General features: G+C 46.7%; 5 protein-coding genes across 5 annotated transcripts; 1 reads left to right on the forward strand and 4 right to left on the reverse strand.

Moving 5' to 3' along the window:
• Nucleotides 1-7,691: 7,691 nt before the first annotated feature.
• On the reverse strand, nt 7,692-8,671 carry LOC136552157 (dehydration-responsive element-binding protein 1A-like). The gene has a single exon (XM_066543693.1). It carries the CDS (start codon nt 8,544-8,546, stop codon nt 7,812-7,814), a length of 735 nt encoding a protein of 244 aa, XP_066399790.1. The 5' UTR covers nt 8,547-8,671; the 3' UTR covers nt 7,692-7,811.
• A 1,647-nt stretch (nt 8,672-10,318) lies between these two features.
• LOC136548834 (uncharacterized) lies at nt 10,319-10,930 on the forward strand. Its single transcript, XM_066540215.1, has one exon. It carries the CDS (start codon nt 10,319-10,321, stop codon nt 10,928-10,930), a length of 612 nt encoding a protein of 203 aa, XP_066396312.1.
• A 3,115-nt stretch (nt 10,931-14,045) lies between these two features.
• Nucleotides 14,046-15,150, reverse strand: LOC136552158 (dehydration-responsive element-binding protein 1A-like). Its single transcript, XM_066543694.1, has one exon. It carries the CDS (start codon nt 14,997-14,999, stop codon nt 14,172-14,174), a length of 828 nt encoding a protein of 275 aa, XP_066399791.1. The 5' UTR covers nt 15,000-15,150; the 3' UTR covers nt 14,046-14,171.
• A 9,085-nt stretch (nt 15,151-24,235) lies between these two features.
• Nucleotides 24,236-25,036, reverse strand: LOC136548835 (dehydration-responsive element-binding protein 1A-like). The gene has a single exon (XM_066540216.1). It carries the CDS (start codon nt 25,034-25,036, stop codon nt 24,236-24,238), a length of 801 nt encoding a protein of 266 aa, XP_066396313.1.
• Nucleotides 25,037-41,828: 16,792 nt separating this feature from the next.
• Nucleotides 41,829-43,057, reverse strand: LOC136548836 (uncharacterized). The gene is made up of 3 exons (XM_066540217.1): nt 42,886-43,057; nt 42,733-42,799; nt 41,829-42,651 (listed from the first exon to the last, which is right to left on the reverse strand). Exons 1-3 carry the CDS (start codon nt 43,055-43,057, stop codon nt 41,829-41,831), a joined length of 1,062 nt encoding a protein of 353 aa, XP_066396314.1.
• Between the last annotated feature and the right edge of the window lie 28,573 nt (nt 43,058-71,630).

A 71,630-nucleotide genomic window follows, 5' to 3' on the forward strand; every position in this document is an offset into this window, starting at 1 on the left:
TCCTTCGGGATGCCGTACTTCCACCTCTCCGGGCAGCTCCCCACAATCCACCCAGTGTAGGGGGGAAGTCCTCCGTCGTTGTTACAAAGGTAGAACCAGCTCGTGTACCATCGGCGATTGGATGACGTGAGCTGGGCCGAGATGTAGAGGTGCTGGCGGTCCTGGCGCACCTGGAGAGTGCAACCGCCAGCCCTTGTTGCTTTCCTCATGCCCGACGTCCCCGTCGGCTTAGTGGTGTGCCCCGCTCGAAAGAGATGGAGCCACAACTCCCAATGGGGAGCAATCCCCAAGTACCCCTCACAGACGACAACGAAGATGGCCGCCTATGCGATGGAGTTGGGGTTGAAGTTGTGGAGCTCCACGCCGTAGTAGTGCGAGAGCGCCCGCATGAACCGATCCACCAGGACGCTGAGGCCACGCTCGTGAAAGGAGACGAAGCTCACGACATAGCCATCATGAGGCCTTGGCTCTAGCTCGCCGTACGGTGCGATCCACTCTGGCCTGTTGGGGTCCGTCACCGGATGAAGGAGTCCACCATCGACGAGCGACTGGAGTGTCTCCACGGTAACATCGGAAGGATCCCAAGGGTCCGCCTCGATGACAATGATGTCGTCGGCCATGAGTGCGGTGGAGGGATTGGACGCGGCGGTGAGTTTTTCTCTTTCCTTCACTCTCTTGCTCTTTCTCGCTTTCTCCCTGGCTTGCTCTTCTCCCCTCTTCTTCCTAGCACCCGCTACTCTAGCGATAGCTCGATGGAGGCAGAGCTAACGCAGGCAAGGTAAGGTGAGGAGGGGCGAGACTCTTTGAGTATTTATGCAGGGGAAGGCAAAATGAACAGGCGATGAAATCGGGGAAGTTTCCCCTCGATCCGTCATAGTTAACCACGATTCGATTTTGTCGCCCACGTGCCCACTTCTTTCTCATTAATTGCGGAAACAGTTACGTCCCATCCACCACGTCATGCTCAGCCACTACGGCAGCAGACATCGTTTTGCCTCCCCAGGAAACTGCCTCAAAAGGCACGCCACCCGTTGCCGAGTCGATAGGGAAGATATTCCCCTCGCCCTATTCCTTTCAGATGAAGGAACCGGGATCTGAGCCTATTACGGTCTAGAGGTTCGAAGGCTGGGCCCCTTGGGGTTTTGACAGCTGCCCTAGGACAACAGAGTCAGGGACGACCATGAGCGAGCCTATACAGGGCTGAGGCCCAAGCAAGCGAAACACTTGGGACGCCCTAAGTCATGTCCGAGACCAGCAGGGAGGTCTCCGAATGGGATCCCATCGTAGGGAGGCACCGAGCCACCGAGGCCCAGCGAACGGCCTCGGCGCCCACTAGAGAAACCCTCTGGTACTCTTGGAGTGCGTCTCTGGACCGCTAGCCATCCCCTAGCGAACAGGGCATGGGCCTCCACTCGGACTTACTCGATAATAGCTCACCGGAAGTGCCAACGCTCGTGCCCATTGAGGGTAGCCTGGCACATTCCACCCCTCCTTCCGAGCGAAAAGGAAGCGCGAGGGTTGTACAAAAAAGCCAGGGGAACCCCCGACGGACCTCTTGCCCCGTGCGGAGGCTAGAGGGCTCTTCCTGCAATCTTGCCGAGACCTAGCAACCCCAGTTCGCACTCGAGGGGGCTCGGCAAAACAACCCCTTCTTCCGAGCGAAAAGGAAGCGCAAGGGTCATACAAAAAGCTAGGGGAGCTCCTGATGGCCCTCTTGCTCTGTGCGGAGGCTAGGGAGCCCTTCCTGCAACCTTGCTGAGACCCCGCGACCAAGGCTCGTGCCCAAAGGGGCCTCGGCAAACAAACCCTCACATGCGAGGGGCATATAAAAAGCTAGGGGAGCTCCCGACGGCCCTCTCGCTCCATGCAAAGACTAGGGGGCTCTTCCTGCAACCTTGTCGAGACCCAGCGGCTCCAGCTCGCACCCAAATGGGCTCGGCAAACAAACCCTCCGTCCAAACGAAAGGATATGTGAAGGTTGAATAAAAAAGTCAGGGGACCCCTGACCGCCCTCTTGCTCTAGGCAGAGGCTCGGGGCTCCTCCTGCACCCAAGACAAAGACGAACGATCTGAGTCCATGCTAGAAGTTTTGTTACAAATACGATAAAGGGCACCGAGCCCGTTACAGTCCAGGGGTTTGAAGGCTGGGCCCCCTGAGGTTTCGATAGCCGCCCTAGGGCAACAGAGTCAGGGATGACTTTGGGGCGAGCCTACGAATGGCCGAGGCCTGAGCAAATAGTCGCTCGGGGCATCCCAAGTCGTATCTGAGACCGGCAGGGAGGTCTTCGAATGGGATCCCACCATAGGGAGGCACCGAGCCATCGAGGCCCAGCGAACAACCTCGACACCCACTAGAGAAACCCTCTGGTACTCTTGGAGTGCGTCTTCGGACCGCTAGCCGTCCCCTAGCGAATGGGGCACGGGCCTCCACTCGGACTTACCCGATAACAGCTCATCGGAAGTGCCAACGCTCGTGCCCATCGAGGGTAGCCTAGCACGTTCCACCCCTCCTTCCGAGTGAAAAGGAAGCATGAGGGTTGTACAAAAAGCCAATGGAACCCTTGACGGACCTCTTGCTCCATGTGGAGGCTAGAGGGCTCTACCTGCAACCTCACCGAGACCCCCGCGACTCGAACTCGCACTTGTGGGCTCGGCAAATATGATGAAAACTCCTCACTCGAACACGAAAACAAAAAAAGCCCCTGGAGGAGTAACTCCACTCCTCCAGGGCCTCGGGGGCTACACCCGACGGGTGTGCTCGCGCGCACCCACCTAAACCTCAAGAAGCAAAACACAATCCCTATGGGGGCGACTGCAAGCCAAGTCTCGATAAACCCTCAGGGAGAGTGCACTCACTCCCCTTGAGGCTCGGGGGCTACTGTCGGGTACCATAAAATGGGGTACCCCAAGCGTACACCAAAAGGGGCACTTAAATCCCATCAACGACAAAGTTAGAAGTTAAGCCATGGGCTCATCACCAGCCCCATCCGAGCCCACCCGGCTCTCCGCATCGCCTTAGGCCTCTCACGGGAGGTCTCGGCGTCCTGATGCAATTTCCGCCTCGTGCGAGGCCTCTCACGGAAGGCCTCGGCAAGGAACCCAATCTCCGTCTCGCGCGAGGCCTTATTCTCCGTATCGCTCGAGGCCGGCTAGTCCATAGCCCGTCGCCCCCGCCTTGACCGGTCTTCCCGACAGCACGTCATATTCCATTAATGCATCTACCACTCCCGCAATCTCAGCCGGACGACGGCTCGACACCGCGGAATGGCCGACGGGACATGAGGTCGCATCAGCACCATACCGGCTAAGACAGGGCACGGTGAGGATTACCGGCCACTATATTCTGACGCTGTGCTCACGATCAGCGCCCGCACTACACTGTGCCCCGCGATCCCCGCCTCAAAAACAACACGACATGGGCAGCCTAGCCTGGGTCATCATCGCCTCTGAACCAGCACTCCAGATCAACCGCTCTCTCCGGGCCTCGGCACTCTGCACCAGGGTCTTAGCTATCTCGGGATTCGTGTCTGCCGAGACCCCCCATCGCGGGGCGGCCTCAGCACCGACCGAGCCTCGGCCTCGCGCATAGTCAATCCACAGCGACCCACACGTTGACCGCCGCACTCGCTCTGAGGCAGCCCTGGAGCTCCCATGACGCACAGGATCAGATGTGATCGGCACGCCACCCTAGTGCTCTAAGGACGGACCACTCCGACGACTACGTCGCCACAGGAACAGGCTACAGGGCTCGGACACGCCGCCTCTGTTCGCACGACACCGTATAGTTAGCACATGTACCGCCCTTGTCCTCCCTTCAAACTATAAAAGGAAAGGACTTTGGCCATTTTGAGGGGGAACGGGGACACGCAGAAACAACACCCTGTAACACGCATACTCACCCGCTGTCTGAGAGCAACGTCTCAAGCAGCCCCCATCACTCCGTGCCGAGACCTGGGATTAGCTCCCTCTCTCACCCAGCTTGTAACCCCCTACTACAAGCACCTCGGTGCAAGGAATACAATATCAATCTCTCAGACTGGATGTAGGGCACCGATCGCCTGAACTAGTATAAGCCTTGTGTCTCTTTGCATCACCATCCAGGATTGGGAACACACAACACAAATTTACTAGTTGGTTGAGGACCCCTCGGTCCGAAACACCGACACACAGACTTCTAAGTAAAGTAATGAAACCAGCTCCAAACAAACTGGATCCAGTGAGCCTAATCTAACGCACATGCTGAATCTCTCCGAACTCCATATCGAGGGAGCTCCCTGATAGAAAAAAACCAGCGACAGTCGTTTCCTTAACCGTATCCAGCCCGCAGGCCATAGGCGTTTCTAGTTTCCGCACGCCTCCCTTCCTTGTCTCCGGGGAGGGGGGGGCAGCTGCTAAGCACGACGCAAATCCTCGACCAGATAGATGCGGATACGGAGCTCGTCCCGTCGTAGCGCCCGCTGACGAGGGGCGGCGACCCGAGTGAGCCACAGCTGCGGAAATACAAAATTTTGTCAAATTCAAGCGTTCAAAGATAAGGAAGCTAAAACTACCAGGGACATGGTATCAGTTTAACGATCGTAACACCTCAGTTAATCTCCGAGTTCAAGCCTAGAGGAACCATCGGTACCTCCATGTCACCGTGACATAAAAATCACAAGTCTACTAGTTGCACAGACTTCTGAGTAAAGTAATGAAACCAGCTCCAAACAAACTGGATCTAGTGAGCCTAAGCTAACGCACATGCTGAATCTTTCCAAACTCCATGTCGGGGGAGCTCCCTGATAGAAAAAAAATCAGCGATAGTCGTTTCCTTAACCGTATCCAGCCCGCAGGCCGCAGGCGTTTCTAGTTTCCGCACGCCTCCCTTCCCTATCTCTGGGGGGCCAGCTGCTAAGCACGACGCGAATCCTCGACCGGATAGATGCGGATACGAAATCCGTCCCGTCGTAGTGCCCGCTGACGAGGGGCGGCGACCCGAGTGAGCCACAGCCGCGGAAATACAAAATTTTGTCAAATTCAAGCGTTCGAAGATAAGGAAGCTAAAACTACCAGGGACACAGTATTAATTTATCTATCGTAACACCTCAGTTAATCTCCGATTTCAAGCTTAGAGGAACCATCGGTACCTCCACGTCACCGTGACATAAAAATCAGCGCGTACAACACAAGTCTACTAGTTGCATAGACTTTTGAGTAAAGTAATGAAACCAGCTCCAAACAAACTGGATCTAGTGAGCCTAAGCTAACGCACATGCTGAATCTCTCCAAACTCCATGTCGGGGGAGCTCCCTGATAGAAAAAAAAATTAGCGACAGTCGTTTCCTTAACCGTATCCAGCCCGCAGGCCGCAGGCGTTTCTAGTTTCCGCACGCCTCCCTTCCCTGTCTCCGGGGGGCCAGCTGCTAAGCACGACGCGAATCCTCGACCGGATAGATGCGGATACGGAATCCGTCCCGTCGTAGTGCCCGTTGACGAGGGGCGGCGACCCGAGTGAGCCACAGCCGCGGAAATACAAAATTTTGTCAAATTCAAGCGTTCGAAGATAAGGAAGCTAAAACTACCAGGGACACAGTATTAATTTATCTATCGTAACACCTCAGTTAATCTCCGATTTCAAGCTTAGAGTAACCATCGGTACCTCCGCGTCATCGTTACGTAAAAATCAACGCGTACAATACAAGTCTACTAGTAGCACATACTTCTGAGTAAAGTAATGGAATCAGCTCCAACCAAACTGGATCCAGTGAGCCTAAGCTAACGCACATGCTGAATCTCTCCGATCTCCATATTGGGGGAGCTCCCTGATAGAAAAAAAACAGCGACAGTCGTTTTCTCAGCCATATCCAGCCTGCAGCAAAAAAAAAAAAAAAAAAAAAAAAAACCGCGACAGTCGTTTCCTTAACCGTATCCAGCGCTTTCAGTTTCCGCGCGCCTTTCTTCCCTATATCCGGGGACCAGCTGCTAAGCACAACGTGAATCCTCGACCGGATAGATGCGGATAATGAACCTGTCGCGTCGTAGCGCCCGCTGACGAGGGGCGGCGACCCGAGTGAGCCACAGCCGCGGAAATATCTGCCCGAGTGATGGGACCGCCTGATTTTTCTCCGCCCCGTACGGCTTTCCGGCCGCCGTTTTCGCGTTGCCTTTCGCGGTTTTGCCCCTTGGTCCGGAGGCCGATTTTTTTGTGGCTGGGGAGGCGCCGCGGCAGGCAGGCAGCTTCCGTGCAGTGGGTTTTTGGCTGCTGGCCGTTGTTCTCGCGCGGTAGCTAGCGTGCTCCAGCTAACCGCTGCCGCTTGCTCAAGGCCAGGTTTAGTTCATCAAAAATCCAAACTTTGGCACTATGTAAAAAGAAGATTTATCGTCACATCAAATTTGCGGTACATGCATGGAGTACTAAATGTTGATGAAATCAAAAACTAATTACACAGTTTAGTTGTACTTTGCGAGATGAACATTTTAAGCCTAATTAGTCAACGATTGGACAATTATTATCAAATAAAAACAAAATGCTACAGTGTTAGCGTTTTGTTTTTATTTGGTAATAATTGTCCAATCGTTGACTAATTAAGCTCAAAACGTTCGTCTCGCAAAGTACAACCAAACTGTGTAATTAGTTTTTGATTTCGTCAACATTTATTACTCCATACATATACCGCAAATTTGACGTGACGAGAAATCTTCTTTTTTATAGTGCCAAATTCTAAAATTTGGGGCAACTAAACATGGCCTAAACGCGGCCCAACTTGATTTTTTTTTTCACGTACTACTCCGTACAGGATAGACATGGACGATAACAGTTGTCTCGACATCTTGATGGCGACATGCATACTGTTTTTTGAAATAGTAAATTATTAGTGGCTCGGGATTCGTCCTTGCATTTTGGAGAACCCTGCTCGGAAGTGAATCGGAACCCCCAGAACTGTGTGGACTGAACGTGGCATCGAAATCTGAATCCGCTACTAAAATAAATTAAATGTATGCGGAGGAGTATCTCACTCGTTCATGAGTCAAATATTTTTAAATTTATTTAAATATATAGAAAAACACTAGTATTTATTATGTATAAAAAGACATCAACATTTTGATCATGAAATATACCTTTATAATAAAGTTATTTAAAGCTATAAATATCTATATAACTAGTCAAATTTAAAAGAGTTTAACTATTTGATGCACATAATGTAACAATCTGTTCGTTTGGTCGTATTTGGCTTATAAGCCATGGCTTATCAGCCAACGAACGGTATTTTTCTCTCATACCAAACTGGCCAATAATATTTTTAGCCATGGATTATAAGGCAAACCAGACCAAACGAATAGGTCGTAAATTTATTTTGGGGCAGATGGGTACTTTGCTGTGGGGAAGACCGAATGAAACCTAACTTGTTAAACGGACTATAGTACATTCGGGAAACAGGTCACGCTTCTCATGAACACTGTTACACGATCATTTGATTTAAGGTGCTGTTTGGTTTGGCTTTCATGGCCTGTAATCAGTTAACAACGGTGATGGGTCTCGTTGCTTCTTGTTTGGTTGCTTCGGCCTGTAACCGATCACGACGTTATCGCTTCCCGCCCGGCTGCAAGGCACTAAAAAACCGATCACGTCGTTAGTGGGAAATGGGAATAGGTTCAGGCTACCAACTTCCTCTGTTTCGTGCTCTGTTTTGGGGAGTCAGGGGCATGCTCTGTTTTTGCTTTTCCGAACTTGCTCCGTTTTCATTACCAACCACTACAGTGCCAAAATTTGGCATAGATAGCCAACAGAAAATAAAAATCAGGAAATTTATAAGATGTCAACGTCCTCAATTCTAGTAGCTCCACAGTGGCACGTCGGCGACATTGGCGTAGCCGTCGTCACCAAACGCCGGAACTGCGGACGGCAGCTCCATGAGCATCCCCTGCGCCATGCTCGCGTAGTACAGATCCCAGCTCATGTCATTGAACACGTCCAGCTGGAACGGCGACAAGTCCTCCGTGGCCGGCAACGACTCCTCACCGTCCGTGGCAGCGTCGTCGTCCTCGTTGCCCGATGAGGTGGACGGCGCCGCCGCCGACGTGGCCGAGCGCGTGTCGTCGTCCCCGGCGGCCGCCGCCTCGAGGTCGCGGCGCTGGAAGTCCTCCACGGCCTCGGCGACCGCGTGGCGGACCTCGGCGAGGCTTGCGTACGAGGTCGGCACCGTGAGGAGCCAAGCCGAGTCGGCGAAGTTGAGGCACGCGCCGGCGCCGGCGATGGCGAGCATGGCGGCGTCGTGCGCGCGGGCCGCCGCCTCGGCGGTGTCGAATGTGCCGAGCCAGAGCCTGCACCCGCGCTTCCCCTGCACGCGCACCTCGCACACCCACCGCCCGGCGTTGCCGCGGCGCCGGACGCCACGGAACACGGGGTGCCGCGTCTCGCGGAACTTGGTCCGCCCCGCCGGCCGCTTCGGCGGCGACGTCCACACGGTCTGGTGCTCCGACGAGGTCGAGGTCGAGGGCGAGGCTGAAGCCCAGCTGCTCGCCGAGCCCGACGACTCGGCGCTCATCTCCTTCTTGATCGGGCACATCTTGCTCTGGATCGCCTGTGGAACGATTGCTTAGCTAGCTCCCGAGTGGATGTTGTTGTGGTGACTGGTTACCTCTGCAGCTGCTTGAATTGTGTTCGAGTGAGTGGTTTTGCGATGCGATGGTGGATTTGCGGGCGCATATTTATAGGCGGTGGCGGATGCAGGGGGATAAAACGCGGGAAGGGAGCACCCAGCTGTAGAAAGCTAGCAGAGGAAAGGGGGGACGCATCTGGGTAAGGCCGAGGACGCAACTTGCAGCAGCTTCGAGAGTGACCTGATGTTTTCATTATATATCTATCGGTATGGCGCGAGTACAACCACAAGACTGCTTTTGCTTCCGCTAACGGTTTCCGTCTCTCGTAAACCTACAACGTTTTTGTGGGCTTGTCAAATCCCACTCTTGTTCTTTCTTTAGAATAAATAATGGTAAGATTGCTGCACCGCACAAATATACAGCAGCGGCTGCAGCCACTGTAGAATAACAGCCGAGCACAACCAATATTGCTCTTGCTTGTGGATAAAGAAAACAACTTGTTGCAGTTAGCAATTTGTGCCCTTCACTTCAAAGCGGAAAGGCCTAAAGGAGAGTGGAGTATTCTGGTCCAGTTGCGGCTTGGGGGCGCGGCGTCGCGGGAGGTGCGTACTATACGCCGTAGCAGGCAGCGACGCGACGTGCACACGCGCTTCTGGCCTGGATCCGGACGGGACGGCTGGAAGATTTCTTTGCAGATGTCTGATAGACAGACAGCTGAAGAAGAAACGTGCAGAACTGAACACCCTACGGAGTCGCGAAAGAAACAATCACCTTAGGCGTAAGCTGTGATTAGAGGTGTTACAGCTGTGCCGATCGACTCAACGGATTGTCACACTGAATTTGAGCAGATCTTGATTTCCTTGTCACACTGCCACTTGAGGATTTCAACGGGTTAATCGTTCCTTCGTCACGCTGCATCACTGCAACCGAGGAAAAGAACTCAGTGGACATTCCGTTGGGTGCTGAAATTACCGTTTTTACGAATATGGCATTGTTCGTGACTCTGTCAGTCTGCGTGCCTTGACGCAACTGACTGCGTAATATTGTTGTCACCGAGTTTACTCTGTCAACGGTTGACGTGCTATTGCCCCTGTGTGCAGCATCATTGCTGACATGCGGGTGTTCTGACTGACTGTCAACGGAGCACGGCTGCACGGGCGAGGGTCGTCCCCTGTTTCCATTGAGAGAAAATTCCTTCGTTGCCACTTAAAACTATAACCATCCCTTCATTACCATCCAAAAATATATTATCCCTTGATTGCCATCCATTTAGATTTTTTCTTCCCTTGGTTGCCATTCCCGTCCATTCATACGTAACGACGTCAACTACCTAGTCAATCGGCTGTAGGCACCACCGTTAGTCCCCGACCCCTCACGAATCGAAGCCGACGGCAGGGAAATCTGCGCCCGCGGCATCACGTTCGGTGCCGCACGGAGGCTCCTGACAACGGGGGCGGCAAAGGGCTCGCCGGACTCCCGCACATGCATCGGGATCTGCCCACAGCTGCGGCGAGCCAGCATGGCAATGCGCTAGAAAAGCCCCTTGGCCGCAGTAAGTCCGCCTAGGCTGCTCCGAGCCACCACAGTCACCGCTGGCGACGTCGCGGCCGCCGCCGCCCGTGTCCTCACCCGCGTCCGACGCCCCGCGGTTGCAGGGGCCTTGGCCGCCGCCGTCGACGCCGCGGCCACCACCGTCTGCGTCCTCATCGTGGGTCCGTAGACGCTCGCTCGTGGAAAGATGCATGCCGCCTCGCCATCGACCACAGGAGCTCTCAGCGCCGCCTCTGCTGGCCGCGAGCACCGCTCAGCCACCCCTCGTGCCGTCCCGGTCGAGTCCGTCGTCGCCCTTCTGCAGCTTGTACCTCCCCTCGGGCGTCGCCTCCGCGCGTCCTTGCGTGTCGCCGCGTTGGCCACCGTGGCCCGTCGCCTCCGCGCCAGCCTGCGCGATCTTGCGCCTGTACGCGCGATCCAGCGACTGCAGCCCGCGTCCGTGCGGCCAACTCCCGATGTCCCCGCACACCCTGCTGCAGCCACCCGAGCCGAAGAATCGTGCGCCGCCGCTGCGGCCCCGGGCTCCGCGCGCCTCCGCATCTCCACGCGAGCCGCCACACCGGCCGCCGCGGCCCCACCGGCCGCCGCGGCCCCACCGGCTCCGCGCCCTTCTGCGCGGCCCCACTGCCTCGCGCCGCCCTGCGCCGGCCACTTGCCTGACTCCCACCGGTGGCGGCGGCTCCCTGGTGTTGGGCGTGGGGAAGAAGAGGAGTTGGCGAGGCGGATCCGCGGCCGCGCCTCGCCGTCGACCACAGGAGCTCCCAGCGCCGCCGGTGCCGCCCGACCTTCACCCGCGTAGATCACGCTTTGGGCTGCGGCTGGCCGGCTGGGCCATCCCTGCCCTCGCCGGTGAACGCGGCAGGGAGCGCAGCACGAACTCCACTCCGGTCGCTTTGAGCCGCCACGGCCGCGCGCCGGGGCGAGCTCAGCCTCCGCTGCGGCGGGCACATAGCCACCACACAAGGAGGGGAAGGTGAGAAGATGGTGGGAGGAAGGGGATGATCGTGTGGGCCCGCATGTCATTGAGTGGGGGAGAGGGAATTTGACACCGTGATCCAGAAATTTGACAGAATGGCAACTAGGGGAAGCAGGAACGTAAACGAATGGCAATAAAGGAAAGAGGTATTTTTGGATGGCAATTAAAGGATTACTATAAGTTACAGTGGCAACCAAGGAATTTTCTCTTCCATTGAATAGGCGGGCGCTCACTTGAAGCCATAGAAGAAAGAAGTCGACAAGTTGAGCGTCAAACACTAGTATAACCACCATTGGGTGATAGTGGAGTCCCAGTTGCATGCTTCCCAAGGCTCAAATAATTCTGGTCTCCACATATTTAGTTTAGTTTAATAACTAGTAAGCATCTATTGATTATCTAAATAGGATTCATGGACCAAAACTAAAATTATCTATTTACTTCGAAATCAAAATCTACTCCTACTTATTTCTATACCACTTCGTTTGCTACTCCTTCTGGCAACGTGTGAAGTGGACTCTCCCAACTCTCTTTCAACTTGGAACAGTCAACGAAGACCCTCGTGGCTTTTGTCCCGTTCGCTTGGTTGATAAGCCATGACTAAAAGTACTGTTGGTTGATTTATTATGAGAGAAAAATATTGTGTTCGCTTGGTTTATAAGCCATACTTTTTCAATCAACGAATAATATTTTTCTCTCACAACAAATCAGCCAACAGTATTTTCAGCCATGACTTATCAGCCTAGCGAATGATCATGTCTCATGCATAATACGGAAAGCCACGAGGGTCTTCCTAGCAGTATGTTCCGGCGTGGTGACTTTTCATCACCTGAATGTCATCTATTTCCCATCCAATAGTTGGAAAGCTCTTCACTTTATTAGTGCTAGCCAGGATGCAAATAATAGCCCACATCTAAAGCCCAGTTTCTGGACAGAGTAGGGATAGTTGGCAAATTTTACTTTTTCCTGTGCAGCTTATCTTTTAAAAAATTTTACTACCTCCGTCACTAAAAAAATGCAATTCTAGCACAGCGTAACGTTTTATTACCTTAAGTTTAACCAATTATAGATAAAAAATATCCATGTTTATGATACCAAATAAATACCATCGAATTAATTACGAAATTTATTTTCATAATAAATGAATTTAAAGACATAACTATGAATATTATTCACTAAAAATTGGGTCAAACGTGAACCACTTTTCGTGACGCACAACACATAGTTGCATTCTTTTTAGGATGGAGGTAATACATATGAGCTTGGATAAATATAAAATTATATGAAAATTATAGTCTTAAAAATATTAGTAACTATAGTATACAACTTTTTCATTTAAAATCATTTTGTGTGAATAAATTTCCTCAAATTATCTACCCTTACCAAAAAATACATTTTTTATGTAATCTCGGATGTAGATACAATTTATAAAATAATCTTACTTCTCAATAATATATATAACCTTTTAGTTTCATAATATATTGCTTTACAAATACTTTTGTGACATCCTAAAAAGTCAAATTCAAAATCACCCGTACTCAAAATTATTTTAAAATTTATTTTGAAAACTATAAATCATTTTAGCTGTATTTTAATCTGCTTTTCAACTCATGTCCACCTCATATATCCGTCCTGGTCCTCTCACCCAGACATATATCCTGCACACTGTAGCGACAGTACCCTACTTGTGGGAAGAGTGGTACAACCTCTACACAGTATATAGTCTATCTGGGATAGCCGTGTCTGCGGTCTCAGACGAGTTACGATTTGGTTTCAGCAACTAGTTGGTTGTAGATGTTATGTGAACTATATTTTTCTTATAAATTTTTATCTTTATTTCGGTACCAAGATTGATTCAAATAAAATATTGTGAACTAAAAGGGTGTAGATATCATTGAGAAATAAGATTATTTTACAAATTTTATCTTCATCTGTGATTATTTAAAAAATAATAATTTTTGAAGTGCTATATGACGGTAGATAATTTGAGGCAATTTCACGCAAAACGATTTTAAATGAAAAGGTCATATGCTATAGTTATAGATATTTTTTAAGACTACAATTTTTATATAAATTTTGTATTTATCTAAGCTCATATGTTAAACTTTTGAAAAGATAAGCTCCACAGAAAAAAGAAAAATCTGCCAACTATCCCTGCTCCGTCCGAGAACTGGGCTTTGGATGGGTTGTTATTTGCATCCTGGCTAGCATTAATAAAGTGAAGAGCTTTTCAACCGTTGGATGGAAAATAGATGGCATCTAGGTAAGGCTGGATAACGAGTTGGCTCGGCTTGGCTCGTTCTGGCTCCGTAAGATAACGAGCTAGCTCGGCTCGGCTCGTTATCCTAACGAGTTAGAAAGCCAGCTCGGCTTGGCTCGTTAAAAGCTCAAGCTGGCTTGTTAAGCTCGCGAGCCAGGTATAAAAAATACATAAAGTATAATATTTGTATTTATCTAAAGCTTGAGAATAATAATAATATAAAAGAAATGCATCTAGACCAGTTACCAGTCAATTTATAGGGTCTAGACCAGTTACCAGTCAATTGTAAAGTGCAAGACATGAAGTAATACAAAAACTAATATAAGTTTTGATACTTTTTTTCCTGAAAGCTTTTCTCGTTTAGCTCACGATCAGCTCGTGAGCTGGCTCGTTATAGCTAACGAGCTAAAATCGGCTTGGCTCACGAGCCGAGCCGAGCCAAGTCGAGCCAGCCACGAGTCGAGCGAGCTAACGAGCTTCGAATTTTTTTTTTTTTTGTCCAGCCTTACATCTAGGTGATGGAAAGTCGCCTGTGACTTTACTGCAGCAAGTCAGAGAATCCGCGCCCAGTAAGCATCCTTAGTACGAAGTGCAAAGCTTAAGTTAGAAAACCATAGTACCATTGTAAGTGCTAAAAAAGGATTTTTTTAGTCTTATAAAATGGCAATGGGCATGCTCTGTTTTGATGTTTCCCAAACTTCTCTGTCTCATTACCAAAAGAAGTAACCGTTACACTGCCAAAATTAGCCATCAGAGGCCAAACAAAGAAACGGAAACATTCAGTGTACAACGGCCTAAGAGTCGGTTCTAGTAGCTCCAGAGTGGCTCATCGGCGAAGCCTTCGTCCATGAACGCCGTGACCGCGGACGGCGGCTCCACGAGCATCCCCTGCGCCAAGCTCGCGTAGTACAGGTCCCAGCTCATGTCATTGAACACGTCCAATTCGAACGGCGAGGCCCCGGTGGGAGGAGAGAAATCAGTTTCAGAAGACTCCCCGGCATAAGAGGTGTTGCCGTCGTCGCTGGACGGGGACGACGGCGTCGAGGACGTGGCCGAGAGCGCGTCGTCTTCTTGGTCTGGGACGACCACCTCACGGCGCAGGAAGTCCTCCACGGCCTCCGCGACCGCGTGACGGACCTCGGCGAGGCTGGCGTACGAAGCCGGCACCGCGAGGAGCAAGGCCGAGTCAGCGAAGTTGAGGCAGGCGCGGCCCGCGCCGGCGATGGCGAGCATGGCGGCGTCGTGCGCGCGGGCCGCGGCCTCGGCGGTGTCGAAGGTGCCGAGCCAGAGCCGGCAGCCGCGCCTCCCCGGCACGCGCACCTCGCACACCCACCGCCCGGCGCTGCCCCGGCGCCGGACGCCGCGGAACACTGGGTGCCGCGTCTCCCGGAACTTGGTCCGCCCCGCGGGCCGCTTCGGTGGCGACGTCCACACCGTCTGGTGGTGCTCCGATGAGGTCGTGGCTGACGCCGAGCTGTATGGCGAGCTCGACTCTCCTATCATCTCCTTCTTGATTGGGCACATCTTCTCTTGTGATCCCTTCTCTGCTTGAGCGTCGGATAGTGTAGGGGCCTTTGGTCCTGCTTGAGTTGTGTTCGAGTGGTTTTTGCGATGGGAGCGGATTTGAGAACGCATATTTATAGGTGGTGGCAGGAGGTTAGAGCAGAGAGCAGCAGTAGCAGTCAGCTTAGCTGAACAGAGTAAAAAACGCGGGAGGGCAGCCAGTGGGCTTGGCCGAGCTGGAGAAGAAATCAAGGGGGCTGCATCTGGATCTGGGTAAGGCCGGGGATGCAACTTGCAGCTTGCAAGTAGGCAGGCAACAGGGCGATTTCGACAGTGACTTGATAAGGAAAAATGCTAGTAGTAGCAATCTCCTCTCTTTTCTTTGTATATAAGAAAAAAAAATGTCACTCTTGTTTCATGATAAAGGAAAGGAAATGGCCGCAGTTATTCCATTTCTGGTGCACTATGGCTGGGAAACTTGTGTTCAATCAATGAAAAGCTGGTGTCTCATCAATTAATTCAGAGTTTTTATCCGCACGTGGATGCCGTCGTATAGTGATACACTCGATCGCCCTGTTCGCTTGGCGTATAAGCCATACTTTTTCAGTCAACGAACAGTATTTTTCTCTAACAACAAATCAGTCAACAGTAATTTTAGTTATGGTTTATCTGCCAAGCGAACGGGGCGAATCTTAGAAGGGCATGTAGTAGCATATTAAGATTGACAAAGTCATTTGAGGGATCTCCCTGTCGATGTTCATATCTTGTACTACAATAATAACATGATTCTTTCTTAATAAATTTACAAAAAAATATAAATAATATCATGTCGAGATTTAAACACGCCCGGTTCACCTCGACTAATTAAGAATGACTCTTCTATGTAAGAAAAGGAATGGGGAACGAAGATTGCGGCCGTCAAACTTTGAGAGTCAGAAAACGTTGAGGTCAGCATATTTTCCCCTTTCAACTTGAAAAAATGAACTTCGAACTTCAAAATTTCAAGCCTTTTTTGTTTTACATTTCAGCACTCTGTCGAAATTGTTTTTTAAAGGCAACGGGGGACGATTTGTCCCCGCCTCATTTTTATTTTCACAAATCCTAGCAAGCCGGTGGGTGGAAGGGTGCAAAGCACCTAATACATGGGGTCGACCCTTAAAGGTCAAAGAAGTACATGAAAGAGGGAGAGAGAGAGAGAGGGGTTACAACAGCACTTAACAGAGACAACAACAACAGGCCAACGGTACAGCAACAGGGTAATTCCATATGCAAGCCGAGAGACGCCAACCGATCGTCGATTTGCGCCACCGTTGAACAGCATACTCGCCGGTTTCGCCATGGCCATCGTGCCCTGCACCACTCCTCGTAGCTACGCCGCTCCGCTGTCGCCCTCCATCTGAGGACCAACCAGTGGAATGAAGACTAACAACCTGTTCGTTTCGTCGTAAACGATCGTGGATTATTTACTGCTTGCTGGTTTGGTGCGAGAGAAAAATACTGTTCCAGCTTATAATCCACGATCGTATACGAGCAAGCGAATAGGCTGTAAGAGTGGTGACGGACACGCAAGCCCAAGATCACCGGACACGACGACCTCCCTTGAAACTGATGGCGACACCTACAGCACTTCCAGGCGCACGTACCCCCATTCAACGCCGTCCACGGGGAGGAAACCTTGGAGGGGAATGGCGGCAGCGGTGGAAACACCACCCCGCATTAGATTTTCTGGCACCATCAAGGCGAGCGCCGACGGAGCAGAGATGCCAGAGGAGGACACTTGTCGAAAAATCAGCAATGACCGACAGCCAGGGCCAGTCTCACCTAAGAAGAGAGCAAGGAGCACAGAGGCACACACCAAGAAAGGAAAGGGATAGGAGGGGGTGAAGAGGACAGGGAGAGCTCAGAGTGGCGTCGGGACATACGTTCTGTTCGTTTGGGTTTGATTGACTCATAAGCTGTACTTTTTCAGTCAATAAACAATATTTTTTTCCCACACCAAATCTGCCAACAGTACTTTTAGCTATGGCTTATCAGTCAAACAAGCTCAAACGAACGGGGCGATAGATGGCCGCACGTAACGACGCCTTCAACAAGCAAAGCGGCATCGCCACCGTCGTAGGCCGAAGCCAGGGGGGCTTTCATCTAAGGACGCAGCTCTGTCGAGCAGGTAGCAGTATCTTCAACGACGCCTCCAGGGAGGGGCACGACGCCAGGTGCGCCATCGTCGCCGGACCGGAGCAAAGCCGAATAAGGCTTATGCCCAGATTCCATACCAACTCGGCACGCCGGACTTGGCTAACCACCACCACCAGCTGCAACAGGCCACACTGTGACCAGGCCGTGCGCTAACGCATTAGCTGCGCCCAAGCGGCGAGCACCATGACGCGCTCAGCTCGTCGTCGCGGCTCGTTGGGGAGCCCAGGGCACTCGGGCAGAGCCTACCGCTGCCGCACAGCTGCCAACAAAGCCGGTGCGTGCTGCAGTGGCTGGCGGCCAGGACGGCGTCCATGAACACCGCCACCGTCCAGACCGGCCCCGCCGGCAGCCGCGCCCGCTACGCCCAGCAGCTTGGGCCAGGCCTCATGGGTTGAGGCAGGCATGAGGGAGAGCAGTCCAGGGCAGGACCCCACCGTCCGCAGCTCTAGCGCGTGCGGCCGCGCCACGCTGCAGAGGTCCCCGCACGCAGCTTACAGGCGCGGGAACCTCCGTCGAAGCCCGCGTGCGCCGCTGCCGGAAGCTGCAGCCCGACGCCGGCGACAGCAGCGGAGAGCTGGGGACTCGGCCACCGCGTCCAGGAAGCAGGCTTGCATCGTGCCGTAGGAGACCGTCGGTGGCGGCGCGCTGTTGCCGAATGCGGATGCCAGGGGTGCGAATCCGCTCCCCGGCCGTTGCCATCCTTGCCTTCTAGGATGCCACCGGCGCCAGGGTGATGCACGCGCACACGCACGGCGCCGTGAAGCCTCTGCTTCGAGATGAAGGCAGGACTGGATGAAGCCCCAGGCGCGCCAGATGCACGCGGGGGCCTGGCCACAGCGCCGGCCACCCGGCCGCTGCCGCGGCAGGCCAGCACGCACGGGAGGCCGCCACGGCATGGCCAGCGCCAGGCTCCTTCTCCAAGGCCTCGCCGTCATGGTGAGGCCGCGCACCAGCACCACCTTCGCGCTACACCGGCTCCCTGTGCACAGATCCAGGTAGGCAGCTCCCGGCTCCGGCCATGGAGAGCGCGGATATGACCCGTCTCCGGCCACTCCGGCCGCCGACCACCATGGAAAAGAGCAAGCTCGGAGAGAGGAAAGGGAGAGGGAGTGGAGGAAGTAGGGGACTGCTGACGGCAGCCTTGTTGGGGGCGACAGCGGGCCGCCGCCACCGCTCGCCGGTGAGCAGCGACGGCGGCCGAGGGCTCGCTCCGACGGGGAGCTTTTTTGGCGGCGGCGGTGTATCGCCCCCGAATCACATAAAGGATCGAAATTGTAATCTTGGTATGGACGGCTGTTTTGCAGGCGGCGAACTGATCCCACTTGCCATTTTTGCCAGAAAGAAAAGATGGCGACTCGTGTTGACTTCCTGGGGAAGCGGACAAAATCCTACTTTTTGGGCGTTCGGATCGATCAATCAATCCCGCCTGCCAAAATCGTGGGAGGTGCAGGTGCGTGTACCTGTGCTACTCATCGTCCGTCCCATAACCCGCGGCCATCAATGCGGAAAGGTGGGTTTTTAACACGAAAAGGCGAACAATGTCTCGGGTCGGGTCGTCGTCAGCGTCAGCTCGCATCCGTGCTGGCCCCGTGCACTCGGCGAGTCGGCGGCCAACCGATTCGATGCCCAGCTGCAGCTTTGCTCTCTGCTGCTTGTGGTGGTAGCTTGCCGTTTGGGATGGTCAAGGGGGCAGCGTGAGGCATAGCGGGCTAGCGCCTACGGCGATGGGCGATGGGCGATGGCGACGTTGCGTTGCGTCCGCCGCGGCAGCGATGCGAACGGCCGCTCCGCTCCGTTTACACACGCTTTTGGGCTCGTGGCATCGGCCGTGGGTGGTTATCTCCAGCACCTGCAACTGGATGGTACGAACTACGAACTACGAAGGGGGAGGTATCCTACACCTAGTACTACTAATCTGTACTTATATGCTTTGTTTAAGCAAAACTGGCTTTTCTTTATTCGGTTCTTTGAACCATCGAATGCACTTTCGGCCCAGGTTGATTGTCTTGTTTAATCAGGGATGCTTGTATAGATAGACCAACAATGTACAGATAAACAGAGATGAGAGTTACATAATACTTACTATAATGTTTTGGACCTCCAGTACTTGTGGATACCACGTGTGACGTACTCCCTCCGTCCGGTTTAATTGCACTTCTGTAATTCATTTTTTTCCCGAATTAATCGATCGCATAGGCCTGCTGAACATGGCTGAGGCGTCAGCTGTGGCTGGAACGGACAGAGAACTGCAGGCGTGCAGCACTAAATTTATATTATTTTATTGGAGGCGCGTTTAGTTCGGCAAAGTTTAAACTTTGCATAGTACACGATTCTCTACTGTAGTATTTCGTTTGTATTTGTGAATTATTGTCCAAACATTGATTAATTAGGCTCAAAAGATTCGTCTCGCAAAGTTAAAGCAAACTGTGCAATTAGTTTTTGATTTCGTCTACATTTAGTACTCCATGCATGTACCGCAAGTTTGATGTGATGGGGAATCTTTTTTTTTACATAGTGCACTTTTGGAGAACTAAGGGTGCGTTTAGATGTTTTTTTTTGGATTTTGGCTACTGTAGCACTTTCGTTTGTATTGGGTAATTAGTGTCTAATTATGGAGTAATTATGTTCGAAAGTTTCGTCTCGCGATTTCTCACCCAACTGTACAATTAATTTTTTTTCGTCTACATTTAATATTCTATGCATGTGCCGCAAGATTCGATGTGATGAGTAGTGCGCAAAAATTTTTAGGAACTAAATTAGGCCCTAAACAAGGGCTTGCTCTTTCCATGGACGAGTCCAAAAATGGTATTAAAAAAACCCGACGGCTTGCTCTCGTACACTGGTTCGTCTGTTTCCCATCGAGAGGCTTCTATCCTCTGCGTGGAGGCAGCAAGATTGGAAACCCAGCGGTGGGATCCGCTGCCTCGTGAAGTCGGGCTGCGGCCTGCGGCCTGCGGCAGGCGATGCCGCATCCTCTGCTTCCTCATCAAAGCTCCTTCCGTCACCAGAGAAGAATCCATGGGAGAGCCCCATCTCGGCCTAGATCCAGCCACATTCGCCCTTATATCTCCATCCCCGTTCATCTTCCCCTTTCAGCTATCATCTATGTTCTCTCCGGCGGCGGCAGTTCGGAGTGGTGGGCGACCACGCGCTGCGGCGGCCCGGCGCGAGAGCAGGTGGCGGCAGCGACCCTGGCGCAGTAAGCGCGCGTAAGCGGCGGCCCGACGCAATGGCTCTGAGCATGCACCTGGCGCCAATGGTGGCTCGGCTCAAAGCATGCACCTTGCGCCGTCGGTGGTGCGGAAAAGCAGTACGGCTTTGGCCTTTGGGTCACGCCGGGCCACGTTTAGTTCACCCCTAAATCTAAACTTTGATACTATGAAAAAAAAAAAATTCCCCGTCACATTAAATTTATAGTACAAGTATTAAATGTTGACGAAATCAAAAACTAATTACATAGTTTGGTTGTACTTTACGAGACGAACGTTTTGACCCTAATTAGTCAACGATTGGACAATTAGCACCAAATATAAACGAAATGCTACAGCGTGCTCCAGTGATCTACAGTATTTTATTGGACTCTATACGAGTAGATCTACACAGTGAATATATAATACTGTATGCTTCAGTACATTTTTTTTAGCTTTAGATTAATTGGAAAATCCAATTTTGTCTGTAATTAATTAGAATTTATCTATAACTAAGTTATACATAGTCCAATGAGTACGAAATTTTTACTATAGTTTAAGCATAAAATAATTAGCGTACCATAAAAATTTCACCACAATTGGACCATAGAAACTGCAGCTATGAATTATTCCAATTAATTACAGATAAAATTAGATTTTTCAATTAATCTAAAGCTACAATAAAAATTTTATACTAAAGCATACCGTATTATATATTCACTATGTAGATCTACTCACGTGGAGTCCAACAAAATTAGATTTTTTATTTTATGATTTACTGTGATTTTTCAAAGATTCACCGAAAATAAAAAAAAAGAAAATTTAAACCACCATTGCTGTAGCAAACCCACCGTCACTGTAGCAAACCCGCTGTTACTGTAGCAAACAGCTGTCAAAAAAACGCCCGGGGTAAAATAGACGGTTTTGAAAAATTCAGAAAGTAAAACAGACGGTTTCATAGTTGGGGGTGAAGTAGACCATAAAAGGGGGGGTTAAGTAGACCTAGCGCAGAGCTGCAGACACCTTTTATGTAGGGGTATTTTCGTCATTTGTCTGAAGCATTGGTTTTCTCCCCTATCCTAGACGTGCAAATTATCCGTGTGGATAGCAGAGTTCGCCATACTGCTCCTGTATTGCAGTTACTCCGTCAACAGACAACAGCTGACGTGAAATCAGAACTGAGGCCTTCCTCACTTTGCAATTTTTTTTTTAACCCGATGAATACTACCACTTTCGTCTTATTTGGCAAATATTATCCAATCGTGGACCAACTAGGCTCAAAAAATTCATCTCGTGATTTCCAACTAAACTATATAATTAATTATTTTTTTATCTACATTTAATACTTCATACAAGCGGCTAAAAATTAATGTGATGAAAAAAGAATAAAAAAACTTAGAATTTGGATGACATCTAAACAAGGCCTGACATATGATACGAGTGTTCAGATTCACTGTCAACAGCGAGGCAAAGCTGGGGCCTGGGGGTCATCCCCTGCATCAGTTAGGAGGTGTTGAACAGGTACGCAGAGGTTAACTCGTCACTTGGGTCGTACTTGACCAGTTGAGCCTTTAGTTCAAAAAAAAAAATGCTACAGAAGCCATCATATCGAATCTTACGCTACATGCATGAAGTATTAAATATAGACGAAAAAAACTAATTGAACAGTTTTGTTGGAAATCACGGGACGAACGTTTTGAACCTAATTAGCCCATGATTAATACTAATTACCAAATAAAAATGAAAATGCTACAGTAGCCAAATTCCTTAGGGCGTGTTTCGTTGGTAATTTTTTTTTGGTTTTGGCTACTGTAGCACTTTCGTTTGTATTGAACAATTAGTGTCTAATTATGGACTAATTAGGTTCGAAAGTTTCGTCTCGCGATTTCTCACCCAACTGTGTAATTAGTTTTATTTTTCGTCTACATTTAGTACTCCATGCATATGTCGCAAGATTCGATAAGACAGTTTGGGGTGAAAAGTTTTGAAATCTAAACAGTATCCTAGAGAAACGATGCCTTTGGTAGGCCGCCGTCCAATAATAAATTCAAGAAGTGTAAGTACAAGCGACTGACGTACTGATGACTAGTACTCTTTGGGCTTAAATTATTGCCTTATTAGAGGGCGTTTGTTCCATAGACTAAATTTTAGTCCATGTTATATCGGATGTTCGGATGTTATTTAGGAGAACTAAATATGAGTTAATTATAAAACTAATTACATAGATAGAGACTAATTTACGAGACAAATTTATTAAGTCTAATTAATCCGGCATTAGCATATATTTACTGTAGCACCACATTGTCAAATCATGGACTAATTAGGTTTAAAAAATTCGTCTCGCAAATTAGCCACAATCTGTGCAATTAGTTATTTTTTCATCTATATTTAATACTTCATACATATGTCCAAACATCCGATGGGACATAGACTAAAATTTTCCTATAGGAACAAAACACCCCCTTAAAGTCAAAATTTTTTGGTCAGACTCGCCTGTCCGTAGGATGCAGTTGTGGTGATCGTCATAGACTGATGCTGAGCATTCGACATACCATGTACAGGACTGGCCTAGGCGCCTAGCCATGAGAAAGGACCGGGTTCATTTTTTTTCTTATCGACCACGCAAAAAAAAAAAATTGCTCGTCTTTATATTAGGACAGAGGAAAAGTTCAATACAACATGTCTTCATGGCGCCTTAGGCGGTCATAAGAGATATACATAGATGCTCGGACCCTCTCTAGTGTACTAAAAGCTACGATGTTACCGAATTGCGACATCGGCTATGAGGCTAACTCGCAAAAGTGCAGTCAACAAATCACGGTACTCGTTCAAATAAAACTCCAAACTTTACATATCTATATACGACAGTGAGCATTCGAGCTGGAATGGAGTCCTAGACTATCCAAATGATCAGGCAACAAGTTATGTCTCTGCTGTAGCATATGAACACATTTGCTATAGTAAATATAAAATGAAAGATATACTACAAATGGTCATTATTACTGTTTTTATGATATGTTGATATCTAAGGAAGTTTCTTGGCTCGATCAAACCCGCTTGTCCAACCTGTGGCAGGTGGTTCCCCTCCCCTTCCCTCCGCTGCGTCCCATCCGAACCAGAACAAGTCGCGAGCGTCAATCAATGCGAAAAGGCGACCTTTTTTTAAAGCCAAAAGGTGATCTATCGGTTCGTCGTCCGGTGCGCGTCCGCTCACATCCACGCTGGCCGTGCGCCCGTACCCTCGGCGCCCCACGGATCTCTCACTGTGCTGCTCGCGGTGCAGAGTCCAGTCGCCGTTTGGGCGCCGCCCGCCCTTCCACGGCCTCGATGCGCAGCGATGGCGACGTCGCGACTCGAGAGACGGTGAGAACGGGCAACGGTGTACTATCTTTTCTATCTCGTCTCTTCGGGGACTTTTTGAGTCCCCGGTCACTTGATTAGAGTATGGGAGCCGTTCAAAGTTGTGGAAGTCCGATCAGGTCCAGTTGCTGCGGCTGACGCTGACGGGATGGATGAATGCTTTGCATGTAACCTGAACATTGATTTTTTTTATGCTGCCGGTGCTAATCATGGACTATGATACACAGACGCAACATGCTTTTTTTTAACATATGGGACCTCCAATACTGTTGGGTACAGGATTCTATTTGGGCACCTCCCGAGCTCCAGTCACCCTTATTTTAGTGTGTACAACAGTACAAGTGACACGTTCAGATGGTCCGTGTTCGCTTGGCTTATAAGCTATACTTTTCAGCCAACGAATAATACTTTTCTCTTATAATAAATCAGTCAACGGTCCTTTCAGTCATGACTTATCAGGAATAGAACAATTATCAGTGCAAAAACGTGCAGCACTGTTACGGGAACCGAGACAGAAATAATCACCGCATGCGCAAAAGCTGTGATCAGAGATGTTACAGGTGTAACGGTGGCTTTTCTGATTGCTATACTGCCAATCGCGCCTGTACTTTAGCAGTGTCAATGTCACACTGGACTGGATACCAGCTGCACAAACAAACGATGAACAACAAGCCATTGCAGGAAACGGATGTACGTATGCGAGTAATCGAGTACCATGATGATTGAACTGAAATCCCCCACCTCAACCATGACGTCGTCGCAGAACGCGGTGGTGACTGTGGGCGGTGGCTCCATGAGCATCGCCTGCGCCAAGCTCGCATTGTACAGGTCCCAGCTCATGTCATTGAACACGTCCAGTTCGAACGCCGGTGAATCCTCGGTAGCCGAAGACGACTCCTCGGCTTCGTCGTCATCGCTCGCCGGGGATGACGACGTCGAGGACGCGGCCGAGCGCGCGTCGTCCACCTCCGCGGCCGCCCCTTCGCGTCGCAGGAAGCTCTCCACGGCCTCCGCCACGGCGCGGCGGACGTCGGCGATGCTGGCGTACGACGAGGCCGAGGCCGGCACGGCGAGCAGCCACACCGAGTCTGCGAAGTTGAGGCAGCACGCGCCGCCGGCGATGGCGAGCATGGCGGCGTCGTGAGCGCCGGCCGTGACGTCCGCGGTGTCGAAGGTGCCGAGCCAGAGCCTGCAGCCGCGCCGCCCCGGCACGCGCACCTCGCAGACCCACCGCCCGGCGTTGCCCCGGCGCCGGACGCCGCGGAACACCGGGTGCCGCGTCTCCCGGAACTTGGTGCGCCCCGCGGGGCGCTTCGGCGGCGACGTCCACACTGTCTGGTGGTGCTCCAGCGAGGTGGAGGAGGCCGAGGGCGAGCTGCACGGCGAGCCGGACTCGGCGCACGTCTCCTTCTTGATTGGGCACATCTTGGCTAGCTCGATTTTCCTTCGCTTCAAGGTGGTGTTGATCTGCGTTGCTGCTGCAGTGCTGCTTGAACTTTGTCTTGGGTGTTTTTTGCGATGCGGATGGTGGGATTTGCGGGCGCATATTTAGCTTTTTTTTTTATTTTTAACATTTTTTTAAACTAATTTTAAATCTATCACTGTTTTTTTTTCTTCAAAACTAACATTTTTGGTCGCGTCTATTTTTCTGGCGCGGCGAAACACCTGTGCCGCGCCATACATGGTAGCGCGTCAAGGGGATGACATGACGACGACCGAGACGACGACCGGTGACATGGCACTGTGACGCGACACTGACGCGCCGCCAATCTTGACGCGACACTGACGCGCCATAGCCCACGGTATATGATATGCACGATTACTTATAATCTTTATGATCGTTAGTTCATGGAGCCTACGTATTTAAAGAAACTACATTTGTTACTATCTGTGAGGCTTTTTGATAACAAACGGGGCACCACCTAGCTGAGACATGTCGATCTCGTCCTGCTGCCAATCGTTCCACTGGTGGTGCTGTATGCGAAAGCCCGGAGGGTTGTTGTCATTGTTGTCATCGTCGTCCTCGCCGTCCTCGTTTGCAGGGTCCTTCCCAGCGCTATGATGTGGTGGTATACATAGTGCGAAAGCGACATCTGTCACCGGCTAAGAAGATCCGGCTAGTGTCCTCAAAGAGCTAGAAGACGTGCCACCCGACCGCGCTGGGTAATCGGGTTCCACCCAAAGAGTATCCATGCAGCTCAATTTCTAAGCTAGCTTCCTACAGCTCCGCTTCACCTTCTGCATAAATAGATGTTAAAGTTAGTGCATTTCCTAAACGCATATACACTAAAAAAACATTTTCGGAACACATAAGTTTATGTTTACCTCCACAAAACCCCCGAGAACGCCTGGCCCCTGTCCTCTAGACTCGTGAAGCTGAAACGCTACTTCGTTGGACAGCCTTGACAATTATGTCGCCTAGGTACAGAAACACGGTTGGACAGTTTTAGTACACATATTTAATACCAAATGAATAACAAATTATACTATTTGAGTATCTTACCACGTATCTTTAAAGCGGGGCTCTCTGTAGTTGTGTGTCGTCCCTAGTGGCAACGTCATATACATCTTCGATCACATCTTCCTCGTCGTCCTCGTCAATCGCCTCCTCAGTGTACGAGAGCTTGATATGTGTCCTCATAGATCTGTGAAGCTGAAAGATCCTAATGGCTAGAGGGAGAGTGAATAGCCTATTTAAAAAATTCTACAACAATACTTAACAAATCGGTTAGACAATTATGAGGTAAAGCGAGTGTTGCACTAGCCTACTAAAAATGCAAGCCATCTACCACAATTCTAGTTTATATAGTTTCTATCCACACAGTAGCTATGACACTACACTAAGTTAGTGTGCTCTCAAAAGGCTAACTAAAGAGACACACTAACCAAACTAACAAACTCTCACAACTAGCTACACTAAAGAGCTTGACAACTAGTTTACGGTAATGTAAAAAGAGTGAGCAATTTGTTTATACCGCCGTGTCGAAGGAGCCAATCAATCACAAAAATAAATACCAATAAAGACCAGTCACATCGAAATTAATTGATAAATACAATAATTTTTTACCGAGGTTCACTTACTTACCAGCAAGCTACTCCTCGTTGTGGCGATTCACTCACTTGGAGGTTCATGAGCTAATTGGCATCACATGTCAAACCCTCAATAGGGTGCCGCACAATCAACACAAGATGAGGATCACACATGCCACGAGCAATCCACTAGAGTATCTTTTGGCTCTCTGCCGAGGAAAGATCAAGAACCCCTCATAATCACCACGATCAGAGCCGGAGACAATTACCAACCTTCGCTCGACGATCCTCGCTGCTCTAAGCCATCTAGGTGGCGGCAACCACCAAGAATAACAAGCGAATCCCACAGCGAAACCCGAAACACCAAGTGCCTCTAGGTGCAAACACTCAAGCAATGCACTTGGATTCTCTCACAATCTCACAAAGGTGATGAATCAATGATGAAGATGAGTGAGAGGGCTTTGGCTAAGCTCACAAGGTTGCTATGTCAATGTAAATGACCAAGAGAGAGAGCTTGACCCGGCCATGGGGCTTAAATAAAACCCCCCAAAAATAGAGCCGTTGTACTCCTTCATTAGGCACAACACAGGGTGACCGGACGCTCCAGTCATATTGACCGAATGCTGGACCTCAGCGTCCGGTTACGCGATACGTGCCACGTGTCTCCTCTCTTCAAATACTGAGCGCTCGCTCTCAACGGTCAAGTGATGACTGGACGTGCTGTTGCGAAGTGAGTCGTTTCCAGTAAGCATCTAGAGACGATTTTTCATGATCGGACGCGTTCGGTTATGGTCGACCGGACTCACCCAGCGTCTGGTCACTTGGCGTTTCCCCTATGCATGACTATGTTAGTGTGACCGGACGCAGCCAGCCAGCGTCCGGTTGTTTCTGCGCCAGCGTCCGATCGACGACCGATGCTGCGCTTCTGCTACTGCTACTGACCGGACACGCCTGTCCTTCAAAGACCAGCGTCCGGTCACTTATAGAGTTACAGTGACCATATTCACCTAAGTTTAGGACGCCGGTGGTACTGTCAGACTGTCCGCACTCTACAGGTAGATACTCCACCGGTAAAGTTTCTAATACTTGCTCAAATATGCCAACCACCAAGTGTATCACCTTGTGCACATGTGTTAGCATATTTTCGTAAAATTTTCAAGGGTGTTAGCACTCCACTAGATTCTAAATGCATATGCAATGAGTTAGAGCATCTAGTGGCACTTTGATAACCGCATCTCGATACGAGTTTTACCCCTCTTAATAGTATGGCTATCGATCCTAAATGTGATCACACTCACTAAGTGTCTCGATCACCAAAACAAAATAGCTCCTACTATTTATACCTTTGTCTTGAGCCTTTTGTTTTTCTCTTTCTTCTTTTTAAGTTCAAGCGCTTGATCATCACCATGGCATCACCATCATCATGATTTCACAATTTCTTCATCACTTGGAGTAGTGCCACCTATCTCATAATTACTTTGATAAATTAGGTTAGCACTTAGGGTTTCATTAATTCACCAAAACCAAACTAGAGCTTTCAATCTCCCCCTTTTTGGTAATTGATGACAACCCTTTCACAAAGATATGAATTAAAATTCAATTGAATCCATGTTGCTTATCCAAGCATATTTACCATGTGTAAAAGGATATGTACAAGTTTCATAAACCCCAAATGGTAGCAATTGCTCCCCCTACATATGTGCTAAGAGTTTAGATTGAAGCTTGCACATATGCTTAGATAGAAAATATAGAAGACATTATCTACCAAATGATGCTAAGGTATAAAAGATAGACCTTTGAAGCGTGATGCCAATCGGAGTGCACCATTATACCATCCTTAACACTATGGTTAGCTCGATACCACTTGGAAACATTTGGAAATGAAATCACTAGATAACCTATGCATGCTAGATTTTTATTTCATCATTTAAACCTATAACTAGCATACACCACACAAGCATGAATATTAAAATTTAAAACTTGCACCATGCAAGCAAACATATGAAATGGACATTCAAATACACCATATAAGTTCATGAGCTTGCTCCCTCTACTTATGTGCTCAAAGTTTTAATTGATCCCTTTCCTTTGTCATATTTCTCCCCCTATATCAAAATCTCTCTTTTGTTGTCTTTTCACTATCTTTGTATACTATTTCTACCCCTTTATCATTAATGACCACAAAGGTTCAAAATATAGATAGGTTGAGATTATCAATGTCAATCAATAGGGTGAGAATCATTTTCCTAAATTTGGTCCAATCTAGATCATTTACCAAAGATATTTAACTCAGTTTGATCCAAGGACAAGCTTCTTCACACCTCCAAATAAGGGTTATCTTGTACCATGTTGAGTTAAACGCTTAGAGCTCATTTTCTAGATTAAACACTAGGTTTACAAGCCCACAAACATGTCATATGCTACCACTAGATTAAAAATAAGCATAGCGGCAATAGTGGCACCATATAATCATCAAATTCATTTGTTTTTCATGAATGAGCCTATTAAATGTGAAAGATGTCTAGATGCACTAAACATGTCCTTAGCAAGGATGTATGCCATGCCAATCAACTTTTACCTTGGATTGCTCGAAGGAGAGGCATGTTATATAAGTGGGGGTGCATCAACACATATTTGAGAAATCCAATATGTTCAACTCATTTCTTAGCTTGCAAAACCTTTTATCATCCAATGGCTTGGTGAATATATCGATAAGTTGATCTTCGGTGCCTACACTCTCAATGCAAATGTCCCCTTTTTGTTGATGATCTCTTATGAAATGGTGGCGGACATCATTGTGCTTTGTTATTGCATGTTGAACCGGATTGTTGGTCTACTTTATTGCACTCTCATTGTCACATAGCAATGTCACTTTCTTGAACTTGATTCCAAAGCCACTCAAAGTGGCCTTCATCCAAAGTACTTGTGCACAATAATTACCGATGGATATGTATTCGGCTTCGGCGGTTGATAATGCAATACTATTTTGCTTCTTTAATGACCATAAAACAAGTGATCTTCCAAAGAATTGACATATACCCGAGGTGCTCTTTCTTTCAACCTTGCATCCCGCATAATCCAAGTTGGAGTAACCAACTAGCTCAAAATTTGCTCCTTTGGGATACCATAAACCAATATTTTGTGTATGCTTCAAGTACCTCAACATTCTCTTAGTAGCCTTCAAATGACTTTCTCTTGGTGAGGCTTGAAATCTTGCACACATGCATACACTACACATGACATCCGGCCTTGATGCGGTCACATAGAGTAGGCTACCAATCATAGACCGATACAATTTTTTATCCACCATATTGCCACTTGTATCACTATCCAAGTTGTTATTTGTTCCCATTGGTGTGCTAATGGCTTTACTATCACTCATGCCAAACTTCTTTATCATGTCCTTGATATACTTGCCTTGACTCACAAATGTACCATTCTTCAATTGCTTGATTTGAAGACCAAGAAAGTAACTCAACTCTCCAATCATGGATATCTCAAACTCATTAGCCGTCATCTTTCCAAACTCATCACAAAAATCTTGATTGGTTGATCCAAATATGACGTCATCAATATAGATTTGCAACACAAACAAATCTCTTTCAATCTTCTTGATGAAAAGAGTGGTGTTAACCTTGCCCATTATGAACCCTTTAGAGAGTAGGAAGTCCCTCAATCTCTCATACCATGCTCTAGGTGCTTGCTTCAAGCCATACAATGTCTTCTTTAACTTGTACACATGGTCGGGCTTCTTATCATCTTCAAAACCGGGAGGTTGCTCAACATATACTTCTTCATTGATGTAACCATTGAGAAATGCACTCTTGACATCCATTTGATAGAGCTTGATGTTGTGGGCACAAGCATAGGCTAGCAAGATTCTAATAGCTTCCAATCTAGCAACTGGGGCATATATTTCTCCAAAGTCAAGACCTTTAACTTGTGTATAGCCTTGTGCTACCAATCTTGCTTTGTTCCTTACTACTATCCCATCTTGATCTTGCTTCTTTCTAAAGACCTATTTAGTTCCAATCACATTGTGTCCCTTTGGTCTCTCTACTAATTCCCATACTTAATTTATTGTGAAGTTATTTAACTCTTCATGCATAGCATTCACCCAATCAACATCCTTCAATGCTTTATCTATCTTTTTTGGTTTAATGGATGACACAAATAAGAAATGCTCACAAAATAAAGCCAATCTTGATCTAGTTTGCATACCTCTTGAAATATCACCAATGATAGTGTCCAATGGATGATCCATTGCAATATTGGTTGGTTGAAGGATTGGAACTTGATTGCTTGCACTTGCTTGATCATTGGGTTGAGATGTTGTACTAGCCACTTGATCTTGTTCATTATCATGAGAGCCACTTGCACTAACTTGATTTGTATCATCTTGCACATTTGAGTTAGAGAGCACTTGCACTTGATCATCTTCATCATCATTCATTTGCCTAGGCCTTAATTCACCAATATCCATGTTCTTCATGGCATTTCAAAGTTGAATGCCTCTAACATCTTCCAAGTTCTCATTCTCTACTTGTGAACCCTTGGTTTCATCAAATTCAACATCATGAACTTCCTCAAGAGTGCCACTATCCAAATTCCAAACTCTATATGATTTGCTTGTAGTAGAGTAACCAAGTTGGAATTATTCATCACATTTCTTGTCAAACTTATCCAATCTAGTGCCTTTCTTTAAGATATAGCATTTGCAACCAAAGACCTAAAAATATGCAATGTTGGGCTTTCTACCATTCATGAGCTCGCATAGTGTCTTCTCTTTCAATGGGTGACAATAGATGCGGTTGCTACAATAGCAAGCCGTGTTGATAGCTTCGGTCCAAAAAGATTGACTAACATTATACCCACTATGCATAGACCTTGCCATATCAACGAGTGTTCTATTTTTCCTCTCAACAAGGCTATTTGATTGTGGAATGTACTTGGCCGAGAATTGATGTCTAATTCCAAATTCATCACACAACTCATCAATTCTAGTGTTCTTAAACTCACTACCACTGTCACTTCTAACTCTCTTATGGTTGTTTCAAACTCATTGTGAATGCCCTTAACAAATGATTTGAATATTGCAAACACATCACTTTTGTCCACTAAAAAAATACCCATGTGTATCTAGTATAATCATCCACTATCACAAAGCTATATTTGTTACCACCGATGCTAGTGTATTGTATTGGCCCAAACAAATCCATATGCAATAACTCAAATGCTTTACTAGTGCTCATCATGCTTTTCTTAGGATGGGTGTTTCCAATTTATTTTCCGGCTTGACAAGAGCTACAAAGCTTATCCTTTTCAAACACAACATCTTTTAAGCCTCTAACCAAGCCATGTTTAACCAATCTATTCAATTGTTTTATTCCAACATGACCAAGCCTTCGATGCCATAACCAACCCATGCTAGACTTAGTAAACAAGCATATAGATAATCTAGCTTCACTAGCATTGAAATCAACCAAGTATAGATTCTCATATCTAAAGCCTTTGAAGATCAAGTTAGAGCCATCTACACTTATGATCTCTATATCAGCTACCCTAAATATGCATTTGAATTTAAGATCACACAATTGAGCCACGAATAAAAAATTGAAGTTCAAGCTCTCTACTAGCAACACATTGGATATGCTCATGTCATTGGATATTGCAATCTTACCAAGCCCTTTGACCTTGCCTTTGCCATTATCACCAAATGTAATACTATCATAACCATCATTGCCATTGGTGTTGATTGAGTTGAACATTCTTGCATCACCAGTCATGTGTTGAGTACACCCACTATCAAGAACCCAATGCCTTCCTTCGACTTTGTAATTGACCTATAAAACAAAATCAATTCTTTTTAGTTACCCAAATTTGCTTGGGTCCTTAAAGGTTAGTTACTAAGCTCTTTGGTACCCAAATGGCTTTCTTCTTTGAGCCCATCCATGGTTTACCAATGAACTTTGCTTTTATACCATTTGCACCCTTAGTAAGCACATAGAAAGAATTAATCTTAATGGAGGATACATTAGCATTTTTACTCTTGTTCTTGCACTCATGCTCTTTATGACCAACTTGCTTGCAACTAGTGCAAAATCGACCATTGTTCTTCACAAAACTAGTCTTGTGAGGAGCAAAGGCTGCCTTGCCTTTCTTGGGGATATAGCCCAATCCCTCTTTGTAGAGAGAAGCTCTTTGGCTACCCAAGCACATAAGCAAGTGGTCCTCACCACCATAGGTCTTAGCTAAGGTGTGAGTGAGCTTATTGACCTCCTTCTTGAGGTTCTCATTCTCAACCATTAATGAGGCATCACAAGTGAAACCATCACTACTAGATGAGGTGAAAGTAGAAGTACTACAAAAAGGGTTAGTGGGAGCAACAATGATAGGCATAGATAATGATTCATCAATTATATCACAAGTTAAGCCTACATTGCAAGTTTCAATATGCTTCTTTTTATTTTGCTCATTTAGCAAACTGGAATAAGCTTTTTCAAGCTTCTTGTGAGTCTTGCCAAGCTTCTCATGGGCTTCCTCTAGCCTCTCATGAGTTGCTTTGAGCTCATCAAGGGCTTGCTTAAGGGCTTTTACCTCCTTATTCAAGCTATTGTATTCCCTTCTCTTAATGTCAAAGTGTTCTTTAGCATCTTCTAGCATGTCAAATAATTCATCTTTAGTAGGTTCATCATCATCACTATCATTTTCATTTTTATTTTTGTTATCGTGTTCTTCATCACTTCCATCATCACAAATTTGTACCTTAGTGGCCTTAGCCATGAAGCATAATGGAGTGTCGAAGAGAGAAGGCTTCTCATTGATTGCAATGCTTGCAAGTGCCTTCTTCTTGGTGGTCTTGTCATCATCATAATCATCATTATCACTCGAGGAAGCATCACTATCCCAAGTGACCACATATGAACCACCCTTCTTCTTGAAGGTCATCTTGTCCTTCTTATCTTTCTTTTCCTTTTTGTCCTTCTTGTTGTTTTTGTTGTCATCATTATTGTCGCTATTGTATAGACATTAAGCAATAAGATGATCTTTGCTTCCACATTTGAAGCACCTTCTTGACTCTTCCTTGTTCTTAGATGAAGATTTTTTTCTTTTAGCACGGTACCCTTTCTTCATCATGAACTTGCCAAATTTCTTGACAAAGAGAGCCATCTTCTCATCATCATCATCATCCCATGAGCCATCATCTTCACTTGATGTATCTTGCTTTGCCTTGCCCTTGGATGATGTGGCCTTGAATGCCACGCTCTTCTTCTTCTCATCCTTCTTCTCATCTTTCTTCTCCTTCTTTTCTTCCTTCTCATCATCATCTCTATATGTATCATCGGTTATTATATCTCCCAACACTTGGTTTAGTGTCATGGTGTCCAAACTACTCCTCACTAGAATAGTGACCAATGTGCCAAATCTTGAAGGCAAACATCTCAAGAACTTGTGGGAGAAGTCCTTGTCCTTTACCTCCTCTCTAAGTGCTTTGAGATCATTTACAAGCACTTGAAGCCTATGAAACATCTCTGGCACACTCCCATCCTCCTTCATCTTGAAGCTTGCAAACTTCTCTTTGAGAATGTATGCCTTTGCATCCTTCACGGCTTGAGTGTCCTCAAATGATTCTTCCAACTTCTTCCAAGCCTCATGAGCCATCTTAATATTCTTAATTTGCTCAAATGTTCTCTCATCAATTGCATCATGAATGGCACTTAGAGCAATGTCATTATTTTGGAGAAGCACTTCTTCAGCCACGGTGGGATTCTCTGGATCACCTATCTCAATTTTGGTTTCTACCACCTTTCACACTTTTCTATTGATTGACTTGATATGTGTGGTCATCTTTGATTTCCAATACGGATAATTTATGCCATCAAATTGGGGTGGCTTCTTGGTGTTGTTGATTTGAGCCATTTTTACACCAAAGGTTGTTAAGCCTCAAATCATAGTGACCTCAGCTCTGATACCACTTGAAAAGTCCTAATGGCTAGAGAGGGGTGAATAGCCTATTTAAAAATGTCTACAACAACACTTAACAAACCGATTAGACAATTATGAGGTGAAGCGAGTGTTGCGCTAGTCTACTAAAAATACAAGCCACCTACCATAATTCTAATTTATATAATTTCTATCCACACAATAGCTATGACACTACACTAAGTTAGTGTGCTCTCAAAAGGCTAACTAAAGAGACACATTAATCAAACTAACAAGCTCTCACAACTAGCTACACTAAAGAGCTTGATAACTAGTTTGCAGTAATGTAAAGAGAGTGAGCAATTTGTTTATACCATCGTGTCGAAGAAGGAGCCAATCAATCACAAGAATGAATACCAATAAAGACCAATCACCTCAGAATTAAATGATGAACACAATGATTTTTTACCGAGGTTCACTTGCTTGCCGGCAAGCTACTCCTCGTTGTGGTGATTCACTCACTTGGAGGTTCATGAGCTAATTGGCATCACATGCCAAACCCTCAATTGGGTGCCGCACAACCAACATAAGATGAGGATCACATAAGCCACAAGCAATCCACTAGAGTACCTTTTGGCTCTCCATCGGGGAAAGGTCAAGAACCTCTTACAATCACCATGATCGGAGTCGGAGACAATCACCAACCTTCGCTTGACGATCCTCACTGCTCCAAGCCATCTAGGTGGCAGCAACCACCAAGAATAACAAGCGAATCCCGTAGCGAAACACAAACACCAAGTGCCTCTAGATGCAAACACTCAAGCAATGCACTTGGATTCTCTCCCAATATCACAAAGATGATGAATCAATGATGAAGATGAGTGGGAGGGCTTTGGCTAAGCTCACAAGGTTGCTATGTCAATGTAAATGGCCAAGAGAGAGCTTGACCCGGTCATAGGGCTTAAATAGAAGCTCCCATGAAATAGAGCCGTTGTACCCCTTCACTGGGCACAACACGGGGTGACCGAACGCTCCGGTCATATTGATCAGACGCTGGACCTTAGCGTCCGGTCACGCGATGTGTGCCACATGTCCCCTCTCTTCAAATACTGAGCGCTCGATCTCAACGGTCAAGTGATGACCGGACGTGATGCTGCGAAGTGACCGGACGTTGGACCTCAGCGTCTGGTCGTTTCCTGTAAGCATCCAGAGACAATTTTTCACGACAGAACACGTCCGGTCATGCTCGACCAGACTCACCCATCGTTTGGTCACTTGGTGTTTCCCCTATGCATGACCATGTCAGTGTGACTGGATGTAGCCAGCTAGCGTCTAGTCGTTTCAGCGCCAGCGTTCGGTCAACGACCGATGCTACGCTTCTTCTACTGCTACTGACCGGACGCGCCGATCTTTTAGAGACCACGTTCGGTCACTTATAGTGACCACATTCACCTGAGTTTAGGGCGCCGGTGAAGTTTCTAACCCTTGCTCAAATGTGCCAACCACTAAATATATCACCTTGTGCACATGTGTTAGCATATTTTCATAAACATTTTCAAGGATGTTAGCACTCCATTAGATTCTAAATGCATATGCAATGAGTTAGATCATCTAGTGGCACTTTGATAACCGCATCTCGATACGAGTTTCACCCCTCTTAATAGTACGGCTATCGATCCTAAATGTGATCACACTCACTAAGTGTCTTGATCACCAAAACAAAATGGCTCCTACCATTTATATATTTGCCTTGAGCCTTTTGTTTTTCTCTTTCTTCTTTTCAAGTCCAAGCGTTTGATCATCACCATGGCATCACCATCATCATGATCTTCATAATTTCTTCTTCACTTGGAGTAGTGCCACCTATCTCATAATCACTTTGATAAACTAGGTTAGCACTTAGGGTTTTATTAATTCACCAAAACCAAACTAGAGCTTTCAGAAGCCACCGCAGGTACTCGTCGATGGTGTGCTGGTCGTGTGGGGGACCCGCATCGATTGGCTGCCGGTCCCTGATCTACCACAACTAGATGTAGACGTTGTGTGTCATGCGCCAATCCTTGGTCTTGTACCTCTTCCTGCAGTCATACCTGCAACAAAACGATTGTTAGTTGTACCATACACAACTCTGAATTATAGCTTTGTTATTAATTGATAACGCACCCGTGCAATTCTTGGTTGGTGGAGTAAAGCGGTGGTGGGTAGCCTATCATTCTTTCAAACTGCCTGCAAACCCTGATGGACAAGTGAATTTCAACCACATGAAAGAAAATAAGAGGGACGTTGCAACGATACTTGTCTGACTCATCCCTAGTGACAGGACTCAGATAGTCCTAGAGCTCCGGAGCATCCCAAGAACACCAATGCACCTGAACATTTCGTAATTGAGTTAGGTTGTGATATAGTGTACATCGAGCAAGACACATGTATGATAGTAAAGAGAGTGTAACCTGGTGCTGTATTAGAACGTCGAGATAGTCCATGTACTCCTTGTACTTGCGCCTCGTATTCTCTCTAACTAACTCTGCTTGCGTCCAGATATACAGAGCTATAGGGAGTGTATCATGCCCGTTCCAATGCTGCATTAAACACGATAATGAATTAGCCATTAATAATTTCATCATATGTAACTGTCTCGAAAAATATAGTGAACCAAAGTACTTACAGGGAAACCAGTAACAAGGGGCCTCCCAACGGGCTATCGTTCCCAACACCAAACCTAGAGTAGGTAGGAGCAACCCCAAGGTTCGCATACCCTGAGGTGCGACGGTAGGCAATGCATAGCTGTCGATACGTCCATGCTAGGGCTACGCTGCCCTAGCTATACGCCGCTATATTATCCCACGACTGGCGTAGTTTGTCAAGAAAGATCCAGCTGATGGGGTTGCCTGATGCATCTGGGAATAGAAAGCACCAAGGAAGTGCTAGAGCCACACTCTAGCGAATCTATTGATCTAAGCCTCATCAGCATATGGGTCTAAGTAATCAAAGCGCTTTGTGATCCATGATGATGAAACACCAAAACTTTTCCTAAAACTCACCAAAGAAAATGAGACCTGATGGCTGTAGGAAAGCAATGTAAGTATTAAATAGGCTTGAATTGCTCACTTATTTTTTTTGGAAACCTCATCGTCCGGTGGAAGAAAGCCAGTGAACTGAGCCACCAGCTCCCTCCAGTGATCGTTATCAAGTATACATGTCACTAGAAGTCCCCCCAACCGAAGATCAAAGATAGCCTTCACTCCTGCATGGTCAAGGTCATCTCGCCGCAAGGTATGTGGAACGTGTGGGTCTTAATCCTCCATCTGTTATAAGAATAGAACAATTGTTAGTTACCTCATTTGTTATAAGAATGTTTACGTACAATGAAGGCACTCGCACCTGTCTACAACTACAGTAAGTAGTGCTGGGTCAAGGGGCGGAAGACCGTAGTTGACAACACGGACAAGCTCAAGGAAGCCAGCGCACCGTATGTATGACGTGTAACGCTCGTTCCACTGGTGTGCCCTGGTGTGCGTGCGAGGCCTCAAAGGAGGCAAGGGCACCTCTGCGTCGGTGTCAGTCAAGTAGTGTGCTCGGTGCAGGTCATCGTACTCCACCTCAAGAAGAGGGTACAACAGGTGCTGCGTGGGAGGGGCCATCCTGTTACAAATTAATAAACAAAGGGTTAGAATATTCAAATTAACAATATTCAAATTAACATTATGTAGCATTGCAAAATTTGAACTACTTGTTATGAAATACGAACACAATATAAAAGCACATGTATATATTCAAAGTAACATTAACAAACATATTAAACAACTTCACTAGAAAAATAAGCAACTTCTATGTATAGCAGTTCAGACACAAGACAACTAGAAGATGCCATAACTGCATTTGCTATATAGCTTTCCTTTCTTTTTCATTGCACTGTTGATTTAAAGTATATAATTTACACAATTTATAATTGGGGAGATGCCATAACTGCATTTGCTATATAGCTTTCCTTTCTTTTCTCTCATGATAGCCCATTTCCATCCACCAGAAGCGATGGCCTTTCCTCACTCGCTCCCCACATTTAAGCATTTACGCTCAACTTGAGAAGACAAATTAAAGCCACGGCTTCGCGCTAGCGAGTACGCTAAAAGCTTCTTTGCCAACTTTAGAATGAAAACGAATACGAATAATACGGAAAGCTATTCACGACACCGCGCTAATGAGTATGCTAGAGGTTCCGTTACTCACTGCTATACGAAAACGAATGAATGTATCTATGGGCAGGTGAACGTATCTATGGACAATTTAGGAAAACAAAACCATGGTTTCGTGCCGCTGAGTATGCTAAAAGCTTCTTTGCTAACTTTAAAATAAAATAGATACAGATAATATAGAAAGGTAATCATAACCCCACGATAATAATATATATACTAGAAGCTTCTTTGCCAACTCTAAAACGAAAGGTGATAAATATATTTTATAAAAGAAATTTAACAAAACATACACGCAGAATTCATTGCACACGAGACTATTGATATCCCTAGCAAATACCCATAGAATTTTACAAAAGCTAGCTAAATTTTACAAATACCTATGTGCGTGGCCGAAAGGCGCAGTGGGCTGTCGGAGGGGGTGGCGCGCCGACGTGCGGGCGCGGCGGGCGGCCGGCCAGCCAGCGGGGCGGGAAGGCGCTGCCAGCGGGGGGGGGGGGGGGGTGCGGCGGCGAGCAGGCAGACAGAGGGAGGATGGCTCGTGGGCGTTTACCTAGGACTGTCGTGCCGTGCCGTGCCAAGATCGGTGGCGCGGCAGAACCTGCCACGTCACCAGTCAGTGTCCCGATCGTCGTCACATCATCCTCCTCGCCGCGCCACCATGCATGGCGGCACAGGTGTTAAACCGCGTCAGAGAAATACGCGCGGCCAAAAGTGTTAGTTTTAGAAAAAATAAAATAAAATAGTGTTAGATTTAAAATTAGTTTACAGAAAAAATGTTAAAAAAACTCCATATTTATAGGTGGCGACTGAAGCAGAGTGGAAAGCACGGGAATGGATTGGAGGCACAGGCACAGCTCAGTTCCCACAGCCGGAGAAAGAAAGCAAAAGGGGAATGCATCTGGCTCAAGGCCGCCGTGGGACGCAAGTTGCAACCAGGCAACTTGCGACCAGGACATGATACTGCTCTTGGCTTTCCGTTGCCGGTCTCTCTGGTTTCCACAAGTATGCCCTCGCGGCCTTGTGATTCTTGTGAAGTGTCATTTTTGGTGAGCTAGCCTGCAGCATTGGTACCATAGGAACTCATCTATTTATGTTTCTTGCAAATGGGAATTGTGATTATGGTGAGTTGGTGACAGTCGCATTCAGCATCTCTGTACAACCGCACGTCCTTTTTTGCCTTTTCAGGATATTATGTCACTGTTCACTCCATTCCAAAAATAAGTGTAATTTTTTTTTTCAGAAATTTGTGTTACGGGAATGACACGTGCTTTGGAAACTAAAAAATAGCTAAATTTACTAGTTTTAGTTGGGCCAAGAGGTCAAATTACATTTATTGTGGGATAACATTTTGATTTTATAAATGCTTATTGTGAGATTGAAAAAATATAAATTAATGGTTTGCTTGGATTCCATGTGGCTAATAGTTATTAGGCAAATTTTGCTATTGGACATGCCAAATGACGCGTCTTTGCTGGCGGACACTGCGTTCTCCATCTTTTGCCGTGAGACACTCTGGTTTTTGGAAATACTGCCAGTGGGCACCGCAACCCAGTTGCACCCAGTTTTGGAGAGAGAAAACTTCATTTTGGACATCGGGTGCCCCTGAACCAGACTTGGCGCCGTCCCAACCTGGTCTGGTTCGACCCAGTTGTAACGACCGGCCCGCACCCGACTCTGTCGTTACAACGGTCTATTCCTCGTTCCCCCTCTTCACCGCAGAGGCGGCTGCGGCATAGGCTGCGGCGGCCAGTCGGGCGGGGGTGCCGACACGGCGTAGGTTGGCGGGCATCGTCGACAGGAGAGCGGGCCTATAGAAGATGGCTATAGGATATGGCGCTTCTTCGTCGACTGGGTCACGTGGAGCGAGAGAGGGGTAGGCGCTGTGCCCTTTCTACCACACAGTGATGGTCGTGGAGCGGACGTCGAGAACCACAAAAAATCTAGACAAGCTGTTCTACACTTACAGGAATCGTGACTAGGTGAGTTTTCTTGATTTTGTTCTTGCTACATTTGGGCGCTTTGAAATCGGATGTAGGGTTCATCCTATTGATTTGGCTTTCGCTGTGAAATAGGGCAACGGTACCTGCAACTTCTTCATGTGGAAGCCAGAGAGCGCTGGAGATGGCATGGATGGTGCAGCAGTGATGGCTGCGTTGAAGGCTCTAGAGAATTCTCTGTTGAACTTGAACAATGTTGTAGTTGCTCAGAGCACTGTTGTGGCTAGAATAGCTGGAGAGCAAATAGTTGTTAGGATGATGGTTGGGGCCAGTGTGTTTGTAGGTGTTGTTTGCTTTCTTGCTTTGTGCATGGTATTGTACAAGCAAGCATGAAGTATGCTTTGTAATGTTTGTGAAATACGAATGAAATGCAGTTTGAATGGAGTAACTTCAACTTGATTTGTTCCCTTTTTTAGTTGTAAAGTTAAAATTGCAGCATCACTACCTTCAACTTAACAGCTGACTTAATTTTAGCATGACAAACATAGGCATACCAGATCATTAATTATGGAACATCATACCAGATGGCAATATCAAGTTCACACCAACAATAGCCAGGTTCACTACATTACCAGATTACAATACCAGGTTCACACCAACAATATACAGGCTCAAAAGCACACAGATTACAATAGCAAGTTCATAGAATCACACAAAAGCACACCAAAAGCACAGGTGGCTCAAAAGGTTGCTTCTGTCTTGATGTTCCCTGTGCAGGCATCAGGCCCCTCCCCTCTTGCTCCTAGTGCAGGCGCTTGGGCTCTGACTCCTAGTCTATGCCCCTAGGCTACCTCCAGCTTGCTGTTTGGCCTGTCTCCTAGTGACTGGGGATCTTGGAACCCTGTAAGATGGCAGATGTGACCATGTTATCAACTACACTTGGCTTTAGATTAAGAACAGTGTTGGCAAGAAATGGATCACTTACTGCACTGATTGCTCAGGAGGTGTAGGCTTAGTTGGAGTTGTCTTCTTCTTCTTGCAGGTTTGTTTCCCCTTGGTGGAGGCCTTTCTCTTCTTCTTGGCTGGCTCTTCTATTGTTTCTATGATCTCAACAACCTTTGGCTTATAAGTCCTTCACTTCTTCTTTGGAGGTGCAGGTGGTGGTGCATCAGGGTCTGCAACAGTTTCATTGCAGGTTTTCTGTAGGTGTCTAAATCCACCACACCTTTTACACCTTCTCCTACCCTTGCTGCTGGACCCACCTCCTTCAACTCCAACTATCCTTCTCTTCCTTGGCCTTCCTGCTGCTCTATTGCATTTAGGAGGAAGGAGGTTGAAGCCAAGGTTCAGCTTTTTCCATTCATCCTTGCTTGGCATTGGAGGCACTGGAGTCGCATAGGCTGCTTTGAACATGTCTACAAAATAGTAGTGGTCAACATAGTCCTCTAAGTCTACCCTTCTGGTGCCAATGAAAGCTAGGGCATGAACACATGGCAAACCAGTTAACTGCCAACCTCTATAGGTGCACTCTCTCTTATCTAGATCAACAATGAACCTCCAAGGGACCAGGTCCTTGTTGACTCCTCCAACTTCACCAACCATTGGGCCACTCTTGTGAATGTTGTACTTCAGATTTCTACTTTTGTTGTGCAGCTCCTTCATGACAGCCGGTAGAATCTTGAAGGTAGAAAACTTGGACAGCGGTTGCATCCTAGTGCAAAATCTCTCCATGATCAACTGCCTTATCTTGTCCATTAGCTCTACAATAGGTAATGACTTCTCTTCCCTGATCCAACTATTGAAAGTCTCTGCTATGTTGTTTGTGACATAGTCACATTTGTTTGTTGTGCTAAACTTACACCTTGCCCATAGCTGCTTGTGATTGTCCTGCAGCCACCTAGTTGCCTTGGGGCATGCCTTGTGCATCTCATTCCAGTGCCTATCATGGGTTGTCTGTCTATAGCACCTTGATGCAGGCCATAAGTTCCTCTCAAACACTTCTCCCCTAAACCTCTTCTAGAAATTCTTGACTAAATACCTCATGCATTCTCTGTGCTCCACCCCATTACTAAAAACTTTGGTAACAGCCTTGTCTATTCCTTTGCCTACAATTAGTAAGCATGGAAACAATGTCAGGTGGGGAACATACAACACTCAATTGAAAAACAAGAGCACAATGAATGCAACATACCTGCATTAGTTGAAATAACAAGACCATTTGGGGAACCAATAGCCTTGTGCAGCATCTTCATGAACCATTCCCAATTCACCTTGGTCTCACTGCCAAATACTCCATAGGCCACTAGGAACATCCAGTTGTGGCCATCTATCTCTACAGCTGATGCTAACTGTCCCTTCCACATTGCTGTCAAAATTGTGGAATCAATTCCTAAATAAGGTCTACAACCTTGCAGGAAGCCATCTATGTATGGCTTCAGTGCTACAAACATCCTACTGAATCTTCTCTTCTCATCTACAATCTCCCACTCAATCTCTACAACACTGTCAGGACTCCTCTTCTCAATCTCCCTTTTCCAAGAAAACACATGTACAAAGCTATCTTCCTAGCCACCCATGATCTCATCTAAGGCCATTTGCTTGCCGTCCTAAACCACGTAGTAGCTCAGCTGTACACAAAAATTCTCCTCCAACTTCTGCTTCAAATCTTTAGCTCCAATAGTTGGATCTTCCCTAAGCCAGTTTATAACTCTGTCCTTCACCCAGTGATTGTTAGCCATACAGTTGTTCTAGAATTTGCTTGTGCTGGCACAATTATGCTTGTGTGGTAGCTTCTTAATCTGCAGCCATCAACCAACGGTTAGCACACAACAATTGATAACTAAATTAAACTAAATGAAGCATTACAAAGCTCACATACCTACCATGTCTTGCCATTAGGTAACTAAGATGCATGAATCCTCCATCGACATCTCTTGGCCTTACAATATGCTCGGTACCGCCGTGACACGCTATATGGAACTACAAGTTCAACTTCATTAAGCACAGCATATTGTCTAATACATCTCTTAAAGCAGAAACCATCTTCAAAAGTAACACCAAGACCTATCTTAGGGTTATCTATGTCAGTGACATGAACAACACCGTCACAGTCCCTCCCATCGTCCACAACTAATGGGTCATCATCTTCTGGGTCACTGTCAGGATAGTAAGCAGGGTCAACATCACCATCATCATTGACCCCATCCTTGTACTTCTCATTCTCATCATCTACTCCTACATACTCCACTTCATCAGCCTCTCCCTAGTCATCTTCAGCAATATCTTCTTCTTCTTCTTCAGCAATAGCATCATCATCTTCACCATCATTATCAAGATTAAGACCCTCATCACCATTAGCATCAGCCTCACAATTACCATCATCATTAAGATCAACAGCTTCACCATTGTTATCAGCTACTAGATTAGGCAGTACAAGTTCATCACAGAGATCATAGCTATTGGCTGACAATTAACCTGACTCTCCTAAGTGATAATAACAGACTGAGAAGACTGAGAGGCATTGGCATTACAACACTTAGACTTTAGCAAACGAGGACCAGTGTCAACAACATGTACAGTCAATGGCACCTTCCTACTGTCCTAATACACATCAAATGCATGTAACAGAGCAGAATCAGAATCTATGCGCACTATCTCATCCTTGGTTTTGTTAGAGAAGGTGACCTGCAGTTCTTGGTCGACCCCATGGACTATCTCCTCACCAAGGCACCCAAGAAACCCCATCTGAGAGAATTTATCCTTGTCTATCACACGCATGTAATTAGCAGTTACATGATAATCATTGAGCCCATCTGGTCTTTGCTCTACATATGCAGGTACGCTAATCGCCAGTCTACATGCGGAAGTCGGATCCATCCTAAATCAACACAAAGGATAACAACCAAACTAAATGATTTCAAAACCATAAGCATTCTACCACATCCGCAGGCATTCATATGCAAATAGTAGGGATTTAAAAGACTCACCCTTTTCACTAGCCATTTGAATTGCAGAACCCTAGGCAGAGACCAAGGGCACTACCCGTTCTTCGAGCTGGGGGACTTCATCTTTGGGGCGTGGGGGAACTCTAGATCCTCAACCCCCATGGCGAATGACGGCCGAGGCTCGATCTATCAGTGGTAGCGGGCACTAGGTGGACGGTAGCACGACGAGCAGTGGAGACGAGTGGGTGGCGGCACGATTGGGAGTGAGCGGCGGCAGCGGGATTGGGGAAATGGCGTGCCTGGAACCCTAACGACGGAGTCGGGTGCGGGCCGGCCGTTACAACTGGGTCGAACCAGACCAGGTTGGGACGGCGCCAAGTCTGGTTCAGGGGCACCCGATGTCCAAAATGAAGTTTTCTCTCTCCAAAACCGGGTGCAACTGGGTTGCGGTGCCCACTGGCAGTATTTCCAAAAACCAGAGTGTCTCACGGCAAAAGATGGAAAACACAGTGTCCGCTAGCAAAGACACGTCATTTGGCATGTCCAATAGCGAAATCTGCCTAGTTATTACTAGTAGTAAGCTATGGCTATTGAAGGATACGTGGACGCCTAAGAGGGGGGTGAATTAGGCAACTTATAAATCCAACTCCAAAACTATGGCCTCTTTTTCTTCCTCTAGCAAAACCTATGCAAAAGATAATCTATCTAGATGTGCAACTACGGTTTTGCTAGTATGTTGCTATCTCTACTGCAAATGATAATAATAAGATCAATGTAACTGCGGAAGCTTAAAGAGCAAGGTAGAGATATGTAAACTCCCGTCGATGACTCCGGTATTTTTACCGAGGTATCGAGAAGCGCGCAAGCTTCCCCCTAGTCCTTGTTGGAGCCCCTCATAAGGAATCCCTCGTAAGGGCCAAGCTCCCGGTCGGGTAACTCCATGGATAGCCTCGGGCCTTCCCCACATGCAAGTGGGTCTCCGATGTGCCTTCCGGCAAGCCTCTCCCGGATGCTCCCCGCCGTCTTCACTATCAAGCTTCTGGCCAAAACGCCGCGGGCCTTGTTCCCTTTGGTACACGGTGGCGGCCGCACCACAAACATGGTTGGTGTGATCTCGCAAGACTTCAAGCCCCTCCGATGTACAACTCTTGTGCTCGCAAGCACGGGGTGGCAAGAGGTATGCAAACCTCACTAAACACTAGGCATACACCTAGAGCAAGCGCATAAGCGGTGGTCTAATCAACCTAAGCACTTCACAAAGCACTTATGCTAATCACCTAATAAAACACTAAGCACTATGCAAGTGGAGATCACTAAAATGGTGTATCAACACCCTTGGTATGTTTCCTCAGCTCCACCATACTCAAATGGCCGGTTAGGGGTTGTATTTATAAGCCCCACTGAGAAAGTAGCCGTTGGGGTCGAATTCCCGCAAATCTGCTACTGACCAGACGCTGAATCGTCCTGACCGGACGTGTTCGGTCATCCCGACCGTTGCAGTCGCGAACTGCCAATCGGACGCTGCCAGCGTCCGGTCGCCTGCCACCGGACACGTCCGGTCGCAGTTTCGCGTGCCTGGAACCTCTCTGTACTCGATCGGACGCTGATGCCCTGTGTCCGGTCGGTTGCCGCCAGCGTCCGGTCCTCACGTCCGGTCGCCTATCTACCGAGCCACTGGTCTAGCGTCCGGTCACGCTTCCAGCGTCCGGTCCAGCGTCCGGTCGCCTCTGCGAGCTCGTTTCTTCGCGATCTTGCGTACGGCTTGGTTCCTATCTTCATGCTTGGACTTTGCTTGATATCTTGGGTCTTCACTTGTGCTTCTAAAGTCTTGCTTGAGGTGTTGATCATCGGATCATCACATCGCCTTCGTCCAAGTCACGTCTTACACCCTATTGGACTACAAAACAAACACTTGCAAATTCATTAGTCTAATTTGGTTGTGTTGGTCATCAAACACCAAAATCCAAAGTAAATGGGCCAAGGATCTATTTTCCTTATAATCTCCCCCTTTTTGGTGATTGATGACAACACGACCAAAGCAAGCAAATAATAAAAATTTTAAATTTAAAAACTATCTACTTGCTAGGATGCAATGCAAGGGGCAAGGTTATATGATTCTAAGAGATACTACTTGAAAGACTATGATACCAATTGAAGACGTAACTTGCCCTTGCAAATGTCCCCATGTGGCATTATGGATTAAAGTCTTGCTTCCTATAAATTCTCCTCATTACTTAGACTAATCCATAATCCACTATCCTCCCTTTCTCAAACCATTACCATTTGTAGACATTAACTTAATGCTTGCCTTTGGTCCTCCAAATTCTCCCCCTTTGGCATCAAACACCGAAAAGGAAGACATTAGTAGCACAAGGGAGGGTCAAATTCCATGATCCTTTGTGTATAGAGTGAAATGGATCATAAAATTTGACTCTCACATTATATAGACTAAGCTCCCCCTAAAAGTATACATACATATGGTAGAAAGCAAAGCATATGCATAATTAGCAATTTATTGCACAAGAGAGTTTAATCTATATAATGCATGGAGAAAGCATATAAAAAGAAATGTAATCAACATGATGATGCCAATTGAAGAATGATGCTTAACTCCGGGGACACCAATTTCCTTACAATGAGACTACTACACAAGTGATAGGTTTGAAAAATTGATACCATTTGAAAAAGTGTTAGTCTCAAAGCATCCAAGTTGTAGACATACTCCCCCTAAATATGTGCACATAAATGTAGAATACTTTGTAGAAATTATGCACATTGATTTTAGAATCAAAAATATCACTTGAAAGATGACATCTCATGAATGTGAGAATCATTTTTAAAGAGATATCCAGGAGAGATTATCTACAATTTGGACTTTGGCACATATTAGATGAACAAAAGTAAGACAAGCTATGTGCCGTGCTTCTAAGCAATTTTAAACCATGTAGGTTTGCTCCAAGGGTTGATAATGTAACCGAGCAAGCCTACCATATGATGTACCTATTGAATGCATGACAAAAGATTTAAGCAAGTAAATGCAAACATAGGTATTAAAGATAACTAGATGCTTTAAGAGTATATCAATTGAAGGACAAAACCAATTGAAATGAATACTAATTGAAAGTAATGACGTCTAGTTACCTAATATGGGAAAGGGAATTTGGGTCCATAGTATTCACTAACCTACTTGGCAATGACTTTGTCCATCAAGATGCACCCCATGAAATGCACCCATACTTTGCCAAGTCTCCAAATTCCCAAAAAGTCCGATGGACTTCTCACTTTCCTTTTGGGATCCAAACCTTCTTGGTGCTCTTCATGTTTGAAATAATTTCCTTTGGCACCTCAAAGCGTTTGACCCCATTGTTGCCTTGCTTGTTCACCTTGATGGCCACCACCTTGTTATTTTTCTTCTTCTTCAGGAGATAAGGTGTGGAGGCCTTCTTGTCCACCTTGTTGGTGTAGGTGTTGGAGAGCTTGCTTGTTTGCTTTTTCTCCTTCTTCTTTGCTCCTCCCCCATTCTTCACCTTGCACTTATAGGACTTGTGACCTTCCTTGTGGCACACGTAACAAACCACAGTTTGTCCTTCATCAAGCTTCTTCACTCTCTTGACGGTGTTATCTTGATGAAGTTGGGTTTGCTTCGCTTTGCCTTTCACTTGAGTCAAGTCCTTGGTGAGGCGAACTACTTCTTGCTTGAGTTGCTCATTCTCCTTTGCAACCTCTTGTGTGCATGTATCTACAACAACTTTCTCAACACAAACTTGGTTGCACAAAGGTGAGTCTAAACATAAATCATTGCAAGAAGTAGAGGCATCCTTTTTAATTGTGTCATTTCTTTTAGATGCCTTGGTGGGGGTATTTTTGATGGCCTCAAGATTAGCAACTTTATTTGTTAGCTCATCACAATGTTTGCCCATGATTTCCATTTTAGCAAGCAAACTTTGATAATCATTTTATGAGCTAGCTAACTTTTCTTTTAATTTTTCATTTTTCTTTTCAAGTTGCTTATCTTTGATTGTGCATACATTTGTTGTTGCATTAGCCTCAAGTTGCTCAATTTTAGTAGATAGTTTAACATTGAGATTTGCAAAGTTTTCATATTGTTCAAGCAAATTTTTGTATGCTTCTTGTGAACTACCTAGCTCTTCTTTTAAATTTTTGAGCTTCTTTTGTTGACTAGTGCAAATTTTAGCATATTTAAGATTTTGTTGCACAATTGTATTATAAGAAGGCAAATCATCATCACTATCGCTCTCACTAGAGGATGAGCTTTCATTACCTCGTGCCATAAGGCACACACACGAGAAGAGCTTGATGATGAGTGCTTGTGCCCTCGCCTCTTGTGATGATCTTCTTCACTTGAAGAATCATCCCATGACCTTATTGGTGTGAGGGCTTTGTTCTTGCACGCCTTCTTCTTTGCCTTGGGTATGGGCTTATTTGGACAAACTTCCACAAAGTGCCCCAACTCGCCGCATCCATAGCATCCTCTCTTTCTTTGCTCGTTTCTTTGATTAGTGAAAATAAGGTCTTGAATTTGGATGGGCACACCCTTGACATTTAGCCTTACGATCATCTTCTCCACCTTTTTGATAAGTTTGATTGATTCTTCATCAAGGTCGGAGGTGGAGGAGGAAGATTGATCATCATCACTTGATTCTTGTTCATCATCATCATCATCCTCATTTTCTTCTTCTTCACTTGGGGAGCTTGAGCTTGAGCTTGACTCAACTTTCTTGCCCTTCATCTTTTTCTTCTTGCTACAAGCGAGAGCTTTGCCTTTGTTTGATGAAGATTCTTCTCCTTGACCCATCTTACGTGACATTTCAAATGCCACTAGCTTGCCAATGACAATGCCCGGGGTCATGTTGCTCAAGTTCTCCATGTTGTGAAGAATGGTGATGATACTTGCATATTTCTTTTATGGTAGAACGGAGATGATCTTCCTCATGATGTCCGCATCTTCTAGCTTTAATAATCCTATTGAATGGAGCTCACTGATAATTAGATTCAATCGAGAATACATATCACGAACAAGCTCATCATCATTCATAGCAAAGGAATCATAATTTTGCTTAGCTAGACAATGTTTTTGCTCACGGACATTACTTGTGCCATCATGGAGCTCTTGGAGTTTTAACCAAATTTCATGAGCGGTATTTAAAGTAAACACTTGGTTAAAAACATCCATGCTAAAAGATTCAAACAAGCAATTCTTAGCTCTAGCATTAAAATGCATTTCTTTTTCATCACTCTTTGTGGGCTTTTCGGGATTCTTAATGGGTTTCATCCCGTCACGAGTGACTCTCCATATACCTAAATCAACCGCCTCAAGGTGGCAAGCCATTCTAGCTTTATAGTATGGGAAGTTAGTGCTGTCAAAGTGCAGAGGCCTAGCGGTATCCATCCCAACGACTCTAAAATAACGTCGGCTCAACAGCAGTTAAGCCAAAGGTCCAAAATGAGCCAACCGGCTCTGATACCAATTGAAGGACACGTGGACGCCTAAGAGGGGGGTGAATTAGGCAACTTATAAAATCTAACTCCAAAACTATGGCCTCTTTTTCTTCCTCTAGCAAAACCTATGCAAAAGATAATCTATCTGGATGTGCAACTATGGTTTTGCTAGTGTATTGCTATCTCTACTGCAAATGATAATAATAAGATCAATGTAACTGTGGAAGCTTAAAGAGCAAGGTAGAGATATGCAAACTCCTGTCGACGACTCTAGTATTTTTACCGAGGTATCGAGAAGCGCGCAAGCTTCCCCCTAGTCCTCGTTGGAGCCCCTCGCAAGGAATCCCTCGCAAAGGCCAAGCTCCCGGTCGGGTAACTCCGTGGATAGCCTCGGGCCTTTCCCACGCGCAAGTGGGTCTCCGATGTGCCTTCCGGCAAGCCTCTCCCGGATGCTCCCCGCCGTCTTCACTATCAAGCTTCCGGTCGAAACGCCATGGGCCTTGTTCCCTTTGGTACACGATGGCGTCCGCACCACAAATACGGTTGGTGCGATCTCGCAAGACTTCAAGCCCCTCCGATGTACAACTCTTGTGCTCGCAAGCACGGGGTGGCAAGAGGTATGCAAACCTCACTAAACACTAGGCATACACCTAGAGCAAACGCATAAGCGGTGGTCTAATCAACCTAAGCACTTCGCAAAGCACTTATGCTAATCACCTAATAAAACACTAAGCACTATGCAAGTGGAGACCACTAAAATGGTGTATCAACACCCTTGGTATGTTTCCTCAGCTCCACCATACTCAAATGGCCGGTTGGGGGTTGTATTTATAAGCCCCACTGAGAAAGTAGCCGTTGGGGTCGAATTCCCGCAAATCTGCTACTGACCGGATGCTGAATCGTCTTGACCGGACGCGTCCGGTCGTCCTGACCGTTGTAGCCGCGAACTGCCGATCGGACGCTGCCAGCGTCCGGTCGTCTGCCACCGAACGCGTCCAGTCGCAGTTTCGCGCGCCTGGAACCTCTCTGTACTCAATCAGACGCTGATGCCCTGTGTCCGGTCGGTTGCCGCCAGTGTCCGGTCCTCGCGTCCGGTCGCATGTCTGCCGAGCCACCGGTCCAGCGTCCGGTCCAGCGTCCGGTCGCCTCTGCGAGCTCGTTTCTTCGCGATCTTGCGTACGGCTTGGTTCCTATCTTCATGCTTGGACTTTGCTTGATATATTGGGTCTTCACTTGTGCTTCTAAAGTCTTGCTTGAGGTGTTGATCATCGGATCATCACGCCGCCTTCGTCCAAGTCATGTCTTGCACCCTATTGGACTACAAAACAAACACTTGCAAATTCATTAGTCTAATTTGGTTGTGTTGGTCATCAAATACCAAAATCCAAAGTAAATAGGCCAAGGGTCCATTTTCCTTACAGCTATGTTGGATCCTTAACTAGTATTAGATAGGTCAGCTATTGTCTTACCTACCACCCAACTTAAAATTACTTTTTAACTTGTTCCTTCTTACTCACACAATTAATAGTTAGCTAGGTGGATATTCCACTTTGTCTTGGTGTTTTGTTCATTGACACCGGTGTGTTTTGTTCATTGACACCGGGGTTGAAGCTGTCTCCATATTTCCTATGGATTTGGGTCCAACTTGTCCCTCTTCAATGGTGTGAGTCAGTCAGTGTCTCCCTCTTCTTTGTGTCACAGTAGTGGTGGTGGTGGATGTGCCAGGTGGAGATGGGTGCTGGGGTCAAGGGTGTGCCGGCAAGCGAGGGCGAGGGCGAGGGCAGGGCAGCAACGACCACGACCACGTCATGCAGTCTAGGTTAAGGTCAGGGCGATGGACGGGTGCAGGGGCTAGGCATGATCTCAATTGTACACTTGATCAATTGTCCAGCCATCCATGCAAAGTTGTGCTGCGGTGTACGTGCTAACAAAGGAAAAGAAAGTTTAAAATAGGCTTACATACATGACCGACGTTGATGACAACTAACGGATCCAAACACTCCATCCATCTTTTCCCTTTGTATCCATCCTATCAAATATAAAACCGGGATGATCCTATCTCATGAATCAAGCATAGAGATAGGACTATCTGGTCCTTAAAAATTAGGGCAGAACTATCGCGTCCCACCTCGTTCCCAAAACAAATGTAAGTGAACCACTATGATCGCATCATAATTCTTACTTACCAATAAAAAGTAGTTGCCCTTGCTGGTGTGAATGAAGTGTTACTTCTAGTTCCAAATAGTGGGAAAGATTATTGAGGGAAATGGATAAGAAAGTTGGATGAGCTAGTTTACTGTGACAGTGATGTAAAAGGTCGCCATGTCGCTAAAAGACGAGGTGTGACCGAAGGTGTGGTTTCACACTTGAGAGTCTTGTGAACGGTTGCATCCATATTCCATTTGGAAAGATAACCGGTTGAGAATTGACTTGTGCACCGTTTTATCATTCCCTATCTCAAAAAAGAGACGTGTAGAAGTTATAGATAATCTTGTCTCCTTTAGATTAGAACACACAACAGCAGAATAGTACGTGAGGGAAGCCATCTCTTCATTCAGTATTCTAAACATTCATATAGTCCACTACGTAGATGTAGCCTTCATGACATAAATGATAATTCCTCCGTTTTAAATTATAAGTCGCTTTAACTTTCTTGGTATATCAATTTTGCTATGTATTTACATATAACGCGTGTCTAGATACATAGTAAAACCGATATATAAAAAAGTTAAAACATCTTATAACTCGTGGAACAATCAATCTTTTAATTAAAGGCGTTCTTAACCAGAATCACTTCACTCCTACTTGGCTAGTTGATTAATAAGTCACCGAAGGATGTCTTGGACGACACCAAGCATCGGTAAAGTCCAGGTCCAGCCGATGGCGACGTCACTGAGCCGCAAAATCAGGACCGGTCTCCATTCCAATCCACAGGCAGGGTGCCCCGGTACTGCACAAAAGCGGGCAGCAGAAGCTGCAGCGGGATCGCTGATCGCAGGAAGCTACCGCACCTCCGATCAAAAAGGAAGCTACCGCACCTGATGCGCGTGCGCCCACTTGCGGCTCCCCATCGCTCTCACACACCCACTCGCGGGCTACCGGACAAAACACAACTTTTTGGGCGTCCGGCCGGCTCAATCAATCGCCCCTGCCCTGCCCAAGTTGTGGGAGGTGCTTCCCCCCTCCTGCCGCGCCGTCGCTCGCCCCCATCCAGGGATCCCCACCCATCCGTCTCCGTCTCCGTCCCCGTCGCGGCGAAAAAGTCGCGTCGTTTAATGGCTCGCGTCGTGCTCGTGCGGTGCGCGTCCACTCACGCCCGCGCTGGCCTGGCCGTCGCGCGGGACGGGACCCCCGCGCAAGGCATGCAAGGCCAACCGAGCCCAGCTGTGGCCTCTGTTGTATGATTGATTGCGCGGTTGGTGTTTGGCTCGTGCCTTCGCGCTCGTGGTGGTGGGGAGCGCACACTCCACTTGCCGGCAGCGATGGCGACGTCGTCGCGTGCGCAAGCGCAACCGCCGGTCTGAGCTTATCCGCCCGCTCCGTTCACACGCGCTCTTGGCACGGATCGTGCGTGGCTATCCTATCTCTACCTCTACCTCTACCGGGCTTTTGGACTGCTTGTGCAGTGTGTGCTTGACTGCAGGCCTTGCTTATGTTAAAATATCGGGAAGGGATAGCCCTGTTCGTTTCTTTTATAATTCGTTTTTTAGTAGAAATATTATTTTTCTCTTACAATAAATCAGTTGGAACAGTGTTTCAGGTTTTTTTCAGCGAAGCGAAGGGCCTTAGCATCAAAACCATGACTGTTTTTTTTATATAAAAAAAGAGCGAATGCGCTAATCTGATGGGAGCAAGCTGCAAGTGGGCTGCACACAGGTGAGGTGTCATAGTACTACACTACTACCCCCGTACATATTTCTTTTCTGGTTCTTTGAACGATCAGATGCACTTTCGCTCGGAGTTTGGGTTTTTAATAAGCTGGGATTGCTGATAGATGCAATACTAGGCCGGCGCTTATCTTGTCCACTACAGCACACCTATTTCCCTCTGTACTGGAACTACCTTCTTCTCCACTTTGCACTCACCAGCTGTGATTCCGTGGGCACATACCGGCCCCGTTTGCTTAGAGAAATTCTGGAGAAATTTAGAGGAATCTAGATGAATCTGAAGGAATTTGTGAGAAGAAAACACTATTCCAGATGAAAAAAAAACAGATAAGCTGGATTTAAAGGCACGCGAACGGGGCCACCAAGTTCTCTTCCCCTTTTATATCTGCCTAGAAACACTAGGCATGCATGGCAAAAACTTTGCAGTACCGGACGCAGAAACGCGACAGAAACAAGCAAGCATGCTTACGAAAATATAGCTGTAGTGATCTGTTGTTTGTTGCTGTGCAAAGAAAGCAAACCTTTGATATCGTTTTCAGTCTGTCACACTGTACATCTGCACAAAAATGAACCGCAGCCCGTCTCAGGAAAGCGACGTGCTCCCTCCGCCTAAAATAATATTATTATCATTTTTTCAAAGAGCTAATAAAGCATAAGTTTACTAAATATATAAAAAAGTACTAGTATTTATAATGCGTAATAAGTGTAACGCCGGAGAATGTTTAGATCACACACCAGCAGGGGCTAGTATGCCCAAAAGGTTACGATCAGCCTGCAAAACAGCAAGAACGTGGCTTGATCGTCGAAACCGATCTAGAGACCGGTTAGGCCGATGTTGAACCTGTACTCGACCGGATAGACTCCCGAACTTCTCCCGGAAAGACCTGTCCGGGAGGAGCACGTGGAGGATGCCCTAGGACCAGCGAGGCCACCAAGGACGCCGACAAATCTCGCCGGGAGACGTGCCGAACGGCAAGAGGGGTTGGAAAAAGGAGTAAAAGGTATAATATGTGTTTTTGATCAATTGGATAGATAGGAACTCAATCGGTCGTGTTTCTCTCATATATATAGCGGGGGTGGTCTTGTACCAGTAGGAAACAACTCCAAAACACGTTCTTCAAGTTTCCCACGCCAAAACTCGATTTGGAAACAAATTGGTTCAGAATACAGGCAGAGTCGGCTTAGCCGACTGGGGGAGTCGGCTAAGCTGACTGGGAGGGGGGGGGGGGGGGGAGGGGATTTGAGCTGGCCAGGCCGCCGACTGGCCTGCCTCGCGCCATCTTCTCCGTTATTTTTTTGCTATTTTGTTGCGCCATTTGATCTCTAACATGTCCAAGACATTTATAACTTACTGCTGGTGCCCAAAATCATCTTGGAACATTTTTAGTGTCAACACATAAGTTTACTAAATATATGCAAAATATACTAATATTTATAATACATAATAAGTATCATTGGTTAAGTTATAAAAAATATTTTTCTAATAATTTATTTAGAGATACAATTGTGAGTCAAACGTAAGAAATTATGACTTAGTTCGAACCTAGAACGATATTCTAGTGGGGGCAGAGAAAGTATAGACATATGATTTGTCCCCTTCTTCACTACTAGAGTATCTTTAACTGTGGCAAACATTTTGGGTTAACCAAGACGGTTTTTGCAACCGTCATGGTTAATCGTGGCTTAACCGAGACGGTTGCTCTAACCGCCACGGTTAATCGATTAACCACGACGGTCGGCTTTACGCAACTGCCTCGGTTAATACATATTAACCGAGGCGGTTGTCTTAACATGTCCGCCCCGGTTAAGATTTTAACCGAGGTGGTTGGTTAAAGGCATCCGCCTCGGTTAAAACATTATTCGAGGCAGCTGTTATTAAGTGCCTGCTTCGGTTAATGATTTCTAGATTTAAAAAAATATTTTTCAAATTAGAATTAGAATTTCGCTAATGAAAACACAGATAAAACAGAAAATAGATGACAAATATATATTACATTCATTCTCGTTCGACAAACCAACATTAAGTTATTACATTAGAGATGTCTTCATCATTGTTTCACAAACACACATCATTCATACATGAGCAACTAAGGTCAGTCATACATATCAACTTTCCTTGGGAAAGAGGTCCGGCAGAATGTAATCCAAGATTCGTAATTGGGTGCTTTAGTTTCTGATCCTCTCGAACTTTGGATCCCGTGCTAATTCGCTTTCCTTGTTGAAGAACGTATTCCCTTCATGCGCGCTCTCTGTGACAAAGTTACATATGTTTGCTGTTGTTTCTCTAAAGTTTTGGTCGACCTCCTCTCTTCGCCACCATCCTTGTGCTTTCTTGCACTGCCGCCAGCTACTGCTAAATCTGTTGCACGTCCTTAGGTACTTGCAAACGTAGAATCTACATAGAACTGAGCCATAAGGTTGTTTGGTGCACTGCACGACATATAATACACAATCATTAAAACGTATATAGAGAGCAATAGTTGGACAGTATAGTATAGGAGTAGTAGTAGATAGAGTAGAAGAGAAGTGTAGCAGCCAACACTAGTGTAGGAGTAGAATAAGTAGGAGTATAGGACCATCAGCAGTAGTATATAGGAGTAGGAATAGTAGAGTAGAGTAGAGGAAAGTAGAGTAGAGAGCAGCAGACAGCACCAGCAGCTCTAGAGAGGGAGAGAGGAAGCACAACAAGCACCAACAGCACCAGCAACACCAAAAATGGAGAGAGCAAGCACAACAAGCACCAGACAGCAACAGAGAGGGAGGGAGCAAGCACAGCAGGCACCAGCCTTGCCCTATGCTAAGTCCTTCAGCCGTTTCAAATTGACCCTGAAGGGCTGCCCGAAGCATAGAAGAGTAACCAGAAAAGAGCAGTTCAGTCGAGCCAGAAAAGAGTGAGATAGAGACATAACAGAGTAGTAAATATAGAAAAGCAGAGTAGTAGTAGTTACCCAGCTGTGATACATTGGTTCGTGAATCACCGTGTGATACGGTATGACTTGGCTATAGTCTAACATCGTAGTAAGAACTAGAATATAAAAGATGGTAAAATAGTTCTGATTGCTTACCACCTGCTTGAAAGTAGCATATGTGCTTACATAGAATGGTTAGTTAATGAACTAATGATGACTACTAATGAAATTGAATATAAGGACTCATGTTTAGTAATGCTTCTGCATATGCAATAACCCACAAGCCAAATAGCATTGCATATCCTTGGAGTCTCTTATTTTTCTCCTATTGGGTAAGTCTTGCTGAGTACAATCGAGTACTCAGGGTTTTATTCCCCCGTTGCAGGTGATCGGAGGATACTTAGAGCTAACTCTTGTGTGTGGAAACCTCCTGGTGGGTTCAGAGAGGATTTCTTTCACGCTATGACCGTAGTGTTTATTTATAACCCTCACAAAAGGTTTTTATAAGAAAAGAGATAAAATCTGCTAGCAGCTCTTGCATAAAAATATCCACTATGTTAATGCTCCATCATGTCATTAAATTAATCATGCTTCCTCTATAACTCTGATAACATTGTTATATTCTGTTGTTATAATAAATTGAGGTAATATTCCCTCTGTAACTCTGATAGCATTGTTATATTCCGATGTTATAGTAAATTGAGGTAATATTCTAGTACTGTAATAAAGTGATGTAAGAAATGACTTAAGAATGTTGTAAGCTTTATTTTCTCATTTATGACCCTGATGGAAAAATATGGATTTTTTAGTTCTTCCTTGGGTTGTGCTTGACAGAACTATGTAGTTTAGTGTCCTCTCTTGGGTACTTAGTGTCTAATGAAAGATAAGTACTTCTAAGAGGCATTAGATTAGGCGGTTCTACCACACCTGCCCCAACACCTTTTTGCTAACATGGGGGTCAAGCGCCCTATGTCCCCGATGCTTTGCATAGAGATGTCCGAGCTCGGGGATGCGGGGCTATAGGAGGTCATGGCGTGGAGGAGACCGGCGTCGCTGACGCTGCCAGGGATGCCTTGATGACATCTAGTCTGGCGGTGTCGACGTCGGCGCCTGCTTCTGTGACCCTTTCTGCTGGGTCGCTCGTGGAAAGTCAGACCATTGTACCCTTTGTGGAACGCTCCACTAGGTACATCATTCTTCGATTTCTTTCTCACCGTGCTAGTTGATGATGCTGGGTTGTTTGAACTTCGTCAATCTTTATGGCGTAGAGAGCCCCTTCTAGGGCCCTTAGTCCTAAGACCTTGAGGGGTGGCGTGTGCCTTCCTATGCGGCCGAAGTTGTTGGGCATCGTCGCTGCCCCCAGAACAGTGACCGGGCTTTATTCCATTGCGGCCCTGCGCTCGCCCCTCGGGGAGAGGCTTGACCTAGGCGAGGACTCCTTTTCATGGCCTCATCCCGTGCGCTCCAGCAAGGCGAGGCCATGAGGGGGTCAAGGTGACCTTGGCAGAGATGTGCGATGCGATTACCGTGGTTGCTCGACTGGGCATGGAGGTCTGGTGTCAGATGGCTGATGAAGTGGCGGTCTGGACACAGGTGAGTCTCCTAGCCTTTTTACCCTGTCCTGTCTGCCCCACTCCTGTTGCGATCATCTGATTGTCTTTCTTTTCTATAGGAGTTGATAGAGATTTCAATGGAGAAATCTCGGTTCTTGCGCCTGTCCTATCAAGCACATGTGAGAGGTGCCACCGACAAAGGCCATTTGGATGCGGTGGAGGCCAAGGCACAATGTTTGCGCGGGGAGTTGGAGACCTCCTAGAGGTCGAGGAAGGAATCAGCCCACCGAGAGGCATAGGCTCGGTCCTAGATCGAGGCTCTAACACCCTAGATGGCTGGCCTCAAGGACATAATGGCTACCCAAGAGGTGGAGCTCATCTCGATAGGCGCTGCTCGCGATGCTGACAAGCAGGGGCGCCAACGCCTCATAGCTGAATAACAGAGGCTACGCTCCTCCTGTAGTGGTGAGTCTTCATCGACTCTACGTTGCACTTTCTGTTCTGTCGCTGTGCTTGTGAACTGGTATGTCTTTCTTCAGGGTTGCGCGCGAGGGTGCTCTCAGACCAGGAAGAGAAGACGGCTGTGAACCAAAAGGTGCTAGAGATGGACAACCAACTGGCAGCGCTGACCATTTTTGGATGGATCCTCTATGACGTCGTGCTCGGCACTGACGGGGGGAGTGCCCAGCTGGTGTCTTGCCTTGACGAGGCTCATCTCCAAGTGGATTCCCTGATTTCTGAGGGGGTTCATTGGGGTGCTCACGCTGCCTTGACGTCGGCTAGCTCACACTATGGTGGTGTCAACTCTGATGTCGTTGGACGAGGATGTCTGCCGTGGAGATCCGAGAGCTACATCCTCACCATAGGCAGTGTCGTTGCTCGAGGTTGTGGAGGCCATCATGAGTAGGGTGCAGGCTGCCACCGTTCGTCTACAGTTCATGGCTCCTGATGTGTGAAAGTCTTTTAGTGTGATTGTTCGGCATTTTGGGTACGATCTTCCTATAATGAACAAGTCTGGGTTCTGTGCAGGGTGGGGCATGGTTGGCACATTCGTTTTGCCATTCTACTACCCTTTTGCTTTTCTTTTCATTCAAATTGGAATGTGCTTCGTTCCCCCTAGCCTTGCGCTCATGGGTGCATGTTTTAGCCTGGGGGCTGGCCCACAGGGCTAAAAGGTACGTGACCGTTGGAGATATGAAGCATCGAGGGTAGATCATAGATCCAATGTGATGTGAGAAGAGAGTGGCCGAGCAGCAAGGGATTCCTTTCCCTCCATTCCCTTTAGCTCGTTTGAGCGACTTTCCTGTTTCCTTTTAGACTCGTGTGAGTAGGAAATCAAGGTGTGGGTCATTGGCTCTTTACGATGAGAGACGTGATTGACAGGAGTTGGAAGGAGGTCGGTCACTAGGATGATGGCAAACAGTGCTGTGCCGCAAGTCATGTACATGTGCCCATGGGTGTAGCCTCCACGAGCGAGTCATGTCCAGCTGCGAGCGCGAGTCGGATTGAGTCACTCGGGAGTTAAGCGTCACTAGGATATAATGTATGGGAATCATGCTTTTTGGTTTGCTTCATAGGTCAACTTTAAGCTTCTGCAACTATTGGTAGGCTTGTATATGTACGTGGATGAACTTAGGTAGAGAGGTTATGGTAAAGGTGAATGTGACTGACCGATGTACCGAAAGTTGTCGTGAAACTGATTGTCGTTATTCAGGTTGCGGTGACCCCTTGAGTGTTTGCCCATGGCAGAGTTCCTGTTCAAGGTGCTATGAGCCCTCGAGCGCTTGTTCTCGATGGAGTCGTTCTAGTCCTTGGGGGCGAGCTAATGGGGTCGCTTCTTGACTACTTTCAGCGGTCATAGCTAGCGTGGATCAGCCTCTCGGGCAGCCTTGGGCTGGTCCCTGCTGGCTTGATGTCCTCGAAGGGCTCATGACCCCCTAGGGATGACTTCTTCACGTCCAGCCTGTTGTAGCTTCTGGCCGAAAGAGCTCGTGCGTTTTGGAGCTTGAGTCCTCCTTGCACGATGTTATCATTGCCGCCACATCTCCACCTCCAGGTGTAATTTCTGCTTTTGACAGAGAGCTATCGTGATCTATCGCTGCGGGAGTTGGCTTTGAGTGCAACGCGGTTTGATCCACTCATTGCGGCATGCGGTGCACTCAGGGAGCCCACATCCTCAGATGCACACACCTCCGAGGGACAACTGATAGTTCATGAAGTGGTATCGCCTGGCTTGTCTATGAACTAGGATTAGATCCTAGTTCTAGGCTTGGCCCTGCATGGCGCAACGCCGGATGGCCACCTGATCACTGGTGACAATGCCGCGTGGCAGCGGGCAGTTTCGCCGCTCATGCGTGACCTAGCTCATTGCGTCCCACCAATGGCGGAGACATTGTCCAGGGCATGGCTCTACCATGGAATCTGATTTTCCCACGTGGTAGGTCTAGACCAGGTAGGAGCCGATGGCAGGCGTTGACCCATTAGTTCAGGCGATCTCGTGATTCCCTAGAAGAATGTAGCCACCATGGGCCATTCCTCGGGCAAGCTCGCCATGAGCCATAGGCCTCTAGCTTCCTAGGTGGAAGTCTTGGCCCTGGCCAATGATGGGAGAGGGTATTAGGCCTCCTACGTTGGTGAACTCCAGGATGCAGCCTCTAAGTGTAGTTCCGGAAGTGTATCCGCCATGAGCCATAGGATTCGAATCTCTAGGGCGAAGGTCTAGGCCACAACTGAAGGCGAAGGCAGACGCTAGCCCTTTGGTGTGGTTAACCACGTGGCTAACCGTGTGGTTTTCGAAAAGAATGTGGCCAGTCAAGGCCATTCCCTAGGTTAGTTTGTTATGAGCCGTGGACCTTTGGTTTCCTAGATGGGAGACTTGGCCACGACCGGTGATGAGTGAGGGTGCTGGCCCCTATAGGTAGGTGAACTTTGGGATGCAGCCCCCAAGGGCAGTTTCGATAGTGTGCCTATCGTGGACCATGAGATCTAGATCTCTAGGGTGGAGGTCCGAGCCACAACTATAGGCGGACAAGGGCGCTGGCCCTTTGACGCCAACGAACTCGTAGTTTTCACGGTGGATGTGGCCACCATGGACCATTCCACGAGCGAGTCCATCGGTGGTGTTAGGAGCCATCGCTTCCTTCTCAACAAATAAGAGTACGCGACTGTCCCCTACCTGATGCGCTAACTATCGATGTTTCGTAAACCATACTAGTAAACTTATATGATTGCCATGCTGTTCTAGGAAGACGATGATAGCATCCAAAAGACACAAGAATTTATATTGGTTCTGGCTTGAGCCTTACGTCTAGTCTCAAAGATGATCAAGTGTGTGTTCCTCGCTTGAATGCTCTGAAGTTCTTATAATGAGGGTGCAAGAATGGTGGAAGAGGAAGAAAAACCTATGCTAGGCGATAGGTTGCCCAAAGGGAAGCTTCAGGAGCCCTGGTACGATGGAGAGTGAGTGAATGAGTAGGGGACTCAGAATGTCTGAAAAGGGTGCCCTAGCTGCCCTTATATAGAGTTTGGGGCCAGGACACATATAAAGCAGGAGGTTCTCCTGACCGAAGGGTCGTGAGCCTAAGGGAGAGCCTAGTTAACTTGGCTTGCAAGCTACGTCGTCTTATGGAACATGTCCGGGTGTGGCTGTTGTCATGGTTTTGTGTCCATGTCGCGGCATGATGTGGCGTGGTGCTACTGTGTCAGCCATGGCGGCATTGTAGACACGATGGTGGTTCATCAGCCGTCCTATGTGACATGGTCTCCGCCGTAGTCTTCGTCATCATCTTCTGGTTTCCTAGGGTGCCGTACAGGAGTTGGTGGCCGCCCCCAGGTCGTTGATCGCCTGGTTGTCTTGAGAAGCTGAGGGCCATGATCTCGATCGCTAGGGTCGTGGTCCCCGCTGGTCTAGATGGCCTTCAAGTCAATGCCTTCATCGTGGATCCCATCTCATAGTGGGTGGGGTCATACATGCGTCTTATCGAACCGTAACTGGCTGGTGGTCATCGTACGTGTCATCAACGTCTTAGGCAGTATTGTCTTATCTATGTAGCGTGGCGCATGGATGACGTCTGACCGGACCGAGGTGCCCTACGAGGTCAGTACGACGTGCTTGTTTTTGTCAAAGGAGGCATGCTTGGTTGCACTCGACCTCTCATTGTTCCTTCCAGGGGTCATGACGAAGGAGAGGTCGTGTGTCTTTCCATCGTCGTGCGGCTAAGGCAAGAGAGAGGGGGGTCACGGCTGACCCTGGCCTTAGCGTCTGGCCTGGTTCGCTCGGCTTGGCTGGGCCTCGGTCATTCGGGCCTTCGCTAGCTAGTGTATTGCGGGCCGCATGGTCTGTTAACTAATCGGTGCCTTGAGATACTCCGGAATTATGACCCTGACACTTGAAGAGTAAAAGAATTTGAAGTTTGACCAAAATTATAGAGAAAATTATGAACATTTATGACACCAAATAAGTATACTATGATAATATAATTAATTAGGAATCTAATGATATTTAGTTGACATCATAAATAATAGTTGACATCATAAATCTAATGATATTTAGAATTTGAAGATTGATATCTTGTTTGATCAATTGTCCAAAGCCAAGGTGTTCTCCAAAATAGATTTGAGATCTGGGTACCATTAGATCAAGATTAGACCACAAGATATACCCAAAACCACGTTCTCCACCAGATATGGTTTGTACGAGTATCTTGTCATGTCCTTTGGTTTGACAAATGCTTCTGCATACTTTATGTATCTAATGAATTCGGTCTTTATGCCGGAGTTGGATAAGTTCATGATTGTGTTCATTGATGACATTCTAGTATACTCAGAGAACGAACAGGATCATGAAGAGCATCTAAGAATTGTCTTGACTAGACTTAGAGATCACCAGTTGTATGCTAAGTTTAGTAAATGTGAGTTCTGGCTGAAGACAGTTCCTTTTCTCAGTCATGTGCTATCTGAGAATGGAATCTCAGTGGCTCCTAGTAAGGTACAAGAGGTTGTGGACTGGAAGGCACCAAGCATAGTTTATGAGGTTTGGAGTTTTCTTGGATTAGCCGGTTACTATCGTCGTTTTATACCGGACTTCTCGAAGATTGCCAAGCCAATGACAAGTTTGCTACAAAAGGATCATAAGTTCGTTTAGACATAGGAGTGTGAGGTAGCTTTCTACACCTTGCAGAATTTGCTAACCACTACTCCTGTTCTGGCACAACCGGATATAGAGAAGCCGTTTGATGTGTTTTGCGATGCATCAAAGAATGGTTTAGGATGTGTTCTGATGCAAGATGGAAGGGTCATTGCTTATGCCTCACGTCAGTTGAGGAAGCATGAGGTTAACTATCCTACACACGATTTAGAGCTTGCGGCTGTTGTGCATGCTCTAAAGATTTGGAGACACTACTTGCTTGGGAATGTGTGCAATATCTTTACAGATCATAAGAGTCTCAAGTACATATTTACTCAGTCTGAGTTAAATATGCGACAAAGAAGATGGTTAGAGCTAATAAAGGATTATAATCTGAATGTGCACTATCATCCGGGAAAGGCAAATGTAGTGGCAGATGCCTTAAGTAGGAAGTCACATTCTCTTGTTGTGCAACCATTGTTTGAAGATGGGTTTAATTTGTTGCATCCTACTGTGTTGCATAATATCCAGGTTAGTTGTACCTTGGAAAGCAAGATCATTGAGGGTCAGAAAACAGATAAGGGAATATTCCATATCAAGGAGAAAATGAAGAATGAATCGACCAAGCACTTTAGAGTGGATGAACAAGGAGTGTTATGGTTTAAGGACCGTCTGGTTGTACCTAAAGATCGAGAGCTCAAGAACAAATTGATGGATGAAGCTCATCACTCTAAGCTATCTATCCATCCTGGAAGTAACAAAATGTACCAAGAATTGAGACCTCGTTATTGGTGGACGAAGATGAAGAAGGAGATTGCAGCGTATGTTGCTCGTTGCGACATGTGTTGTAGAGTGAAAGCTCTTCACATGAGACCCGTAGGAATATTGCAACCTTTGTCAGTACTAGATTAGAAATGGGATGATATAAGTATGGATTTTATCACTGGTTTCCCCACCACACCAAAGGGGAATGATTCGATTTGGGTAATTGTAGATCGCCTTACCAAATTAGCTCACTTTTTACCAGTCAAAACAACATTTCGACCACCTCAGTATGCTGAGAAGTACATTGCAGAGATTGTCCGATTACATGGTATACCAAAGACTATCGTGTCTGACCATGGGTCATAGTTTACCACTCATTTTTGGGAGCATCTTCATAAAGGTTTGGGTACTAGCTTGATTCAGAGTATAGCTTACCACCCACAGACAGATGGGCAGACAGAGCGAGTTAATGCTGTTCTAGAAGATATGCTTAGAGCCTATGTATTATCATCTAAGGGTTCATGGGAATCATGGTTACCTTTGGCAGAGTTCGCTTACAACAATAGTTACCAAGAGAGTATCAAGATGGCTCCATTTGAAGCATTGTATGGCAGGAAATGTAGGACACCATTGAATTGGGTTGAGCCTAGAGAAAGAAGGTTTTACGGAATCGATTTTGTTGACGAGGCTGAGAAAAAGGTCTATATTATCCAATAAAACATGAAAGCAGCACAGTCACGCTAGAAGAGTTATGTCGATAAGAGAAGGAGACCGCTTGAGTTTGAGGTAGGTGACTACATTTATCTAAAGGTTACTCCAATGAAGAAAGTACAATGGTTTTGAGTAAAGAGAAAACTTGCTCCTAGATTTGTAGGACCGTACAAGATCATAGAGAAGAAGGGTCCCATGGCTTATAAGTTATAGTTACCAGAAGCGATGAGTTCGATCTTCCCAGTCTTCCATGTATCATAGTTGAAGAAGTGCTTGCGTGTTCCGAAAGAGAGAATAGAACCTCAGAGCATTCAGCTCAAATTAGACTTCGAATACCGTGAGCAACCGGTTCGAGTTTTGGACACTAAGGACCGAGTCACTCGAAATAAAGTGGTGAGAACATATAAGATACAGTGGAGTCATCACGATGATGGTGATGCGACGTGGGAAACAGGAGAATATCTGCAAAACGCTTATAAGGATTTTTATAACAAATGGTTCGTAACTCAAAATATCGGGACGAGATTCTTATAAGTGGGGAGGGCTGTAACACTTCAGTGTTAAGCATGCATTAACATTCCATCTCATGAGCATAATCATCATTTCATTATGCATAAGCAGCATCTATGCATTCCATTCTAAAGTAAGGGAGTGTCATTTCATGTGGTGCGGAAATTAAATTGAAATTCATCATGTTTAAACTATTTGAAATGCCATGCTCATGTTTGGGTGATATGATTTCTTGGTTTGATCACTAAGATAGCTTATCAATATTTAGGATACAATTTGGAGTAAAGTTTATATTTAAATTTTTGCCAAATTTTGCTTTTAAAAATAATTCTTCAAAATTAGGGTTTGGAATCAATATTGATTTTTAATTTTGTAATTCAAAATCTATTTGGAATTTGACTTTGGTCATAAAAGCAAAGTTGTAGAGAATAAATTTTTTTAGCAACTTTTATTTTTGGGCCAAAGTTTAAAACTACTTTGAAATTGCTCAAAATTTGCATTGAATGAAATAGGAATAGAAAATAATTTGAAAAATCGCATTTCACCTTAGTGGGCCTCGCGCCTCGCTTCCCGGCCCAGTCCACAAGCCGGCCCGGCCTAGCTCGGCCTTACTCCCGCGCACCCGTGCCCCGGCTGCGCTCAGGCGACGGCCACCGCGTGGCGACCGTACGCCGGCGCTGGCCGACGGGTGGCGCTCCGGTGGGTTCCACCACCCCCTCGCCTCGCCAAAATGGTCGCCAGCGCCTCGTTTCTCCCCACTCGCCCCATTCCAGTCACTCTCTCCCACTCGCAGCAGCAATAGGCAACGGCAGCAATGCAGCTCAGTGCCACCGCGCCATTCACCGTCGCGTTCTGCCGTAGCCACCGCACCACTCGTCGCCTTCGCATGCCATAAGCACTGCCACCTCACGCACCATGCTGCCGACCCGCTCGCCACGTGAATCGACCAGAGGTGAGGCCTAATCGTGTGTTTTCCTCCACGCCGCCGCTCACCAAAGCTCGGCCGCAGCGCATGCCGCCGTGGCTAGCCCTGCTCTGCCTCCCTCTCTTCCTCCTTTCACGCGCACCGTGCCCGCCTCGCATTGGCAAAGCTCGGTTGCGAGTCGATGTCGCTGCTCTGGCCACTCGTGCGCCGAAACAAGCCCGCGTCGCTGCCATGTAGCGCCGCCGCGCGCCACGGCCGCCGGCCACCTTGCTCTGGTGGTCCTCTGGCCTTGCAAGTAGTACCAGCATGTGCGCATCGTCTTGTGGAGTCCGACGGTGGTGACCACGCCGCCGGCGACCTCACCGCCGGTGAGATCCGGCTGGTCAAAGCCGTCCCCTATCTCCGGTTGACTGACCAGCGAGGCCGGTTGACCCGCTGTGTCCCGCCTATCTGTCTCTCTGGAGCGGTTTTGGGTGCAGATCCGGGTGGATCTAGCAGTTTTGAACATGGATTTTCAGAAAGAATTTAAGAAATGATTTTCATATTTCTATTTAAATGCTTTAGAAATTTATAACTTGCTCAAAATTGCTCCAAAATTTATGAAACAAATTTTGTTGTGTTCCTTATCACCAGATCTACATGATAAAAATATTGTATGTCATTTTTTAGATACTTTAATGTAGAGGTTTATTTAATTCTTGATATTGCTGATATCTTGTAAAATGTTTAGTAAATCCTATATGTTTCAGAAAAATATGATTCCAATTTGGTTGATCTATTCTTGAGATGTACTTTCTGTGAAAAATATATGCCATGCATGTTCTATAGAGAAATATTGATGTGTAGTTCAAGTGCCATTAATTGATGATTTTTGTTATTTTATGTAGAGAGCAAAAATTGTATAAAATATGTGTATGATAATTTTTGTGCAGTGATTATTTACTGTGTAGAACATAGGAAAAATATTACATCTGTTGTTTGACACTTTTCATAGTACAAAGTATTTTCATGCTCATAATTATGCCATAGCTTGCCATTTTTGTGTAGGCTATTTTACTTATTCAAATGCTATGAAAATTTTATGGTAGTCTACTTAGAGTAGTACTATGCTACTGTAATTTTTTCAGATTTTTATGAGCAACAAAAATATATGTTGCTGTTGTAGCCCTAGTTTAAAACGAAATAAACAAATCTTCTTTAATGCATGACTAGTTAATAATGTTTGCTTTGGTGTATCTTTGAAGCATCTTAGATTGCTATGGTGACTTGGCATGTTAGTATAGTGGTTGTAGTAGTAGTATAGTAGTACATGTTCTAGGATGATGTTGGCTACCTTGTAGAAGAGCTTTACTTCTACTATGTCCAATAAAGTTAAACATGTTCATCTACATTTCATGCATTATGATCATTACATGTAATCTCTTCGAAGCACCTATGCATTAGCACTCATACATCTACATCATACAGGATCACAAGAGGTACTGCGGCTCCTGGGTACTGCGGCTCTAGATTGTCCCACGGCTACCTGAATAGTGTCCTTGGTGATCTAAGCTACCCTGGCAGGGGAAGCATGGTTTGTGTGAGGAATAAATCACTAGCTGGTTAGGAATCGATTCGAATCGCCATCGCTCCTGGATAGTGAGCACTTGACTCGAGCTACGGCATCGTAGTAATTATTATGGAACAATGATGGTTATCTGGATGGTATGGGATATGCTAAATCTAAATTGGTAATTGGATGTTATTGATTAATCAAGTGATTGCTATAGTACAGGTGCTTACCTAGATGGATAGGCCATAATAAAGATGATGCAAAGTACTTAAAATGGTTTCTTCATGATAGCTTATGCTTTTCGCAAACAAGTCAGCTAGCCCACTAAAGAAAGCCTTGCATAATCCTTGGTGTTGCTTTATTTTGGTTTAAGACGGGTAAGTCTAGCTGAGTACCTTCTCGTACTCAGGGCGTTGTTCCCATTGTTGTTGTAGATGGTCAAATGTACTATGGCTATTGCATTAACTGCTTGTACCCGGTAATGGGTGACAACTAGGACCAAGAGCAATGGTCACTCCGTATCTCTCATCTAATGCTTTTGTTAGAGATGATTACCTACTGGCATTGTATCTGAACTAAAAGTGTGTGTGTGTGGCTTTAAAACTATTTGCTTCCGCTATTTCAGATTGAATCTGGTTTGCAATAACTTTATATTCTAAACTCTGATGTATCCAACTGTCATTATGAACTTTATGTAACATATGACGGTACTTGCTAAACTTGTATGATCTTGGTTTGTATGTCGATTTGTTTGAAATCCTTCGTGGTTTCACGAACTACCGGGTTATACGGGCTTAAGTTTGCTAAATTACCTGCTTCGGTGGAAGATTTCCTTACTTAATCTCGTATAAATGGTCGGTTCTGTTACAAATCTGATTTTCCCACGTGGTAGGTCTAGTCCGGGTAGGAGCCGATGGCGAGCGTTGACCCATTGGTTCAGGCGATCTCGTGATTCCCTAGAAGAATGTTGCCACCGTGGGCCATTCCTCGGGCAAGCTCTCCATGAGCCATAGGCCTCTGGCTTCCTTGGTGGAAGTCTTGGCCCTGGCCAATGATGGGAGAGGGTATTAGGCCTCCTATGTTGGTGAACTCTAGGATGCAGCCTCCGAGTGTAGTTCCAGAAGTGTATCCGCCGTGAGCCACAGGATTCGAATCTCCAGGGTGGAGGTCTAGGCCACAACTGAAGGCGAAGGCAGATGCTAGCCCTTTGGTGTGGTTAACCGCGTGGCTAACCGTGTGGTTTTCGAAAAGAATGTGGCCAGTCAAGGCCATTCCCCAGGTGAGTTTGTTATGAGCCATGGACCTTTGGTTTCCTAGACGAGAGACTTGGCCACGACCGGTGATGAGTGAGGGTGTTGGCCCCTGTAGGTAGGTGAACTTTGGGATGCAGCCCCCAAGGGCAGTTCCGATAGTGTGCCTGTCATGGACCGTGAGATCTAGATCTCCAGGGTGGAGGTCCGAGCCGCGGCTATAGGTGGACGAGGGCGCTGGCCCTTTGATGCCGATGGACTTGTAGTTTTCACGGTGGATGTGGCCGCCATGGACCATTCCACGAGCGAGTCCATTGGCGGTGTTAGGAGCCATCGCTTCCTTCTCAACAAATGAGAGTACGCGACTGTCCCCTACCTGATGCGCCAACTATCGATGTTTTGTAAACCGTACTAGTAAACTTATACGATTGCCGCGCTGCTCTAGAAAGACGATGGTAGCATCCAAAAGACACAAGAATTTATATTGGTTCTGGCTTGAGCCTTACGTTTAGTCTCAAAGATGATCAAGTGTGTGTTCCTCGCTTGAATGCTCTAAAGTTCTTATAATGAGGGTGAAAGAATGGTGGAAGAGGAAGAAAAACCTATGCTAGGCGATAGGTTGCCCAAAAGGAAGCTTCAGGAGCCCTGGTACGATGGAGAGTGAGTGAATGAGTAGGGGACTCAGAATATCTGGAAAGGGTGCCCTAGTTGTCCTTATATAGAGTTTGGGGCCAAGACACATATAAAGCAGGAGGTTCTCCTGATCGAAGGGTCGTGAGCCTGAGGGAGGGCCTAGTTAACTTGGCTTGCAAGCTACGTCGTCTTATGGAACACGTCCGGGTGTGGCTGTTGTCATGGTTTTGTGGCCATGTCGCAGCATGATGTGGCGTGGTGCTACTGTGTCAGCCGTGGCGGCATTGTAGACACGATGGTGGTTCGTCAGCCGTCCTGTGCGACGTGGTCTCCGCCGTAGTCTTCGTCATCATCTTCTGGTTTTCTAGGGTGCCGTACAGGAGTTGGTGGCCGCCCCCAGGTCATCGATCGCTTGGTTGTCTTGAGAAGCTGAGGGCCACGATCCCGATCGCTAGGGTCGTGGTCCCCGCTGGTCTAGATGGCCTTCAAGTCAACGCCTTCGTCGTGGATCCCATCTTATAATGGGTGGGGTCGTACATGCGTCTTGTCAGACCATAACTGGCTGGCGGTCATCGTACATGTCGTCAACGTCTTAGGCGGTATTGTCTTATCTGTGCGGCGTGGCGCATGGATGACGTCTGACCGGACCGAGGTGCCCTACGAGCTCAGTACGACGTGCTTGTTTTTGTCAAAGGAGGCATGCTTGGCTGCACTTGACCTCTCTCTGTTCCTTCTAGGGGTCATGACGGAGGAGAGGTCGTGCGTCTTTCCATCGTCGTGCAGCTAAGGCAAGAGAGAGGGGGTCGTGGCTGACCCTGGCCTTAGCGTCTGGCCTGGTTCGCTCGGCTTGGCTGGGCCTCGGTCGTTCGGGCCTTCGCTAGCTAGTGTATTGCGGGCCGCATGGTCTGTTAACTAATCGGTGCCTTGAGATACTCCAGGATTATGACCCTGACACTTGAAGAGTAAAAGAATTTGAAGATTGACCAAAATTATAGAGAAAATTATGAACATTTATGACACCAAATAAGTATACTATGATAATATAATTACTTAGGAATCTAATGATATTTAGTTGACATCATAAATATTATTATTTTATCATATAAATTTGATCAAACTTGAGATGCTTTGACTCTCCTAAGATTCTTAGAATAACTTATAATTTAGGATTGAGGGGAGTATTACTTATTTGATAAATATTTAGTCAAAAACTCGAGATTATTTGACCACAGGAGGTGAGATTTCCATTCTCTTCTCACACAGGGACTAGGTGAAACTCAGCTCGGCGCTGCAGTTAGGTGACTGCTCTGCTCTGAGCAGCCAAAAATCAGGTGCCATGACCATCCACAGTTAAGTACTGCTCCGCACTCCGTATTTACCATCTACCGATCTACGAATGGAACTACCTCTGCACCTTGCACAACAAACGGCCTCCATGGTCGTGATATCACTCCACGAATCATTGTATCGTCATGGGCTGACTCCGTTGATCGCCATGGCACGAACTATTGTATCGTACTTTTTCCTTCAAGTTTACTTCGTCAATACTTAGTACGGAGTACCTAACGTGCGGTTTCCCTATTTATGCGGCATCAGCGCTGACATATGAGTGTTGAGACTGTCAACGACGGCAACGAAGCAAAAGGAGGTCGTCGTCCCCTGTTTGGATTGAACGGGCGGGTGGCTTCTGAATTATAATGAGTTGACTCTAA

The sequence above is a fragment of the Miscanthus floridulus genome, chromosome 4, assembly GCF_019320115.1.
Source record: "Miscanthus floridulus cultivar M001 chromosome 4, ASM1932011v1, whole genome shotgun sequence".
Classification (NCBI taxonomy): Eukaryota; Viridiplantae; Streptophyta; class Magnoliopsida; order Poales; family Poaceae; genus Miscanthus; species Miscanthus floridulus.

Excerpts from the sequence above, each read along its gene's own strand:
- LOC136552157 (XM_066543693.1), bottom strand. The coding sequence starts at position 8,546 with ATGTGCCCGATCAAGAAGGAGATGAGCGCCGAGTCGTCGGGCTCGGCG.
- LOC136548834 (XM_066540215.1), top strand. The coding sequence starts at position 10,319 with ATGCATGCCGCCTCGCCATCGACCACAGGAGCTCTCAGCGCCGCCTCT.
- LOC136552158 (XM_066543694.1), bottom strand. The coding sequence starts at position 14,999 with ATGCGTTCTCAAATCCGCTCCCATCGCAAAAACCACTCGAACACAACT.
- LOC136548835 (XM_066540216.1), bottom strand. The coding sequence starts at position 25,036 with ATGTGCCCAATCAAGAAGGAGACGTGCGCCGAGTCCGGCTCGCCGTGC.
- LOC136548836 (XM_066540217.1), bottom strand. The coding sequence starts at position 43,057 with ATGTGGAAGGGACAGTTAGCATCAGCTGTAGAGATAGATGGCCACAAC. Across the intron at positions 42,800-42,885 it reads TGTTATTTCAACTAATGCAG|GCAAAGGAATAGACAAGGCT; the intron begins GTATGTTGCATT and ends TACTAATTGTAG. Across the intron at positions 42,652-42,732 it reads GAGCACAGAGAATGCATGAG|ACAGACAACCCATGATAGGC; the intron begins GTATTTAGTCAA and ends AAGGTGCTATAG.